Genomic DNA, 72089 nt, shown 5'->3' with positions numbered 1-72089 from the left:
CTTCACAAAATTTTCCACTTCCTGAAAGAGAAGGTCACAGAGACATGGATGCTGTGACCACCATTTGTGGGCCGGAGGGTCATATGCATTCAGAAGAGAAGCAGCTGTGCTCAGAGACTTGGGGTGGGGGAGGAGAGGGGAGAGGAGGGGGAGAGAGATTATGCAAGAGAGGTTGCCAAGAGCAGACAAGAACTAAGCAACTCAGAGGAGAAAGGGCAGAAAGGGCCTGACGACCTTCCAATATCCATGAAACACATGGGTCTTGCTTGTGCGCCATCCCTGTGATAGTCTTACATATCCTACAATAAACCTCTTTTACCTAAGCTAGTTTCACTGTGGTTGTTTCTTTCAACAAAATGAATCCTGACTAAATCAGCCATAGGGGCTACTATGTGACTATAGTAAGTATGGAGCAATTAAGGTCTCTGAAGCCATTGCTGACTCTCTTGATGAATCATTGGGACAAGCTTATAGTTAACCTAAGGTATGGGGGTATGCCGCTTGGAAACAGGAAGAGCATTCCTGAAGTCCAGATTTATGAATGGGTAAATAGTCTTGCAGGTGCCAGGAATACAACAGCAGAGGTCTTCATCATTAGGGACTAGCTGAGCATAGCGGCCACCTGGTCCTAATGATTATTAAACAATATCTATTAACTACAAAGCTTTTGATGATAGAGAAGTGATTTATCGCACAGAACAGTCCTGGGTAAAGTCAGCAAAAGGATGGAAGGAACTGTACAGGCCCTAGAGGGCATCAGTTATGCTAATAGCCATACATCATGTACTAGAAATAACCACATTACTTACAAGAAGTAATAAAATTGCAAAATTATGTACAGTTGGTAAATGGGAAGGTGATCCAATAGTAAAGACACTGATAAAAATAATTAGAATGATTAAAACCTCCCTTTCTCACCAAACCAAAGACATAAAAGAAAAATCTGACAACTCCAATTCTTAATAACATAAAAAAAAATCTGTGTGTCAAACATGTCCATGAGGAAAGTCAAAAAATAAATGGTAAACTGGGAAAAATGTTTGCCACTTATGTCACAGACACTGGCTACATCATTATTTATTTAACTGAAGAGTGTTACTGGTTTTCTCATCCTAGAGAAGAAATCACTGTTAACTTTTAAAATTAATTGCTACCATTCTGAGGTGTGATTTTAAATCTGAAAAGGAACTGCAAACCACTGGCAGAGGCCAGGTTGTAAAAGAGAGATTTTGTTGTCATTGGGAATAGATCATCACAAGAACTTCAGACTAAGATAATGGACTGAGCTGATGTGGGAAGCCCTCCCTCTTATCCTAACACCTCACACCAAAAACCCAGGAGCCAGAAAGGGGTTGTCCTTTCCGTGTATGAGTATAAGAAAAATGCTTCCTCGTTGGGCTGTAAAAGACTGCCTCCACAAAATAGGGGGCTTGCATGGGACTCCCATCAAGGTGAGCTCACGGGAAAAACTTATAAAGCAACAAGGAAACTCACCAGCAGTGATAATAAGCCATCTGAAAGGGACTTAAAAATGAATGTCAAAAATATACACATATTGAGAAAGGAAGAGAATCCACAAGACAAACGCAGGAATTTATTTTTAAAGGAACAGGCATTTTTTCAAAGTCAGAAAGATTAAAGAGGATTAAAGGCAGGTGCAATTTTTTTTTTACAATGCCTCCCTTTGAAATGCAGAGTCTGGGCGGGGCTCTCACCCTGTTTTGACAAATGGAATATGGCAATAATGATGCTACATAACTTATAAAGCTGGGCCTTAAAGGATCTGCAGCTGCTGTATTTGTCTCTTGGGACGCTCCATCTTCGAGCCCAGGTACCATGCTAGGAGAAGCCCAAGTGAGCCACGTGGAGAACAGAGGGATATCTGTAGGCACTCCCAGCTGAGCTCCTGGCTGACAGTTCCAACTACCAGCCATGTGAGGGAGGCCATTCGTTGGACCTTTCAGGCCCAATCAGGGTGATGCCACCAGGAGCAGCAGTAAGCCTCTTTTGCTGGGCCCAAGGCCAAACAGCAGAATTATAAGCAAGTAAATGATTGCTTCTCTAAGTTTTGGAGTGATTTGTTACCTGGCAATAGATAACTGAGAAAAACCACCATGGAGAAGTCGCAGTTTGGATGAAAAGATGGGACTTACCTCCATTGCCAAGTTTCTTTTGGGTCAGCTCTGAGGCAGATACCAGGCAGACCTTTGCTGGAAGAGAGTAAAAAGAATGTTACCCTGGAAGGGAGCCCTAGGTAGAACACAGAGCATGACATACGCAGTGTTGAGTAAGAAATGCCTGGCAGCAAGCAGCAGAGCTGAAAATGAGTTCTAAGTTATCCCATAAAGAAGAAGAGTTTCAACGACCACTGTCTCATTACAGAAAGGTTTATCATTTTATGTAATTAACTTGGATCTTGTGATTCATTATTGGAAACCTCACTTATATTACATGCTGTTTGTAGACAAAAAATAATCAATGATTAATATGCTACTAAGTTAAAAGAATTAATGTTTTTGCAGAGATTTCACCAATGAGTAAGTCATATATGCTACATATGCTTCTACTGGTTTCTCCTCCTTGAGACCCTAGCTCCTGGGCCACAAGCCTCAGGTCGTCTATTTTGAGTTTGGTACCAATTACCTGCTGCTAGCCACTGTCCCAGACTGCCCTGCACAACCTTGCTCAGTGCCTGGCATTCACTGGGCAGGCAACAAACACTTAGAAAATTGAACCAGATTGACTTCTTGAATGAAGGTGGGTTCCTAGGGCCCTAAGGGCTTTCAATAGGCCAAATTTTCCTTATGGACAAGCTAGGAATAAATTGGCCATTTCAAAAAGCTCTATGAACCCAGACCACTCGTGAGAAAGGCTTAACATCACATCCTGATGCGTCCACCTTCTGTCTTTAGAGAACTGAGAAACAATAAAGACAAATGATAGGGCTTCCCTGGTGGTTGAGAGTCCGCCTGCCGATGCAGGGGACACGGGTTCGTGACCCGGTCCGGGAAGATCCCACATGCCGCGGAGCGGCTGGGCCCGTGAGCCATGGCCACTGAGCCTGCGCGAAAAAAAACAAGACTAATGATACAGAATAGAATTAATGTTGGCAAATGCTCTTTTTTTTAACATCTTTATTGGAGTATAATTGCTTTACAGTGTTGTGTTAGTTTCTGCTGTATAACAAAGTGAATCAGCTATACATATACATATATCCCCATATCCCCTCCCTCTTGCGTCTCCCTCCCACTCTCCCTATCGCAACCCTCTAGGTGGTCACAAAGCACAGAGCTGATCTCCCTGTGCTATGCGGCTGCTTCTCACTAGCTATCTGTTTTACATTTGGTAGTGTATATATCTCAATGCCACTCTCTCACTTTGTCCCAGCTTACCCTTCCCCCTCCCCATGTCCTCAAGTCCATTTTCTACGTCTGCATCTTTATTCCTGTCCTGCCCCGAGGTTCTTCAGAACCATTTTTTTTTTTTTTAGATTCCATACATATGTGTTAGCATACGGTATTTTTTTTTCTTTCTGACTTACTTCACTCTGTATGACAGACTCTAGGTCCACCCACCTCACTACAAATAACTCAATTTCATTTCTTTTTATGGCTGAGTAATATTCCCCTGTATATATGTGCCACATCTTCTTTATCCATTCATCTGTCTATGGACACAGAGGTTGCTTCCATGTCCTGGCTATAGTAAACAGAGCTGCAATGAAAATTGTGGTACATGACTCTTTTTGAATTATGGTTTTCTCAGGGTATATACCCAGTAGTGGGATTGCTGGGTCGTATGGTAGTTCTATTTTTAGTTTTTAAAGGAACCTCCATACTGTTCTCCACAGTGGCTGTATCAATTTACATTCCCACCAGCAGTGTAAGAGGGTTCCCTTTTCTCCACACCCTCTCCAGCATTTACTGTTTGTAGATTTTCTGATGATGGCCATTCTTACCGGTGTGAGGTGATACCTCACTGTAGTTTTGATTTGCATTTGTCTAATGACTAGTGATGTTGAGCATCCTTTCACGTGTTTTTTGGCAATCTGTATATCTCCTTTGGAGAAATGTCTATTCAGGTCTTCTGCTCATTTCTGGATTGGGTTTTTTGTTTTGGATTAATCCTTTGTCAGTTGCTTTGTTTGCAAATATTTTCTCCCATTCTGACAGTTGTCTTTTGGTCTTGTTTACAGTTTCCTTTGCTGTGCAAAAGCTTTTACATTTCATTAGGTGCCATTTGTTTATTTGGGTTTTTATTTCCATTTCTCTAGGAGGTGGGTCAAAAAGGGTCTTGCTGTGATTTATGTCAGAGTGTTCTGCCTAGGTTTTCCTCTAAGAGTTTGATAGTGTCTGGGTTTACATTTAGGTCTTTAATCCAGGTTGAGTTTATTTTTGTGTACGGTGTTAGGGAGTGTTCTAATTTCATTCTTTTACATGTAGCTGTCCAGTTTTCCCAGCACCACTTATTGAAGAGGCTGTCTTTTCTCCACTGTATATTCTTGCCTCCTTTATCAAAGATAAGGTGACCATATGGGCTTATCTCTGGGCTTTCTATCCTGTTCCATTGATCTATATTTCTGTTTCTGTGCCAGTACCATAGTGTCTTGATTACTGTAGCTTTGTAGTATAGTCTGAAGTCAGGGAGCCTGATTCCTCCAGCTCTGTTTTTCTTTCTCAAGATTGCTTTGGCTATTCGGAGTCTTTTGTGTTTCCATACAAATTGTGAATTTTTTTGTTCTAGTTCTGTGAAAAATGCCATTGGTAGTTTGATAGGGATTACATTGAATCTGTAGATTGCTTTGGGTAGTATTGTCATTTTCACAATGTTGATTCTTCTAACCCAAGAACATGGTATCTCTCTCCATCTGTCTGTATTTTCTTTAATTTCCTTCATCAGTGTCTTATAGCTTTCTGCATACAGGTCTTCTGTCTACTTAGGTAGGTTTATTCCTAGGTATTTTATTCATTTTGTTGCAGTGGTAAATGGGAGTTTCCTTATTTTGTTTCAGAGTTTTCATCATTAGTGTATAGGAATGCAAGAGATTTCTGTGCATTAATTTTGTATCCTGCTACTTTACCAAATTCATTGATTATCTCTAGTAGTTTTCTGGTAGCATCTTTAGGATTCTCTACATATAGTATCATGCCACCTGAAAACAGTGACAGTTTTACTTCTTTTCTGATTTGTATTCCTTTTATTTCTTTTTCTTCTCTGATTGCTGTGGCTAGAACTTCCAAAACTATGTTGAATAATAGTGCTGAGTGTGGGAAACCTTGTCTTCTTCCTGATCTTAGTGGAAATGGTTTCAGTTGTTCACCATTGGCTGTGGGTTTGTCATACATGGCCTTTATTACATTAAGTTCCCTCTATGCCTACATTCTAGAGGGTTTTTATCATAAATGGGTGTTGAATTTTGTTGACAGCTTTTTCTGCATCTATTGAGCTTGTCATATGGTTTTTATCCTTCAGTTTGTTAATATAGTGTACCACATTGATTGATTTACGTCTATTAAAGAATCCTTGCATTCCTGGGATAAACCCCACTTGATCATGGTGTATGATCCTTTTAATGTGCTGCTGGCTTCTGTTTGCTAGTCTTTTGTTGAGGATTTTTGCATCTGTGTTCATCAGTGATATTGGCCTGTAGTTTTCTTTTTTTGTGACATCTTTGTCTGGTTTTGGTATCAGGGCGATGGTGGCCTCGTAGAATGAGTTTGGGAGTGTTCCTCCCTCTGCTATATTTTGGAACAGTTTGAGAAGGATAGGTGTTAGCTCTTCTCTAAATGTTTGATAGAATTCGCCTGTGAAGCCATCTGGTCCTGGGCTTTTGTTTGCTGGAAGATTTTTAATCATAGTCTCAATTTCAGTGCTTGTGATTCATTTGTTTATATTTTCTATTTCTTCCTGGTTCAGTCTTGGAAAGTTATACCTTTCTAAAAATTTGTCATTTCTTCCAGGTTGTCCATTTTATTGGCATAGAGTTGCTTGTAGTAGTCTCTTAGGATGCTTTGTATTTCTGCAGTGTCTGTTGTAACTTCTCCTTTTTCATTTCCAATTCTATTGATTTGAGTCCTCTCCCTTTTTTTCTTGATGAGTCTGGCTAATGGTTTATCAATTTTGTTTATCTTCTCAAAGAACCAGCTTTTAGTTTTATTGATCTTTGTTATTGTTTCCTTCATTTCTTTTTCATTTATTTCTCATCTGATTTTTATGATTTCTTTCATTCTGCTAACTTTGGATATTTTTGTTCTTCTTTCTCTAATTGCTTTGGGTGTAAGGTTAGGTTGTTTATTTGAGATGTTTCTTGTTTCTTGAGGTAGGATTGTACTGCTATAAACTTCCATCTTAGAACTGCTTTTGCTGCATCCCGCAGGTTTTGGGTCATTGTGCTTTCGTTGTCATTTGTTTCTAGGTATTTTTTGATTTCCTCTTTGATTTCTTCAATGATCTCTTGGTTATTTAGTAGTGTATTGTTTAGCCTCCATGTGTTTGTATTTTTTACAGTTTTTTTCGTGTAATTGATATCTAGTTTCATAGCATTGTGATTGGAAAAGATACTTCATATGATTTCAATTTTCTTAAATTTACCCAGGCTTGATTTGTGGCCCAAGATATGATCCATCCTGGGGAATGGCCCATGAGAACTTGAGAAGAAACTGTATTCTGTTGTTTTTGGATGGAATGTCCTATAAATATCAATTAAGTCCATCTTGTTTAATGTGTCATTTATAGCTTGTGTTTCCTTATTTATTTTCAGTTTGTATGATCTGTCCAGTGGTGAAAGTGGGGTGTTAAAATCCCCTACTATGACTGTGTTACTGTCAATTTCCCCTTTTATGGTTGTTAGCATTTGCCTTATGTATTGAGGTGCTCCTAAGTTGAGTGCATAGATATTTACAATTGTTAAATCTTCTTCTTGGATTGATCCCTTGATTATTATGTATTGCCCTTCTTTGTCTCTTGTAATAGTCTTTATTTTAAAGTCTATTTTGTCTGATATGAGAATTGCTACTCCAGCTTTCTTTTGATTTCCATTTGCATGGAATATCTTTTTCCATCCCCTCACTTTTAGTCTGTACGTGTCCCTAGGTCTGAAGTGGGTCTCGTGTAGATAGCCTATATATGGGTCTTATTCTTGTATCTATTCAGCCAGTCTATGTCTTTTGTTGGGAGCATTTAATCCATTTCCATTTAAGGTAATTATTGATATGTATGTTCCTATTACCATTTTGTTAATTGTTTTTGGTTTGTTATTGCAGGTTTTTTCCTTCTCTTGTGTTTCCTGCCTAGAGAAGTTCCTTTAGCATTTGTTGTAAAACTGCTTTGGTGGTGCTGAATTCTCTTAGCTTTTGCTTGTCTGTGAAGGCTTTAATTTCTCCATCAAATCTAAATGAGATCCTTGCTGGGTAGAGTAATCTTGCTTGTAGGTTTTCCCCTTTCATCACTTTAAATATGTCCTGCCACTCCCTTCTGGGTTGCAGACTTTCTGCTGAAAGATCAGCTGTTAACCTTATGGGGATTCCCTTGTATGTTATTTGCTGTTTTTCCCTTGCTGCTTTTAATATTTTTTACTTTGTATTTTATTTTTCACAGTTTAATATGTGTTTTGGCATGTTTCTCCTTGGATTTATCTTGTATGGGACTCTCTGTGCTTCCTGGACTTGATTTACTATTTCCTTTCCCATATTAGGGAAGTTTTCAACTATAATCTCCTCAAATATTTTCTCAGTCCCTTGCTTTTTCTCTTCTTCTTCTGGGACCCCTATAATTCGAATGTTGGTGTGTTTAATGTTGTCCCAGAGGTCTCTGAGACTGTCCTCAATTCTTTTCATTTTTTTTTTTTTATTCTGCTCTGTGATAGTTATTTCCACTATTTTATCTTCCAGGTCACTTATCCGTTCTTCTGCCTCAGTTATTCTGCTACTGATTCCTTCTAGAGAATTTTTTTTCTAGAGAATTTTTAATTGCATTTATTGTGTTGTTCATCATTGTTTGCTTGCTCTTTAGTTCTTCTAGGTCCTTGTTAAATATTTCTTGTATTTTCTCCATTCTATTTCCAAGATTTTGGATCATCTTATCATTACTCTCAATACTTTTTGAGGCAGACTGCCTATTTCCTCTTCATTTGTTTGTCTGGTGGGTTTTTACTTCGCTCCTTCATCTGCTGCGTATTTCTCTGTCTTCTCATTTTCCTTAACTTACTGTGTTTGGGGTCTCCTTTTCACAGGCTGCAGGTTCGTAGTTCCTGTTGTTTTTGGTGTCTGCCCCCAGTGGGTAAGGTAGGTACAGTGGGTTGTGTAGACTTCCCGGTGGAAGGGACTGGTGCTTGTGTTCTGGTGGGTGAGGCTGGATCTTGTCTTTCTGGTGGGCAGGACTATGTCCAGTGGTGTGTTTTGGTGTATCTGTGAACTTAGTATGATTTTAGGGAGCCTCTCTGCTAACGGGTGGGGTTGTGTTCCTGTCTTGCTAATTGTTTGGTATGGAGTGTCCAGCACTGGAGCTTGCTGGTCGTTGAGTGGAGCTGGGCCTTAACGTTTAGATGGAGATCTCTGGGAGAGCACTCGCCGATTGATATTACATGGGGCAAGGAGGTCTCTGGTGGTCCAGTGTCCTGAACTTGGCTCTCCCACCTCAGAGGCTCAGGCCTTACACCTGGCTGGAGCACCAAGACCTTGTCAGCCACACAGCTTACATGTAAATGGATTAAATTCTCCAATCCTAAGGCACAGGTTGGCTGGCCTTCTGCGCTCTGCTCGGTCCTTCCAGCCAGGCATTGTCCTCCGGGCCTGGTCGATATGGATAGCCTGTGTGGATCCAGGTTCAACTGGATTCCCTAGCAGCTAGAAGAAGCAGCCGACGCCCCCATCCTGCCCTATCCCCATGGCAACTCGTCAGTAGCTTTGGCTTTGCTCTTTTTTATAGGCTATCAAAGTCTCCTTCCATAATTTAGTGAAACATAATAAAACTAAGTGGTATTATTGGTGCAATATAGAAATACTAGCCAGTGTTTGCAAGACACTGTGACAGAAACTATGTGTTGAGGCGCAGGGAGACAGCATAGAGATTCTGATCAGCCATTTGAGTACGACAGACTTTAACACATAGCCCACCTCTTAATAAATCCTAAACTACCTGAAACATTCACGATAAAATAACTATTAACTACTACTTAAAAATTAATCCCATTTAAAGATTTCTGCTTTTATTGTTAATGTGGGGGGGAATACACTTTTCCACTGCTAATGGCAGAATAAATTGGTAAAATTAAGATGGAGGAGGTCTTTTTAACAATGTGTTTTGAAGACTTAAAATGCTATGTATTGTTCAGTCCAGAACTTCTGCATTTAGAATTTTATTTTAGAGAAATAATTATGAGAGTGTGCAAATATTTAGCTCTCACAGCACTATGATATTGAAAACCTAGAGATAATTTAAAAGTCCAAAAAGAGGACACTAGTTAAATACATTATGGCAATCCCACCCTTACAATGATGTCACTGAAGAAAATTCAATGACATGGAGAGGTGTTCATAATAGTAAGTGAAACAAGCAAGTTACAGAGCAGTATAATCCAATTTTTGTGCATATAAAAAAAAGACTGGAAGGATATACACTAATATCTTATTATTCTTGGATATCTCTGGGTGGTGAAATTATGGGAGAACATATTTCTTTTGAATTTTCTGATCTTTATTATCTAATGATCTGTATTATTCATGTGATTACCAAAGAAATAATAAAAGGTATATTTTTAAAAAAGCATTAACTCCACTTACAGCATTTTCTTATGATAAACATTGTCTGATTTCTTCTAGTCGACTTTCTTTGCCCTCTGGAGTTGGTGTAGCATCAAACCAAGGAAACCTCTTTGAATCCTAAGGTCTACTGTATAGTCTGTGAGGTGTCTCCCATGTTTGAATGTTTAATAACTACCGGGTGATGATATTAAGAAAAGCATTGTTTATATCTCCAGCTAGAAATATCATTCTGAGTTTGTAAAAAGATGCAGATACTCTAACTCAAAGTTTAATGCATGCATCAGGGTTAAATAGCAATGCTTCAAATTAGACACCACTGATGTCTCTTGTACAACTAACCGTCAATTAGCTATGCTAATGAGGAAAGCAGGAAATGACTGCAGGAGAAAATGAAATCAGCAGGGATTAAAAAAGAAAAACAACTCATTGAAGCCCTTAGTTTCAGCCATCAGTTGTTAAAATTTACCAGAGTGACATACAATGTAAATTCTAATCTTTTTTGAAAGAGTTGGGCTATTAATAAAAAATAATATTAATTCCTTAGAAGTCTTTTCCTTTTCCAGATTGTCCTTCAAAGCAGCCCTACCCAAAGAATAAAATGACCAAAATATAAGCAGCAGGAAACTTAGAGAAAAGAGACTACTTGGTAGTTCTGATATAATCTCTAGGGGAGCTTTTAAAAAGTATCAATGCAGAGTCCTCCTGCAGACCATTCAAATCAGAATCTCTGTGGAAGGGGCTAAATTAATCTATAAATTGCATAATTTATCTCAAGTTAATTCTAGCTTCTTTGTATTTGCTTTACTGAGTTCTCTGGTTGGACAGTCAGGGACTCAAGTAAATCACCTTCGGTTCTTTCACCCCTGCTCCCATCACTCCATTCCCAGGCAGGAAAACCTTTCAAGTGAGACAGTCTTAAAGATGACTCCTGCTGATCCAGTATCTTTAAATACCTTCCTAATGGCTCTCTTCTCTGTCAAGAGTTTGGATAATTTTCCCAGAAGGAGATCTCCGTATGAAAGAATGCAAAGTATCTGAACATTATCTACCTAGTGCCATGACAGATATTTGGATACAAAGAAAATGAAAGTAAGTCATTGTACAATTCCTGGAAACAAGATGGCGGAGTAGAAGGATGTGCTCTCACTCCCTCTTGTGAGAACATGAGAATCACAACTAACTGCTGAACAGTCATCGACAGGAAGACACTGGAACTCACCAAAAAAGATAACCCACATCCAAAGACAAAGGAGAAGCCACAATGAGATGGTAGGAGGGGTGTCCTCACAATAAAATCAAAGCCCATAACTGCTGGGTGGGTGACTCACAAACCGGAGAACACTTATACCACAGAAGTCTACCCACTGGAGTGAAGGTTCTGAGCCCCACATCAGCTTTCTGAACCTGGGGGTTGGGCAAGGGGAGAAGGAATTCCTAGAGAATCAGACTTTGAAGGCTAGTGGGATTTGATTGCAGGACTCTGACAGGACTGGGGGAAACAGAGACTCCACTCTTGGAGGGCACACACAAAGTAGTGTGCGCACTGGGACCCAGGGGAAGGAGCAGTGAACCCAGAGGAGACTGAACCAGACCTACCTGCTAGTGTTGGAGGGTCTCCTGCAGAGGCGGGGGGTTGCTGTGGCTCACCGTGGGGACAACGACACTGGCAGCAGAAGTTCTGGGAAGTACTCCTTGGTGCGAGCCCTCCCAGAGTCTGCCATTAGCACCACCAAAGAGCCCAGATAGGCTCCAGTGTTGGGTCGCCTCAGGCCAAACAACCAACAGGGAGGGAACCCAGCCTCACCCATCAACATTCAAGCGGATTAAAGTTTTACTGAGCTCTGCCCACCAGAGCAACAGCCAGTTCTACCCACCACCAGTCCCTCCCATCAGGAAACTTGCACAAGCCTCTTAGATAGCCTCATCCACCAGAGGGCACACAGCAGAAGCAAGAAGAACTACAATCCTGCAGCCTGTGGAACAAAAACCACATTCACAGAAAGACAGACAAGATGAAAAGGCAGAGAGCTATGTACCAGATGAAGGAACAAGATAAAACCCCAGAAAAACAACTAAATGAAGTGGAGATAGGCAACCTTCCAGAAAAATAATTCAGAATAATGAGAGGGAAGATGATCCAGGACCTCGGAAAACGAATGGAGGCAAAGATCAAGAAGATGCAAGAAATGTTTAACAAAGACCTAGAAGAATTAAAGAACAAACAAACAGAGATGAACAATACAATAACTGAAATGAAAACTACACTAGAAGGAATCAATAACAGAATAACTGAGGCAGAAGAACGGATAAGTGACCTGGAAGACAGAATGGTGGAATTCACTCCTGTGGAAGAGAATAAAGAAAAAGGAATAAAAAGAAATAAAGAAAGCCTAAGAGGGACAACATTAAATGCAACAACATTCGCATTATAGGGCTCCCAGAAGGAGAAAGAGAGAGAAAGGACCAGAGAAAATATTTGAAGAGATTATAGTCGAAAATGTCCCTAACATGGGAAAGGAAATAGCTACCCAAGTCCAGGAAGTGCAGAGAGTCCCATACAGGATAAACCCAAGGAGAAACACGCCGAGACACATAGTAATCAAACTGGCAAAAATTAAAGACAAAGAAAAATTATTGAAAGCAGCCAGGGAAAAATGTCAAGTAACATACAAGGGAACTCCCATAATGTTAACAGCTGACTTCTCAGCAGAAACTCTACAAGCCAGAAGGGAGTGGCATGATACACTTAAAGTGACGAAAGGGAAGAAACTACAACCAAGATTACTCTACCCAGCAAGGACCTCATTCAGATTTGATGGAGAAATCAAAAGCTTTACAGACAAGCAAAAACTAAGAGCATTCAGCACCACCAAACCAGCTTTACAACAAACGCTAAAGTAACTTCTCTAAGTGGGAAACACAAGAGAAGAAAAGGACCTACAAAAACAAACCCAAAACAATTAAGAAAATAGTAATAGGAACATAAATATTGATAATTACCTTAAACATGAATGGATTAAATGCTACAACCAAAAGACACAGGCTTGCTGAATGGATACAAAAACAAGACCCATATATATGCTGTCTACAAGAGACCCACTTAGGACCTAGGGACACATACAGACTGAAAGTGAAGGGATGGAAAAAGATATTCCATGCAAATGGAAATCAAAAGAAAGTTGGAGTAGCAATACTCATATCAGATAAAATAGACTTTAAAATAAAGAATGTTACAAGAGATGAGCAAGGACACTACATAGTGATCAAGGGATCAATCCAAGAAGAAGATATAACAATTATAAATATATATGCACCCAACATAGGAGGACCTCAATACATAAGGCAGATACTAACAACTATGAAGAGGAAATCAACAGTAACACAATAATAGTGGGGGACTTTAACACCTCACTTACACCAATGGACAGATCATCCAAACTGAAAATTAATAAGGAAACAGTAGGTTTAAATGACACAATAGACCAGATAGATTTAAGTGATATTTATAGGACATTCCATCCAAAAACAGCAGATTACACTTTCTTCTCAAGTGCACATGGAACATTCTCCAGGATAGATCACAACTTGGGTCACAAATCAAGCCTCAGTAAATTTAAGAAAATTGAAATCGTATCAAGCATCTTTTCTGACTACAATGCTATGGGATTAGAAATCAATTACAGGGAGAAAAACGTAAAAAACACAAACAGATGGAGGCTAAACAATACGTTATTAAATAATCAAAAAATCACTGAAGAGGTCAAAGAGGAAATCAAAACTTACCTAGAGACAAATGACAATGAAAACACGATGATCCAAAACTTATGGGATGCAAAAATGCAGTTCTAAGAGGGAAGTTTATAGCAGTACAATCCTACCTCAAGAAATAAGAAAAACCTCAAATAAACATTTGAATCTCACCTTACACCTAAAGGAACTAGAGTAGAAGAACAAACAAAACCCAAAGTTAGCAGAAGGAAAGAAATCATAAAGATCAGAGCAGAAATAAATGTAATAGAAACAAAGAAAACAATAGCAAAGATCAATAAAACTAAAAGGTGGTTCTTTGAGAAGATAAACAAAATTGATAAGCCATTAGCCAAACTTATCAAGGAAAAGAGGTAGAGGACTCAAATCAATAAAATTAGAAATGAAAAAGGAGAAGTTACAACAGACACTGCAGAAATACAAAGCATCCTAAGAGACTACTACAAGCAACTGTATGACAATAAAATGGACAACCTGGAAGAAATGCACAAATTCTTAGAAAGGTATAACCTTCTAAGACTGAACCAGGAAGAAATAGAACATATGAACAGATCAATCACAAATAATGAAATTGAAACTGTGATTAAAAATCTTCCAACAAACAAAAGTCCAGGGCCAGGTGGCTTCACAGGTGAATTCTATCAAACATTTAGAGAAGAGCTAGCACCCATCCTTCTCAAACTCTTCCAAAAAATTGTGGAAGAAGAAACACTCCCAAACTCATTCTATGAGGCCACCATCACGCTGATACCAAAACCAGACAAAGATACTACAAAAAAAGAAAATTACAGACCAATATCACTGATGAATATAGATGCAAAAATCCTCAACAAAATACTGGCAAACAGAATCCAACAACACATTAAAGGGATAATACACCTTTTAATTTATCCCAGGGATGCAAGGATTCTTTAATATATGCAAATCAATCAATGTGATACACCATATTAACAAATTGAAGAAGAAAAACCACATGATCATCTCAGTAGATGCAGAAAAAGTTTTTGACAAAATTCAACACCCATTTATGACAAAAACTCTCCAGAAAGTGGGCATACAGGGAACCTACCTCAACATAATAAAGGCCATGTATGACAAACCCACAGCAAACATCATTCTCAATGGTGAAAAACTGAAGACATTTCCTCTAAGATCAGGAACAAGAAAAGAATGTCCACTCTCACCACTATTACTCAACATAGTTTTGGAAGTCCTAGCCATGACAATTAGAGAAGAAAAAGAAATAAAAGGAATACAAATTGGAAAACAAGAAGTATAAGTGTCACTTTGCAGATGACGTGATACTAGACAGAGAGAATCCTAAAGAAGCCACCAGAAAACTGCTAAAGCAAATCAATGAATTTGGTAATGTCGCAGGATACAAACTTAATACACAGAAATCTCTTACATTTCTATATACTAATGATGAAAAATCTGAAGGAGAAATTAAGGAAACACTCCCATTTACCACTACAACAAAAAGAATAAAATACCTAGGAATAAACCTACCTAGGGAGACAAAAGGCCTGTATGCAGAAAACTATAAGACACTGATGAAACAAATTAAAGATGATACCAACAGATGGAGAGATATACCAAGTTCTTGGATTGGAAGAATCAGTACTGTGAAAATGACTATACTACCCAAAGCAAACTACAGGTTCAATGCAATCCCTATCAACTTACCAATGGCAGTTTTTACAGAACTAAAACAAAAGATCTTAAAATTTGTATGGAGACACAAAAGACCCCAAATAGCCAAGGCAATCTTGAGGGAAAAAGCGGAGCTGGAGGAATCAGGCTCCCTGACTTCAGACTATACTACAAAGCTACAGTAATCAAAACAATATGGTACTGGCACAAAAACAGAAACATAGATCAGTGGAACAAGATAGAAAGCCCAGAGATAAACCCACCCACCTATGGTCAAATAATCTATGACAAAGGAGGCAAGGATATACAGTGGAGAAAAGACAGTCTCTTCAGTAAGTGGTGCTGGGAAAACTGGACAGCTGCATGTAAAAGAATGAAATTAGAACACTCCCTAACACCATACACAAAAATAAACTCAAAATGGATTAAAGACCTAAATGTAAGACCAGACACTATAAAACTCTTAGAGGAAAACATAGGAAGAACACTCTTTGACATAAATCACAGCAAGATCTTTTTTGATCCACTTCCTAGAGTAATGGAAATAAAAACAAAAATAAACAAATGGATTGCTTCCATGTCCTGGCTATTCTAAACAGAGCTGCAATGAACATTTTGGTACATGACTCTATTTGAATTACCATTTTTTCAGGGTATATGCCCAGTAGTGGGATTGCTGCATCATATGTTAGTTCTATTTTTAGTTTTTTAAGGAACCTCCATACTGTTCTCCATAGTGGCTGTATCAATTTACATTCCCATCAATGGTGCAAGAGGGTTCCCTTTTCTCCACACCCTCTCCAGCATTTACTCTTTGTAGATTTTTTGATGATGGCCATTCTTACCGGTGTGAGATGATATCTCATTGTAGTTTTCATTTGCATTTCTCTAATGATTAACGATGTTGAGCATTCTTTCCTGTGTTTGTTGGCAATCTGTATATCTTCTTTGGAGAAATGTCTATTTAGGTCTTCTGCCCATTTTTGGATTGCGTTGTTTGTTTTTTTGATATTGAGCTGCCCGAGCTGCTTGTAAACTTTGGGGATTAATCCTTTGTCAGTTGCCTCATTTGCAAATATTTTCTCACATTCTGAGGGACATATGCATATGCATAACTGATTCACTTTGTTATAAAGCAGAAACTAACACACCATTGTAAAGCAATTATACTCCAATAAAGATGTTTAAAACAAACAAAACCCAAATGGGACCTAATGAAACTTCAAAGCTTTTGCACAGCAAAGGAAACCATAAACAAGATGAAAAGACAACCCTGAGAATGTGAGAAAATATTTGCAAACGAACAAACGGACAAAGGATTAAATTCCAAAATATACAAACAGCTCATGCAGCTCAATATCAAAAAAACAAACAACCTAATCCAAAAATGGGCAGAAGACCTAAATTGACATTTCTTCAAAGAAGGCACACAGATGGCCAAGAAGCACATGAAAAGCTGCTCAACATCACTAATTATTAGAGAAATGCAAATCAAAACTACAATGAGGTATCACCTCACACTAGTTAGAATGGGCATCATCAGAAAATCTATAAACAACAAATGCTGGAGAGGGTGTAGAGAAAAGGGAATCTTCTTGCACCGTTGGTGGGAATGTAAATTGATACAGCCACTATGGGAAACAGTATGGAGGCTCCTTAAAAAACTAAAAATAGAATTACCATATGACCCAGCAATTCCCCTACTGGGCATATACTGAGAGAAAACTGTAATTCAAAACGACACATGCACCCCAATGTTCATTGCAGCACTATTTACAATAGCCAGGTCATGGAAGCAACCTAAATGCCCATCAACAGACAAATGGATAAAGAAGATGTGGTACATATATACAATGGAATATTACTCAGCTATAAAAAGGAACGAAAGTGGGTCATTTGTTGAGATGTGGGTGGATCTAGAGACTGTCATACAGAGTGAAGTCATAAAGGGAAAAACAAATATCGTATATTAACGCATATATGTGGAACCTAGAAAAATGGTACAGATGAACCGGTTTGCAGGGCAGAAATTGAGACACAGATGTAGAGAACAAACGTATGGACACCAAGGGGGGAAAGTTCCGGTGGGGCGATGGTGGTAGGATGAACTGGGAGATTGGGATTGACATGTATACACTGATGTGTATAAAATGGATGACTAATAAGAAACTGCTATATAAAAGAATAAATAAAATTTAAAAAAAACAAAAGGAAGGGAGTCATTGAAGGGAAATTACAACTCCCCAGAGAGCTCCACATGCCAGGCTCCTGGAAATTGGTCCAAGTTCCATTTGCTCTGGGGTTCTGAGAAGAACAGCAGTCCTTGTAGCTGTACTGCTTTCCTTGTTCTTTAGATTTCACCTTTACAACTTTTAAAAACTATGTTTGCATTATATGCTTTTGTAGGAAGTTTTAAAATAGCAGATTTACAGATAACAAAATTAAGTCACCCATTATTCTCCCTCTTCCCCATTCCAGAGATAATCATTTACATTATTAGTGTATATTCTTCCATTGTTTTCCTATGTGTAGAAACATGTATTCTATTTTAAAGATTTGGGTCATGCAATACGTGCATTTTTGTAACTTGCTTTTTAATCTTAACCTTATGTTCTGAGCATTTTTTGTGTGTCCTCAGGCTTGAAAATCAAGATTCCTGTGTATGTAGCAAAGACTATCATAGTGACTTAACATCATTTAACCATCCACTACATTAGACGTTATTACTGCTGACGTTTGCCTTGTGTTTTCTTTTTTCCCACTGTTTATCAGAAAACAGTCACCAACCTTGTGAGTTCATATTTATCAGTCTTCCTGACTGATGTTTGACATTATATCCAATAGTTTCCCAGGACCACATGTGATATGTGGATATATGGATACTGAGTCCCTTATCTTCTCCTCCTACTTTGTTCTCCAATTTTTGTACCCAACATTTTCCCCAAGAGTGAAGATATTGTTTTTCTTCCTTCAACCTAAGCCACATTCCTCAAAAATCCTGAAGTCTATATCACCATCTTCCAAATGTGTATGCAGGGAAGAGTCATCATTTTAGTAGCTAACCTACACTGAATGTTTACTGTGTTTTATGTGCTTAGAGGTTTATAAGAATTTTTTTCATTTAAACTTTATGATAGTAATACAAGGCAAATACTACTATTATCTTCCTCTACAGGTAAAGAAAGTGAGGCTTCTTTTGAGTAACTTGACTAATGTCACAGCTAGTAAGAGGCAAAGCTGGCCCTAAGCCCAGACCTGTTTGCTTCTACATAATTTATTATTATTATTACCTAAAGTCCTTTTTTATTCAAATTTTCTTAGTTTTTGCCTAATGTCCTTTTTCTGCTCTAGGATACCACCAGGATACAATGTTTCAATGTTTCACTTAATCATGTCTTCTTGGACGTCTCTCGGCTGTGACAGTTTCTCAGACTTTGGTTTTTTTCTCTAAACTTTTTTTTTTTTATAATATAGTCACCTCTTATCCTCTACAAGACCACAACAATTACAATTTATTGTGCACTGTTGAGAGTGGCTTTGGTCCTCACAGCAACTCTCCAAAGCTATTATAATCCTCATTCTACAGTTGAGAAAACCGAGACTTAGAGATGAGAACTAATGATGGAGGTCACGAAGCTAGTAAGTGATGGAGCTAGGATCCTAACCTGGGACTGTCTGACCATTAGTGTCATGTTCTTTTAAATACTCTAATTTAGGTGGCTTATGTACATGTGCTTTTAAAAAATAATATTAAATGTTAATATCAGCATTAGAGTGCCATAAAGATCGATATTTGGTCCAACTCTCCTATTGCCCAAGCTCCTTCTATAGATTCCTCAACAAAAGGTTCTAAGCACATGGTCAGAAGCCATCAGTATCACTCAGCTTACTATTTCACAAAACATCCAGTCAAGTTATGAACAATTCTGATCACGAGAGCTCTGTGTTCTTCCAAATGGTTTTTCCTCTGGTCTTAGTGTGGTTCTCAGGAGCCAAACACAACCATCTAAACTTCTACTAAGAACTCTGCAGTCGGCTACCACGTCTCCCCCTAGACAATCCTTTCCTGGAAGAGCGTGGCACAGTATGAACTTCCTTCAGCATCTTAATAGCCTGATTTAGACCACAGAATCTGTGGTCTGCAGAATCTCTATTTAGATGCAAGTCCTTATAGTGCATTATAGCTCTGCAACGTGCATGCCCTCTACAATCAGAGCTCAGTAATCGCCCTGCTGACTCCTTGCTTACTGGTAACCTCTTTCTCACCCCAGCGCTATCACCCCTCTCCTCCTCACACCCACCCTCCCCACACACGACATTTCTAAATCATCAGGCCAAAGGATCCTAACACTGACACCCTTCCAACCCTCTAAATGGGGGAGCTGTCTCTAGAAAACCCCTTGAGACACGTTTGGAAGGTGAGTGAAACATAAGGGGGATACTTTCTCCGAGTCTGACAAACAGGTTAAAGGGCAAGAAGAGTGAACCATGACCGCCCGGAGACAGATCCTTTCTCCCCCACTTCCCCACGGCGCTGAGGCAGACAAGAGCTCCCCGCTGGATGTGCCCAGGACAGACAGCGCACGCGGGGCGGGTCAGGGACGACGCGCCTGAGCAGGGCGGATTCCCAGCAGCTGGTTTCCCCGAGAGTCCGCGGTGGGGCCCTGGGGACGGCACAGCGACGCTAAGGCGCCAGCAGCTGCCTCGCCAGCTGCCCCCGTGCCCGCCCCTCAGACTGGTGCTCAAAGGAAATCAGAGGGCGAAAGAAGCTGGCAAGAGTGTCCGAAGATACCGTAAAGGAGTCCTTATCAAAGTTCTCTAGGTGTTTCTTGCCGGCCGGTGCCTGCGCTTCGTTGTCAATACCATGGACAGCACCCGCGAACCGACTCAGGGGCGCTCGGACGCCGCTGGCTTCTGGCAGGTCTGGCAGAGCTTTGACTCGGAGGGTGAGTAAAACAAGCCACCTGTACAGCCTTGCTGAAAGGACCTAGAGCTTCCTCTTCCCCATACGTCTTTCCCTGCAGAAAGTTGTCTTCCAGCGCTGTTAATGCAATATACCTAACGCAGTGTACCTAACAGACGTTTGGTATACTGGAGCTGCACTTCTTGATACCTTGTGAACGTTCAGGGTGGGAGGAGGGACCTGAAATTACACCCCGGCCCCAACCCCCCAACGTGTGTGTGTGTGTGTGTGTGTGTGTGTGTGTGTGTGTGTGTGTAGTGATATACCGTATATATAATGACAAATATTTTATATATTAGAGGCTTGTGGGCTGACACTCGGGTATCTGAAGTCAGCCCTCTATGACATTTTTACTCAAATGCTCATTTTTACTCAATGACTTTGTTGTGTAACCCCCAGTCTCTCAAAGAGAGGGTGAATTTTATCAGCTTTCAAAAAGACACTACCCTCACTCCCCAAAAAACTACTTGAAAAGAACTACTTACATTTGCTTTGTCTTCATTAAAAAAAGAAACATAAAGGAAATATCTAAAGTGTGCACTTTAACCTTGCAAACTAAGATTCAATACTTACATCTCTTAAATTTTTCCAAGACTGCAAAATCCTTGGGTTAGAGTTTATTCTAAAACTCATGTTTATTTGTGGATTAAAATTCATGTATAAATAGCTTTCCTTTCCCCACTATTTGTACAAACCACAGCACAAAGCATTGACTCTCAAATGTGTATTTGCTATTCATATCCATGTCATCTAGAGGTAGATACTAGCACTTCTTTAGAGTTACGATAGTGTCCATGGGGATTTTGCAAATTTGAGATTAAAAACAAATTTAGATGTTAAGTGTTAAATACTAAATGTCACATGTTATTCTGTGTAAGTGACTATTATTTATGGATACCTTCTTGCATTTAGAAAAAGGTTACATAGAAGAGAAGGAGCTGGATGCTTTCTTTTACCACATGTTGCCGAAATTTTGTACTGATGTAAGTACTTGTGCCACTAAGCATTAATTTATGTTCTCTTAGTGAATTCTAAAAAGCATCCAAGTCTTATGTTGATTTGTACCTATTAATCGCATCTGACCTCTTTTCTTCCTTGCATGTAATTTTCCTCCCTCTCCTAGCAGCACAGAGGGATTTAGGTAGGTTTTATGAGGTTCAGCTGTAGCATTTGACATGCTGGTCACTGACTTTTAGTGTGACATTTGTCATCCACTCAGAGATTTTAACTGTAGATTCAAACAACCCTGTTTTGAACGTCTCCTTGGTTATGTCTCTGCTAATGGATTTAAACCTAGAGATAAGGTAGCTCACTTTGCTCAGAAAGGTGGAAAAGATGTTAAGAACTTTTGAGGCTCTGGGTGTTTAGTGCCTTTAATATTACTTGGATAGCAAACCACAAACAAACCATTCAAAAGCATTTTTCATTTTGTTAGAAAGGTTACAAATTACTTAGGAAATGGCAAACCAGAAAATAATAAACATTCCCAGAGCCCAAGTATAAATGTAAACCAATCCATCCAGTGTCCATATCCCTCCCTGATGGTAAATCTGGCCTTGAGAGATGCAGATTACCTTTTGATGAGCCCTGTACCAAAGCAGAGGAAAAATGCACACATAGACGCACAAGCCTGGGGCTGGGATAACCTGGTAAAGACTCCATCAGGGGATACATGGTAAGAGGAGTAGCTCTGGAGACAATAGTGTTTAAAACGAATTTCGCCACAGCTTATCCTCAGGCATAGTTGTTTACATGGAAGAATACTGGAGTGCATCACACTTTCACGTAGGAGCCCAGTGCGGAGAACAAGCAGCTTGGGGACGCTGTTTCTGGGGGAAGGGCAGTCAGCTCAGAATAAGAGAGGCTGCCATCTGCCTCCAACAGCCACACACAGAACTCGTAGTCACCCTCTCTCGCCTGCAGCCCGTCTGCCTCTCGTTTTCTATCTCTCTTCTGATCTCTTTCTCTTATGTTTCTGCCCATTTCTGTTTCTCATTCTGTTTCATGGCTCTCCTCTCCCATCATTTTTCTTCCCCATCATCCCTTGACTTTCTCTGTGACTTCTCTGTCTCTCTCTCTCTCAGCTGTTTCTCATGTCTCTCCATCTGTCTTTGTCCTTCTCCTGTCTCTGTTTCTCCTGCTTTCTATCTTCAGTCTGTTTCTCAAGCTCTCTCATTGTCACTCCTCTCTTTTCTTCTCTTTCCTATCTCTCTTTGCCCTTCATTTCTTTTATCAGTTTCTCTCCTCTCCTTTTCTCTTTCCTTCCCTTATCTCTCTGTCTCTCTGTTTCTCTGCTTTGCTGCCACTTACTACTGTAAATGCAAAGGCTTGTGTCATTCCAGAACCCATGGGTCTGACGCCATTTTGTCAAACATGACAGGAGTATTTGAGGAAAACAAAAAGACGGAGGCAAAACCATTCAAAGTCTTGCAATAAACTGGATGGTCAGAAACTAAACCCCAGAGACTTGGAACTTCACGCCTTTTCAGAAAGCTCCTTGCTTTAGTGATTTAAAGGAGAAGAAAAGTTGCTGTCACCATTGAAACTGAAAGTGTCTAATTTTCAGTCATGGAATGAGGGGTAGGGCTACTCAAACTCTGGGGTCTGCTCTAGACTGAGGACACTGAGAGCTGCCTTCTTCTGGGGCTTGGGCTGACTTCAAAGGCATCGTTCCCATTAGTGAGGGAGAAGGTGGATGCCATCTCCCGTAGCTTGCCTGATCTTGTCATCACCCCTCCCTCAGATCTGGCCCATGGCCTCACCTTCTCACACATGGACAGGCATGGTCCTTGGAGGAAAGGAAACAACAAATGACTCACCAGTCTGCTGTGCAACTGTGTTCAGTGCAGGCATTCCTGAGTCCAGAGGCGAAGGGGTTGGAAAGCTGCAGAGTCCTTAGGCCAGTGAAAATAAAATTTTGGTGTGCCTAAGAATTAACTGTGTTAAAATGCAAAGCCCCAGGTCCCACCTCTTGGGTATTTCAGTACATTTGGGGGTCTGTCTGGGGTCTTGCATTTTAAAAGCACCCTGAGTCGCACTGCATCTTCTTTCACTCTGTTCCCTCCAGGAACAGTGATTACCTATCAGACAGGGGACTGTAATATAATTAGGCCAGTCCTGCTGAGTTGTGGCTGTAGCCCCAGGTACCTCTCCTCAGCACTTGGCAAAGGAGAGAGGTTTTGGAGCCAGGGGATAAGCTGTTTAAACTGTTAATCAGAAATGCTGTCACCTGCCATTGTTTCCTTTCAAAATGCTGAGGCATTACCCCAGGGAACATAGTTACAGACTCCTTCACTGGGCGTTCCGTGATACCGGGACAAGTATGATTAAGGAAACTGTTCCTAATTCTGGACTTTTTTTCCTGCTGAGAAATGAATAGGCCTTATGTATGTCCTTAACAAGAGGACACGTCCCTCTCAGCGGAGGGATAATCACCACTTGTGACACCTACTTTTAATCAGTGACGCCCCACTGAGTACAGAAGCAGCAGCAGAGGGGCCTCCGTGACCAGGCTGCCCCTCACTCTGGTGTTTAAGTGTGACAAGCAGTTCATCAGAGGCCTGAATAGCTCTACTTTCCTCCCCTGATTAGCGAGTCACAGAGACCTTGGGGGAAGGAATTTGAAGATTTCTAACAGCAAGCTGCCTGCTAGTCAACCTTGGAGAGCAGCCGGCCTGCTTGTAATTACCTGGTCCTCACAGCCTCTGAGGGGATTGACCTAATGGAACCATCGGCTGCCCTTGCTGCTTCTGTTACTCACCCCGCTCTTATCTCCGCCTTTCGTCTTTTCAAATACGCAGAACTGGCCTCTGAACCAGGTCCAGATCTAGCCAGTCTCTTGCATAGCATTGCTTTCTGGGGCTGTGTATGCATTCTTCACGTACAGATTGTAGCACATCCTGGGCCTGTTTCAATGCTTCAGAGATGATAAATACCCTGCTGGGGCCTAGAGTCTCAGACAAGGCGAGCAGGGTTGGTGCTGATGGGAAATTACAACAGAGGGAGCCCTAGACTCTTTTGCTTTAGGTCCAAGGGATAATCATGGACTTTGGAGTTAGAGGTCTGAGAGGACGGAAGTCAAGTTTCTGTGCCTTCAAACTAAAGGTCGAAGGCCGAGCTGAAATTCAAAGTGAAGACCCACTTTCTTGCGTGATTTCCATTGTGATTTTCCTGTATGATACACGTACACACTCATACAGGACACACAATCTATGGCGCCAAGACTAAAGAGGCTGATTTCTCGATACTTAGTGGAGTGTCAAATGAGGAAACCTGGTTGGCAGGGATAGTGTAGTAGTATTAGGGAGAATAAATTTAGTATAACTGATCTAGTCTGAAGTCTAGGAATACGGCACTGTTTGAGAGTATCTGTGCCTCTCGGCCCCTACATCAAAATTCATTCTCCATTGTTGATTATACCTGTCACCTTTCTTTGTAATAACCCTGCCGTCCACGGGTGAAGAACAATTTAATGGAAAAGGCTGTACAAGGAAGAGATATGTGACGTCTTCAGTAGTTCAATGACTATTTCTTTGGTTTCCTCTTTAATTATTTTCCCCTAATTATTCTTTTCCTTGGTGAGACCAAGATTAAAAGAATAAACTCTAGCAAACTGGGGACCCAGAAGAGCTAGACTTTTCAATCAGAAAAGAATAAAAAAAACCCTCTGAGTTCTTGGGAAGAAAGTTTATATGTTCATTATAAGACAATCTTTTGTCACAACCAAATATAGAATGATGTTCAAATGCATTCTATCAATAGTCTAGTCTCTAAGCTTCTCTTCATTCATACTTCAGGAGCTCACTAGCTACAAGTCTTACCTAGTTAGGATTCTGATTAGTGGTTATTTGTTTAAGAAATCTCCATCTCTCTCTCTCTCTCTCTCTCTGGTGTGCAACTTGGTGGGATCACTTTCAGTGGCTAAGTAACTTACTTTCCAGGTTAGACTAACGTAATTATCAGGCTATGTGCTCTGAATATTTGATATCCTAACTACACTTTTGGAATCTCAGTGGCTTTAATGTGGTTCTGTCTGGCCCACTGCAGGATGCAGTCATGGAAGAAAATGTGCAGAAGATGAAAGAACAATTTACGGCTGCCCACAATGTCTCTAAAGACGGTCGCATACAGATGAAAGAGGTACCTTTTATGACTGTAACTTTCTTGACTGTACCTCCTTGGGCTATAATTTTCTCTGAAGGATAATGAAAGTTTTACGTTTGATTGGAAAATTAGAACCCTCTGCAAGGCAGCTGGGTTACATAACATTTCTGAAGTACTCACTTTTCCTTTTTCATCAGCTTAATAACAAAGAGTATATGATGCTTCCATCATTTTATTTAGGTCAATCAATATTTATACTTATTTTATAATTGGGGAATTGATATGCTGGAGGCTTTTCAGTTACTTGATCTAATATTTGTCTCCTTCCACAGTGTCCTGTTCACATTCAACCTTGACATAAGAGAAAACGTACTGACAATAAATGAGTTTAAAGTTCAGTATCAGTTCCCAATGGAGATTGGAAAGATCAGTCCGTGAACATCATTAAAAACAAAACAGAAAGCAGCCGCCTCTACTTCAACTCAAGCCACACTTATCAAGTACCTACTGAAGCAAGGAACTGTGTTAGACATGCAGTGCCAGGCACAGTCTATCTTTAACCTGATAATTTTTCCTTCCAGTTACAAAAAGGCTTCCAGTTTAGAAAGGATTTCCACACATATTATGTCACTTTATCCCCACAGTAGCTATAGAAGATGGACATGGAACATTAGCTCTATTTTACTGATGAGGAAACTAAGTTACTTTCCTAGCACCGTATGGCCAGTAAGTGGCACTGGATTAAGTTGTAACCCACTTATAGGTATGAATCTATACAGGTTTATTCTATAGAGTTATAAGTCCATACATAAAAATGAGCTGCTATGAAAGTAAGATATTTATTTCATAGACAAAACTGCCTGCTAGACATATGACCTGAAACCTGAAGAGCTAGTCTCTTAATGATGTCATATTTAGTCAATATTGTTGGTGAAAATAGTAATTTCTCTTCAAAAAGTTATGATAACAAGGCAAGATTATGTCTTCTTATAAAAAAATAGACGTGTTCACACCAGGAGGCTGCCTTTTCAGAAAACTACTAAGCTAAACTCCAGATTTATGAGTGTAGCTGTTTCCAAAATTTTCACTAAAAGGCAAAAATTATTTATATAACCAATAATTGCACTATAATTGATGTAAATGTATCAGTGTATTGATTAATGGAAAAGTAATTGTAAGCATCAAGGTAGAAATACCAAATTATTCATAATTACATGTTCACAGTTACATTCTCTAGCCCATAGAACGGAACATAGCGTATAGTGGCGCTCAATAAATATTTGTTAACTTAATAATAAATGAATGAAACATGGTAAATAATGAAAAACTATGCCATTATCTTACCAATTACTGGTAGACCTTCCTGAAGCAATTGGGAACTTCGCAAAAACTTTGGCATCCGTGCCAACCATTCTGTCATGGAGTCCTGCCAATGAGCATAACTGAGGTTGTCTGTAGAGAAGCTGATGGTATAGGACTGCTTTGGTCCCCTTAAAACCTCATGAGTCTGTGAGTGTAAAAGAGTAGCGAGGTCTCTCCTACTGTCTCCTGCTATACCACCGGCCATTTCTCTTACTCCAATTACAGGTACTTGTGACATAAAATCAGCTCACCTGCACACATTTGAGCTATTTTGGCACAAAACACAATGGGAAAGGAGTCGCATCTAAGAGCCAAAGTGAAGCTTGGGGATGATCTGTGCACTTGATTTGTCCAGGGCTCCTCTGTGCCACTCTGGTCAAACTGAAGACGGAGTGCGTTCTAGAGACTTAGGGCTGGTGAATTACATTTTAATTTGGTTTCTCAGCCTGTGCCACCCCATGCGAAAACACACTTAGTCCTGAAGAGCAGCTCGCAGCTCACCTTGTGTGGTGGGTAGGAAAAACACAAAGTCGACAGGTGAAATATGAAACCTTGGCCAAGTGATTTCATGTCTCTGAGCCTCAAGTTCATCATCTTCATCCACAGAGCAGTTACCACGGACTAAATTTTTAATGGGTACCAGGGACTTTGCTAAACAGTTTATAAATAGTGCCTCACCTGACTTTTAGTCTTCACATAAGCACCAGGATATAAATATTATTATCTCCATTTTACAAACGAGGAAATTGAGGCACAGAGGTATGAATTACATTTCCAAGATCAAATAATAGGTGAATACGGAGAAGGAAGGATCCACACTAAAGCCAACCACATACTGCTTTGTGCTGCCTCCCATTCGTATTAAAATGCCAATACTTATATTTACCTGAAGGATTGGTGTGAGAATTTAATGAGATGATAGATGAAAAGTACATTGCCAGTGCCTGCCACGTAGTAGGTATTCAACATATGGCAGCTGTTATTAACGCGATGTGCCCTTGAGCTGACCTACATCCAACTAGAGAATATGAACGGGAGTGTGGGCTAATCATTCCTACAACCTAGCAGAAGCCTTTGCTCTGGACTACCTCTGTAGCACTGAACAAGATGCTGGGAGAACTATGGTTATAGAAGAAATGGCCATTGTTTATGGGGGACAATTCAGAGAGGAGACAGTATACACTGAAATACCATAGGTTTGGCAAAGAACGCAGCCAAACGTGCCTATGAGCTGAGACAAGTATTACCATCACATAGGGGAAGACATGTTACCTTTGTTCATGGGAGCAAGGGAAGTCAGTCAGTAGAACTGGTGCTCATATAGATGGCTGGATGGTTAAATTTACCACAAGTGAACCAACTTTGAAAGTATCATACAGGTGCTAATAATATAAAAGAATATATACCATAGCCAACTCAAGAATCAAGCCGGACAGCAATCATTCCTGATTTTGTGTATGGCACCGAAGTGATCTGTACAGACAGCATCTCACCAGCACAGCACAGGGGTTAAAAGTGTGGGCTTAGTTGAGGTCCTGACTCCACCACTTACTAACTACATAATGATGGCAAGCTCCTTATCTCTGTGAAGCCCAGTTTCCTTAACGAATAAATAATAATAATGATGTGTTATGCACCCTATAGGTTGTTAGGATTAAATGAGTTAGCATATATAAATATCTAGAACAATTCATGGCACATATAAAAATTACTGGGTATTTTTATTTTCTACTATAATTATAGAGTTGTTAATATAAAATTGGAGCCTCTCAGAATAAGGTCTGGAACATTTTAAGCACTAACACATTTATTATTAAATAATAATAAAGATGATTATTATTATTTTGGATTGTAAGCTCATGGAAGACAGATACTCATAGTGTTTCATACCTAGAAGGGTGCAGTACTTCTTGAAAGAATCAATGAATCCAAAATGACAATCAAGGGCGCGGAACTACGTGTTGGGCTCTCCATCCTGAGAGATCCAAGCCCTTCTGCCCTCTAATATGTTCCTTGATGCCTTTTACCCACGGAGCAACGGCCAGTGTCACCAGCTGCTATTTCCCCCTTTTCCTTTAGCTTGCCTGCATGTTCCTGCCCGAGGATGAAAACTTTCTTCTGCTCTTTCGCCGGGAAACCCCCTTGGACAGCAGTGTGGAGTTTATGCAGGTAAGCATTTGGTTGTGTCTCTATGGAGGATGAGGCCAGGATTCCAGCCACCTGCTGTGGCTGCCACCACTCCTGCCCAGTCCCCAAGGGAGAGCTGTCCACAGAAGACAAGACCATGCAAAGCCCTTGTGTCGAGCCTGGACTTTGGCCCCAAGCCCCAATGTGCTCTCTCAGTGTGCTGACCCGGGCTGCCCCTGAGCTGACAAACTCCTTAGCCTGGGCTAGAGGAAGGCTTAGACGAGGGGCCCGGCAGGTACCTGAGGCATGTAATGGGAGGGTAGGGAGGGGGCTGTGGAGCCTGGAGAGCACATGCCCATCAAGAGCCTAGAGTCCTGTGAGCTCCAGCCACCTGCTGCCTTCTGAGAATGCAGCCTAGGCATCTAGACTCTATGGGAAACTACTTTTTTTTTTGCGGTACGCAGGCCTGTCACTGTTGTGGCCTCTCCCGTTGAGGAGCACAGGCTCCAGACGCACAGGCTCAGCGGCCACGGCTCACGGGCCCAGTCGCTCCGCGGCATGTGGGATCTTCCCGGACCGGGGCACGAACCCGTGTCCCCTGCATCGGCAGGCGGACTCTCAACCACTGCGCCACCAGGGAAGCCCGAAACTACTTATTTTTTTTTTTTTTTTTTTTTTTAAACATCTTTATTGGGGTATAATTGCTTTACAATGGTGTGTTAGTTTCTGCTTTACAACAAAGTGAATCAGCTATACATATACATATGTTCCCATATGTCTTCCCTCTTGCGTCTCCCTCCCTCCCACTCTCCCCATCCCACCCTTCCAGGCTGTCACAAAGCACCGAGCTAATATCCCTGTGCCTTGCGGCTGCTTCCCCCCAGCTATCTACCTTACTACGTTTGTTAGTGTGTATATGTCCATGACTCTCTCTCGCCCTGTCAAAACTCACCCTTCCCCCTCCCCATATCCTTAAGTCCGTTCTCCAGTAGGTCTGCGTCTTTATTCCTATCTTACCCCTAGGTTCTTCATGACATTTTTTTCCCTTAAATTCCATATATATGTGTTAGCATACGGTATTTGTCTTTTTCTTTCTGACTTACTTCACTCTGTATGACAGATTCTAGGTCTATCCATCTCATTACAAATAGCTCAATTTCATTTCTTTTTAAGGCTGAGTAATATTCCATTGTGTATATGTGCCACATCTTCTTTATCCATTCATCCGATGATGGGCGCTTAGGTTCCGAAACTACTTATTTTTAAATGTTGGCGACTAATTCTAGTTTTGAATAGAGGGCTGATCCAGCCAGCAGGCATCTCTTCGCAATCTGTGCCAGAATAAAACCAAAAGGCAGAATCAATGGCTCCTCTTATCTCCTCCTTCAGCCTCTAGGTGTTACTGTCTGTGGGTGAAAAAAGACCAGGGAAGGCAGAGCAGGGTGTCTTCAAGGCCAGAGCGGCAGATTCAAGACAGCTCCTGCACCCAGGGCCCCATTCCTGAAAGACTTACCAGGTCTCCACTTAGGAGATAATAACTTAGCACCCTTGTGCACTAATTTATTTATCTTCTGGCCAAGTGGAAGTTATGAGAAATGGAGCAAGCACTTGCGTAGACAATTCACAGAAGAAATATGAATAGAAAATTGATATATAACAGTAACCAAAGAAATGCAAATTAGAAACAACTAACTTTTCCAAAGTGGCAAGGATTTTAAGAGGATCAACAAAAAGATACAGCACTGGCAAGCAAGCGCTGAGACTGTTGCTCATGCTATCCTGACAGGCACGCGCACTGGGATAATTCTACGGAAAGCGATTTCTTTAAAATTTCATAATCCAGAGTTAATTTAAAAAAATCTTTACCCCTTGACTCAATAATTCTACTTCTCCAAGCATCTATGTTAAGGATATAATCAGAGATGCAGACAAGTTTTCTACGCAATGATGTACATTAAATATTTCTGTTACTTAGTATAGTTAAAGCTGAAAATAACATAAATGCTTAACAATGAAAGAAAAATTAGGTAAATTATGATACATTCATACAATTCATTCATTCCACACATACTTATGTGCCCCTGCAGTATGCCAGAAACTGTTCTAGGCCCTGGAGATTCATGAGAGAAAAACCCCATTGGGGAACTTTATGCATCACTGAAAATCAAGTTTTCAAAGACTATCTAATGACAAGAAGGAAGTGCATTATGGTGTTAGGAAACAAAATTGTATATGCGTTATGATCTTAACTCTGCTTAAAAAATTATTTACCCTAACACCCTTGTAAATAAGACAACGGGTAAATACACACTAGATAAATATTGGGGTTTTTTAGGGGTAAGATTCTGGATAATCTTTATGCTCTCTGTACTTCTGTATTTTCCAATTGTGTCGAATCATTATTCCATTATTTACAGATTATTTTAAATGACATTTTCAAAATAACTTTAGTTGTGTTTAAGAATGCTCACAGAAAATTTTAAATGAAAATAATAGACTACCCAAGTGTGTAGGTCATATGACTTCCCCTTCATTTTGTCACATATATAATAGAAACACCCCCTTTCTTGGGGCAGGAATTTCAGAAGATTGTAGTGTTTTATATTTCAGTAATTTCGTACAATAAATGTGACTTGCTTTTATAATCAGCAGAAAGTATTAAAATGTTCTGCCTGTGTAGGCTTGAATAATCTTGAGAAATGGGAAAAAGAAAGGTTCCATAATGCCATTTCCAACTTTAAAAAAAATTAAAAACTTTCTCCATTTTTCCTCCCTCCCTTCTAGTTTGTCAATTTCTTCTGTAAAGAAGTGCTTTCTCTTTCTCTACCCAATTAAAAAAATATTTTGGATTCTTGAATTCTTTTTTTAAAATTAAATTTGTTATAACCTATGTACTCTCCTACATTTTTTAAGAAATCCTACCTTAATGTCTTTATATTCCCCCTGAACTACAGGACCTTAAGACACTTTAGCTATCAGCTCACTTGCCATCATTGTCCAGAATATTAGTTCTATCTTGTTTTCTTTAATCCCACAAATTTTATGCTAACAAGATGTTTCCATTTGCCCACGTTTCCCATTGTGTTTGTACATCATTCCTTCTTCATCTTAGATTTTCCTCCTTTGTATTCTTCCTTCCTGGAGTATATCCTTTACCAAGAGTCTGTTGGTAATAAACTCTGTTTTTGTTTGCCTGGAAACCTTTTTGCTTTCATTCTTTAAAGACAGGCATATATAGTAGTCACATAAAGATCTTTGGCCCACCAATAGCTCAGTTGCAGTAAAACTGTAAGATAATTTAGATGGAAAATGTTTGGAGAACAGCATAAAAAAGCAGGTTAAAATGTTTTTGTTATTTGAAATTCTCATTCTTAGCTCTGGTATAGTCACACCATTAAAGTTAGGATATAAATCACATTTAACCAGTTGATTTTCTAAGCCTGGTTAGATTCAGGCAGAAACGTTGGTGACAGGGACTGAAAGGGGCAATGTTTCTGAACACTTCTCACTAAGTATCAGCATCTCCTACTATCCCTGCAGGATATTCAGGCAGGACCCTAGTTGTGATCTAGAATTAAGGTCCCTGCAGTTGATGACTCAGGAAACCCATTCTATAACAATGAAACATCTGTCAATTAAAAAAAAATACTTAATGCTACTTTTTCCTTCTGTATAGGAGTTAGGAAACTTGTTAACTTGTGAGGCTTGGATATGGAAAAATCAGAGGTGGTCAAAATCACACCATTTACTAAAGAAAGCAGTTCAATGTTTCGTTAAAAATATTCAGCTGTTCTGTCTTCCAGTTTTAGTAACTGTGTCTTCAGCTGGATGAATGCTGGTTTTTGGCCACACTGCACAGCACGTGGGACCTTAGTTCCCCGAGCAGATATCGAACCCGAGCCACCTGCATTGGAAGCGCAGAGTCTTAACCACTGGACTGCCAGGGAAATCCCATGAATGCTGTTCTTAAACCAATGAAAGGGTTGGCTTGCTACTGGGAATTATCAGAGATGTTTTATTCCCTTTACCTGGAGCCAAGACCACAAAGGCAAGATTCCTTAGGGGCCCTTTCTGCCATGCAATTTATTTTGGGGAAGTTCACCTTTGCATTAAGGTTATTGCTGTTCTGGGTTTTAGTCTTACGTAGGTGCCTCAGTTTGACTTCCCACCTTGGGTGGCCCCACGATTTGTCTCCTGTCTACCTTGTGTGCAGTTTCCTGATAAAGCTACAGGCTAAGTTATCAGAGATCAGTAGGTGTACCTAGGATAGACTCTGGTTTCTGTTTTGTGTTTTCCTATCATGTTGGACCTCTTAGAAGTCCCCTCGCTTTCTTGCCAGCTGAGCTATGTATGTAAAGAGTTGTTATTTAGAGTACTCTGCGTTTTAGGAATTTAGTACAAAGAAGATTTCTTGGTTTGCCATATTGCCTCCCACTGAAGGCCATCCCTTGATATCTTTCCATTTTGAACTTTCCATAGCTCCCTTTCAGTGAGTGCACTGTGGTCCTCCTAAGTGGCTCCAAGTGAATGCAGTGAGTCATTTCTAGTGAGTTCTGCCCAAACAATAGCTGTCACCAAAGGAAGCCTAAAATTCTCCATGCAAAGTCTTAGTTGCACCCAGGTAAGTACTATTATCAGATGCTGAACCATAGTAGACAGCAGCGTAAGTTGACCCCAAATTATTTGAGGGTAAATGGATGAATGGCTTTTGTGTATTTCAGATTTGGCGCAAATATGATGCTGACAGCAGTGGCTTTATATCAGCTGCTGAGCTCTGTGTAAGTGTTGCCAGGAGCTGTGTCTGGGTGAAGGGCGGGTTTGCTCATCGCTGGGAATTTGATATATGTGTATCATGAGATTGATTTCTGTGTTTCCAAGAAACATGGATATGAATTTGTTGCTTAAAAAAACTGATTCATGTTTAGAAGGTTTAGAAACTGTATGTTGGATTTATTGCTTGCTAAATGCATTTCAGTTCCTTCCTAAAACAAACGGATCACAATTCTTAAAGTACAGCCTCTTGAGATTTTTAGATTTATTTGCTCACTAGATAAAATGCAGCTCTTTTCTTGATGTCACAGAACTTCCTCAGAGACCTCTTCCGCCACCACAAAAAGGCCATTTCTGAGGCCAAGCTGGAAGAATATACTGGCACCATGGTGAGTAACTGAGCAATGCGATCTCCGTGAGGACAGCTTCTCCGCTGCCTCCTCAGGGCCCAGAAACATTGTCTGGTACAGTGGATGATTCTACTCATTTGGCAAGTTGATTTAAAGCAATTGGGAATCAGATAGACGGGAGGTGTGTGTCCCACCTCTGCCATCTTTAGCCATGGCCTTGAGAAACAGTCCAGGCTCTCAACCTTATTTACTTCATCTGAAAAATGGAGATTAATAGTATCTAGTTACTGCGAGGGCAAGTGAGTGGATGCATATGAAGCACTTTGCAGAGCATCAGGGGGATAATAAATGTTCAGTACATGTTAGCTCTTCCTGTAGTGGTTGTTGTGGCCCTTGTTGTCATTATTTCACTCGCCCCTCATGCCATCATATGACCCCAGGACTATATCAGCGTCAAAGCTCCCTGGAAAATGGTGAAGTAGGAGAAGCTGCCTTTGGTGAACTCATCCTCATATTGTTTCAGTTCTTAACTTGATGCTTTTCTCCCAGTGCTAATCAACACTGGGTATTGAACTGGATCTGGCTTCTCTACCATTTATCTCCCCCCTCCCCCGCCAGCCCCTTCCCATCCCCAGATGTGTGCTTCATTCCAATCAAACTCAGTAGGTTTCTTAATTAACAAGCAAGGAAATTGCTCGTAAAGGTCAATTTACTTTTTTTTTTTTTTTTTTTACAAATTACTTGTAAAAGTAATTTACAATTACTTGTGCAATTGCTACACTTATTATAGAAAGAGTTCTTGAGTAGACGCATCTTACTGAAGCTTCTGGTGAACAGCCACGGAAGCGTATCACTGAGAAGAGTTTTATGGATCCCTGTTAAAATGTGTACCACTAGGTTCATCTATTTAGGCCTTTAATTGATGTTTCCGAATACTGTATTAATTCTAACAACTCCTTTATAGCACTGGCATTGTTCCTGCTACTTTGTATATCTGATGATTGAGGCTTGGAAAGGGTAAGTGACTAAGTCACCACCAAGTTGAATCCCTAGACCCGTTTTATAAAAATCAGATTAACTGGGAAAGGTTAAGTTGCCTAGCCTAAGGCGCCAGTTACACTGGAAGTTGCACTCTCCTGGCTTTCAAGCCTGCATCTTCCTGGCTCTCACTCTGTACTCTGACTACTCCAAATGCTGCTTCCAGCCAAGGGCATCAGCCCCGGAAAGGAAGAATGTGCTCTTGACCATGACACCTTGTAAATGGCCTGGACAGGAGCAAAGCTGATGCCAAGGACAGAGTCACACCCCAGGCCAGGGTCTCAATCAAGGAAATTATCTGGCTTTCTACTATGTTGACTTGTTGTAATAGCATGCAAAACGCTGTTTGAAATCCTGAGTAAATAGGTACTTAGCACTAAAGAGTGAAAGTTCCAGTGAAACCCTCTAATAGAATGAATAATCTGAAAAAGGAAATTAGACTGAAAACTGCCTGGGGGAGTGAATAACAAGGAGATTATTCTTCCAGTTGGGCATTTGTTTCAACATTGATTTAACAATGTTAGCACTGGCTGTTGTTATCTTGATTTTATTATTGTATAAGACAGGCCCTACACAATGAAATGCTTGCATTTAGAATCTCCAGCATGTTTCCAGTATTTCTTTGAATACCTTTGACTCTGAGGGGCTTCCCTCCACCTCCAACTAGAATACTAAGCCACTGCTTTCTGACTTTTTAACACAGCTTGGCTATTTTTTCCTTACTTTTCTCCACCTGGGTCTTGCTCATCCTTCAAGATTTAGGTAGACGTCATCTTGCCCTAGAAGATCTTCCATAACCTTCTATAGTGGATCCAAGTGCCTCTCCTCTGTGCCCCTATAGTATCTTGTGTATTTCACTGTCTTCACATCACAGTCATCCATTTAACTCATTCCACAAATATTCCTTAAATATCTGCTATGCCTCAGGCACTATTCTAGTCATCAAGGATTCAGCAGTGAGTGAAATAGACAAAGGAGAGACTGACACTAACAATAAACACAATAAATAATAAATTACATTTCATGATAGAGGGTAATAGTGTGATGGAAAAAACTGAAAAGTAGACCAGGCAGTGCCAGCAGGGCAGCTAGGATGGGAGCTTGGGGAGGTGTAATTTTCAATAGGGTGGTCAGGGGAGGCCCTTCAAGAAGATGCAACATGAGAAAGGGCCAAAGGTGCAGCCAGCAGAGTCCCTGGGTCAGGGGTGTGCCGGGGATTTCCAGGAACAGGAAGAGACCAGTGTGGCTGGATCAGAGTAAGCAAGGATGAGATGTAGGCCAGACCAGGTTGGGCTTTTGGGGCCATTGTGAGGACTTGGGGTTTTAGTTGGAGGGAGATGGAGAGCCACTGGAGGATTTGAAGCAGAGGACGCCATGACCTGGCTGCTGTGTTGAGAAGAGCCCAAAATGGGCAAGGAGGGAATCAGGAAGACCTGTTAAGAGGCCATGGCTCCATCCAGGTGAGAGAGGATGGCAGCTTGGACCAGGGTCGTGTAGCAGAGGAGGTGAGAACTAGATCTGTCTGAAGACGGAATCAGTAGGGTTTCCTGATGGAGCAGCTGGGGGTCAAGGATGGCACTGCCACTGTCTATGGATCTTGTATTCCAGTAGGCTGTGATTCCTCAAGGGCAAGGTGGCATCTTATCTTTGTGTTCTCAGCCCTCCCACGGAGCCTGGCACACAGTGGGCTACTTAATGCGAATTGTCTGAACTGAATTTTCAGTTATTACCTCATAAACAGCTATGAATAAACCTTAACAATATGACTAAAATTTGCTCTTGGGACCCTCCTGCCTCCCTTGTCTGTGTTCCTTGGGACCCTCCAGCTCCAACACGACTCTTGATCCCTCTTGAGGTGCCTCGCATACTGCATATTGCACGTCGCAGCTTTCCTCAAGCAGTGCTTCACGTTCCGAAATTCTCCTTTTTCTCTTTCCTTGTTTAAAACCAGACCCTCCAGGGCAGAACCAGAAAGGGAGCCTGGAAGTGCTGAGCTCCCTCCTTATGTCTCTCACTGGGGTCCTTCATCACAAAGAGTCACCCAGAAGGATCCCAACCAGGCAGTGGGTAGGAGCCGTGCTGAGCCCAGGGGACAGAGACAGACAGGGAGATGGGAGCCCCGAGCTGATGACGGGAGGTAGGAGGGACAGGAGTGAGGGCTAGAGCTGGAGGCATGGAGACAGAGCAGAGCAAATCGAGAAGGGACAGTCAGAGCAGGGCGAGCCTAGTATATGCCCCTGTGGATCTGCAAGTCACGTTACTCTGCTCCTTTTCTTAAGCTGGGTCTGAGATGGTTTTTCTGGGCTGAGAGGTAGGGTCTCAAAGTGACCGAGAATATCCCCTCCCTCACCAAAACCCCACTCTCTTAATGCTGCTCTGTCAGGTTAGAATGTGCTCTGGTAAGCTAGTTCATACAAAGATATGAGTTCATTCCTTCAACAAATATTTAGGGAGAACCTACCAAGGGAGATACGGTCTCTGACCTTATGGAGTCTTCCAACTGGGAGGAAATTTGGTAAGAACGGGAAAGGGAGCAAACATCCCCTCTGGTCCCTCCCTTTCATCCCCACTGTGTGCATCACTGCCCTACAGTATCGACCCATAAGTAGGAATTGAGTTCAATTTTCCTTTCAGCCCTTAAATACAGCAATTTCACCTTGAGATCGAATTAAAAGATTCTTGAAAAGTTTTCTGGATTTAAAAAAAAATAAGATGGACTGCAATGAAGCAGCAATTGTAGAGCTTCAGCAAAGGCAGGACAAGAAAAGGTAGGTGGACAAAGGGGAAAGGCCAGGAGAGGGATAAATTAGGAATTTTGGATTAACAGATACACACTACTATATAGATATATAGATATAATAGATAAACAACGAGGACCTACTGTATAGCACAGGGAACTATATTTAATATCTTATAATAACCTATAGTGGGAAAGACTCTGAAAAATATATATACACACACACACATATGTATAACTGAATCACTTTGTTGTATACCTGAAACATTGTAAATCAACTATACTTCAATTAAAAAAAAGAGGTAGGTGAAAAGAATTAAACTTAAATTTTTTTAAAGATGTCTTCTTAAAAGAGTACACACAGTACTTTATTTTCATTGAAACGTAGCCAGTGTTTGCTCTAGTATTAAATATTTTAATCCTAATAATTGAGAGTTCCTTCTGTGCTGGGCCCTGTGTGAAGCACTTTTCAAACATCTTATGATTCTCACATGAACCTTATGAAATAAGTATTTTTAAACCCCTATTTTGTAAATGAAAAAACTGAGGATTACAGGTCAGAGATGATAAGGACGGAGTGGAAATTCAGACCCAAATCCATCTTCAAACTGTATTCAAACCATAACATTCACATCTGAAAGTCTAAATGTCAAATTATTAAAATGAAAACTTTCAAAAGAGGGAGGGCTGAGCTCTGTGAGATCAAGAAGAGACACAAATCCCTATGAATAAAGTGAAGAGCAAGGTGAGGACAAAGCCATGTTAGGAGATTAGGATTCTCTTAGTATTTTTTTTTTTTTTGCGGTACGCGGGCCTCTCACTGTTGTGGCCTCTCCCGTGGCGGAGCACAGGCTCCGGACGCGCAGGCTCAGCAGCCATGGCTCACGGGCCCAGCCGCTCTGCGGCATGTGGGATCTTCCCAGACCAGGGCACCAACCCGCGTCCCCTGCATCGGCAGGCAGACTCTCAACCACTGCGCCACCAGGGAAGCCCCTCTCTTAGTATTTTTAAAGAAAAGATAATACAGGAGCTCTGACAGCCACAACAGAATTTATTACCCAGAAAAATGGATTTTTCTCCTCATGAAGTCCCTAAATACTCCTAAGAACTGACAACTTCTTAAACACCAAAATGGAAACAAATTAATGAAAGAAACAAGAAAGGGTTCCACAAAATTGTTCTGGAGAAAAGAGGAACGCTGATTAAACTGGGGAAGAGAGAAAGAGAAGAAGAGTGAATTGTGGCTGCATAAAGCCCCAGGGGTCACATCAGTCAAACATCCCATTATAAGGGGCAGGAGAAGGCAGGGAGAAGTGTATGTAGACTGCTTAGAAAGTCAGTACTGGGCTGAAAAGAAATTCTGCCATCATGCATCAGCCCCGCAGCCCTAGTTGCCCAGAGCGCTTCTCTTCACAGCTCTACGGTTTACATTTAAGAAACCTCAGGCTGGCAGCTCTTACAATGGAATGCCCTGAGCTGAAGAAAACCTATGAAATGAAAAAAGAAATGGCAATGTACACCTTTGATGGCTTTGAGCTTGCATCCAGAAGCTTAGAGTCCTGTGAAGTAGCTGAGGGGAATCCCAGTGGTCTTAGCCAACTTTTGAGTATCTAGAGGTTGAGAAATGACAGTCGACCAAGACTGTCCTGTTTCTCCTGTCATACGTGTCTGTTTCATTGCTAAAACCCTGGGGGTCTGCTGCTCACGTGTGGTGCAGTTAAGTATTCATTTTTGCTCTAAATGGTCCCACGAAGGCCCATGATCAATTAAACTCCAGGTAGCCCCTCACTGGTTCTTTATGTACTGGGGTGATAGGTAAGTGTTGAGGAATCTAGTGAAAGAGTTTCCACCCAAGGATCTGAGTTTGCCCTCAAGACTAGATGAGTTTACTGAGATTTTGGCCCACCTATTTCATTTTTCTTTCTTAAATTGTAAAGGCGACTTATACTTTTCCAATGAACAGATATGGGAACTGGACTACAGTTTGTTTGTTTTTTTAAAGACTCTTTACATTTTCTTAGAGACTTCTGGGTATACTGACTTTTAGAAACTCAACATTCTGAGAAAAACCTAGGATCCGAGCTCTAAGTGATACACCAAGTGTGAAATCACTTTACGGCTGCTTTAATGGCTTTTTAACGAGCAATGGACACAGTCACAGCAGCACTGCATTAAAGATTTGGTTCTGAGGTTTAGCATCAAATGCTTCACTTAAGAGATGTAACCTACTAATGAATTCAAATTGACCCAAATAAGGATTGGCACACTTGAAAGCAGTCTGAAACGTAACAATCAACGAGTCAAGGCAGAACATCCAATCAGAAGAGAAAAGTTGAGGTCTGCAGACCTTGTCTCATGTAAACTCGAAATTAATGTTCTGTACAAGGAAGGAAACTATTAACAAAATCCAATTATGACATCTAATTAAGAGATGCTGCCAACACCTGGCAGGGGGAAAGACTGGCTGTCTGAATAGAATATTATTTGGTAATACTGAGCTTTGTAAAATGTAAGCTGATACATGTGGGAGATATTAAGTGCATGTCCCTAATTAGAGCATGGAACTTGAACTACTGTAAAACAATAACATAAAATCTGAGAATGTGGCAGGCAAAGAGAATACCCCCAGCCTCTACCCTGGTCCCAGCTCTCACCCTTCATGCCTGGATTAAAGCACCTGACTTCCTAGCTGCTTCCTTCCCCCTAGGTCTCTGATCCAGGCCAACCCGAGACATGTCTGTGCTTTTTTTCTTTTTTAATTTAATTTTTATTGGAGTCTAGTTGATTTACAATGCTGTGTTAGTTTCAGGTGTACAGCAAAGTGAATCAGTTGTACATATACATATATCCACTCTTTTTTTAGATTCTTTTCCCACATAGGCCATTATAGAGTATTGAGTAGAGTTCCCTGTGCTATATAGTAGGTTCTTATTAGTTATCTATTTTTTATATAGTAGTGTGTATATGTCAGTCCCAGTCTCCCAATTTATCCCCCCCTCCACCACCAGGCTGTCTTGAAATCTCTTCTATTCCACGTCCACCCTCACTCTACCGTTGATCTCAACCAGTCTGATGGTTTTAAATACTAACTAAAGGTGACTGCCTCCAATTTATATCTCTGACTCAGAGCACTTCTCTGAGCTGCCTGCATATACTTGGATGTGTGTCTCCACTTGGATGCCCAATAAGCCTCTCAAACTTAGCATGTCCAAAACTGACATTCTGACCTTCCCCCACAGTCCTGTTGCATTGGTGATCTTCCTCACCCCAGTAGATGTGAACTGTACCTTTCAAGTTGCCCCTCCTTCAAGATTTATCTGAAGTCCCATCTCCTCTCTCAGTGTTTGTCAATATTCTAACACATTGTTCTGTTTCTTTGACTCAGTGGTCATGGAGATAACGTTGAAACTTACTTCAGATGTTCATTTATGCCTCTCCAATTACACTGTAAGCTCCTAAAAGCCTGTACCACCTTAATGATTTCTGAGAATCTCTCACAGTGCCTCACGTGTTGTCAGACACATGGTACTTATTCAACATACAATTGTTGATTCAGTAATATGGGGGGGCCCTCTAAATCCTTTTTGAGATTGTGTATGGCAACAATTTCCAGACTTTTTAAGAATGAGGAACTCTTTTTAAGTAAAAAAAAAAAAGATAACTGATAAGGAGTGATTTCTAAGAATACTGCTTAAAGAAAAAAGTTGGAAAATAATACATAGAATGGGGTCCTATTTGTCCAAAAAAATAAAGATGGACATATTAAAATGTTTAAAAAGTTTCTGGAAGGATACACAGTCCTGTGAACGGTACTTACCTTTACAACAGGGACAGGAAGGACTTATACTTTGTACTCTTCACTCTGAACTATCTGCATAATTTTGACCTTGCACCGCATCTCAAATGATCAATTAGCAATTGTTTAAAAAATTCACGGGCTGCCTCTCCCACCACATGACAACAGTCATACTTTGGATCTACTGTTTCTGGTAAGAAGTTACTATTTGGGTTGGCCACAAAGTTCGTTCAGGTTTTTCTGTAAGATGTCGTGGAAAAACCTGAATGAACTTTTTGGCCAACCTGATATTAACCCAGTAATGGTTTTAAATGAATTTGCATTTCACAGTCACCATGGCATCTTTAAGTAATCGAAAAATTAAGGTAAACCTATTATTCAATCTAAGGAGAATGCTGGGTAGATCTACAGTCTCTGAGGGGTCTCTTGAGGGGAACCATAGGTCTACAGAATTTTAAGGAGTTTGTCAGTAAGTCATTGTGTTCCATTTCCGGGAGACTTTATAGAACCTTTCATGTACTTAGTACTCAAAAATGTGTGGATGTTCAATCTTGGAAAAGGCAGTGGCAGAAGTGAGAACAGTGATTAAGGGCCCTTCACAACTTTTCAACAATCAGCCCTTCAGAATGGAATCTTGTCCCCACCGCCAGCACCGTGAGTCACCACAGCCCTCCAGGAGGGACCTGTGCCACGAGCACGTGACCACTAAGGTCAGAGGGAAACTCACATAAATAGAATCTTTTTTTGCTTTCCCCGGGAAAGAAGGGCAATTAGAAAAGGTAAACACCACATCTCTGGCATAATCTATAGCACCAGATGTTTTATTTCATAACCAGCCATGAAGCAAACTACATTAACCATAAGCTACCCAGACTCTATAAAGCTAAGAGCCTGGTTTATGGGAAGAGCTCTAGAGCTCTGGTGACAGATATGCTTGGATTCAAAGCTTGCTACTTTCTTAGACAAATCAATCTTTCTACATTCCAGTTTCTTGCATGTGTGGCATGCAGCTATTTCTTACCCTCTGAGAATGTGGTGATGATTAAATGAAATAACATACAAAGTTTTGGCTGCTCTACAAATGGTCACTATTAGAGTTTAAAAAATTAAGAAGCCATTATGCCCACCCCACCCCCACCCCAAATTGCCAAACATTCAAAATTCATCAAAGGTCGTTAGTAACTTCCGTGAGTTAGTACGGACCTGTTTACAAACAACTTTCTCAGTTACTGAGATCATGAACTATTAGGAGCCTACTCTTCCCTCCCTCTTAGAAACCGGTCGTTTTCTGAGGCTTTTTCTGTTTCATAATCAAGTTTTGGGAGGAAGAAAATCCTGGTAAATTCATGTACCTGGATTAGCAACCAGTAACTACTCTACTGATGGCTTCTTGTGGAAGATACCCTCGTGGCGGTTGCAGTGAACTTGCGTATGAAACAGTGCTGTGGTGCGTGTAATTTGGGTGTTCTGAACACCACCGTTCAGTAGTCAAACAGCATCCTTTGAGGAGATGCTGACCGTCAATTACTCAGGGGTGAAGTGCAAGGACAGGTGCCACTGAGGTCTCTGGATACCTAAGAACCCAGCCTTCCCGAGAATTCAGTCCTCCCATTAGCCACACTGGAACCTGCTCTGAAGGACTCTGCTGACTTTACCAGGGAAAGTGCTCAGTATCAATCTTACTCCCCTTCAAGTGCTTTGACAAAGTCATGAAATCATTAATTTTCAGAGCTGGATGCTCTCTGGGCCCTAATTCGGTCAATGGTTATTGGACTGTTGGATTCTAAGAAACCCTTGGGTTCAGAGGCAACACTTCAGGATTGAGAGGGAACCGAGAGGACAAAGCTCCAGCCCGCTTCCACCCACTACTTGTACAGCTCCATTTCTTTGCTTTATACATTCAAGCACCATGCAGAATTTTATTTGAAAATAGGGTTCTTCTGATAAGGAGAGTTAAAATCATGGGCACAGCTATAGCTGAATAAGCTGCACCCAAAGAGATCATATGACTTTACTAATGCGACAAGAGGTCTGATTTCTGGTCTGGTGCAATAGGCATGTCTCAAGCTTCCCTTGTTATGCGTATTTCTTGTAGTCAAAGATGTCCCAGTCAACTAGAAGAGTAGACACAGGGGAATATGTGTATTAATCACCCCCATGCGTACACACACAGGGGTAGTAAAATTAAGCAAGTGATTTTTTTTTTTTTCTGATTCTGATTCTTACGTGAACCACATAACCAATTTTCTGATGGGCGGAAGCATAATTTACACATTAGTGTTCAGTTCTTCCTTGAGCCAATTTTGAGCAAAGGGCTTTTCCCCCTTACACGTGCTGTGTAAGTTTGCACAGCAATAAAGATGGGCCCATGTCTTTCAAGCTGAGCTACTATTTGCTTAAAACTCAAGATAATCTAGCTTTCTAAGAACGAACCTCTTATATCTTGTTTAAAACTTTGTCTGATCTACGCAAGAGGGAGGAGATATGGGGATATATGTATATGTATAGCTGATTTACTTTGTTATAAAGCAGAAACTAACACACCACTGTAAAGCAATTATACTCCAATAAAGATGTAAAAAAAAAACAAATTTAGCCTGATCTAATAAATTCAAACAGCCTCTTTGAATAAGGCTAAGTCTCTGCCAAAGGAAAAGCTCAGTCTCTTAGATTTCTCAGTCCTCTGGATCCAACCCAGACCCTTCTCTAAAAATGTCATCAAGCTGGGTAAGGAGAGAAAAAGCAGCTTATAGGACCTCATGGTGAAGGGGAGGAGTCGAGGTCCCAAGGCACAATGCTCTGGTTTCCATGGTGATGCCTGTTGAACACGCAGTTGCTGCTACTTGGCTGACATTCATGGTTGAAGCCATCCTCTAACTCTTGCCGGATGCGGACCACTAATTCTCTGCCATATCCTCCTTCCAGCTTGCTGATTCAGTGATCCACCCCCATCCTCTGTTCCAGCATCACCTCATACTCAGCTGGCCCCATAGAAGGTCCACTGGTCCTTGACTCAGCCTCCAAACCCTTGGGTGCTCAGAGGGTCCCAGGAAAGCTAAGCCCCAGCAACTCTGTCCGCTCAAAGTTGTCCTTCCTTAGCTAGTTCTCCTCTCCCTCCAGATCCCCTTCCAGCAGAGCTAGGTCACACATCTACTTTACTCTTCCATCTCTGCTTCTCTCTCTCTTTTCCTTCCTACAATCCTCTGAGGCCTACACAAGGCAGCCTTTCTCCTACATCATATCCTCCTCAGCTACTTTTGCCTTCATGGAAAACTATTTCTTCTATAGAGAGTACTCTATGATATGAGTCAACCTCAGCCAATTTAGACAAATATATAACCAGAAGAGCAAAACAGAAAAGCACTTTAATGACTTTCAAAATAAATTCCCATTGCAAGTATTTCTTACACTCCTTTCCCCTTCTGCATTCCAGATGAAGATCTTTGACAAAAATAATGATGGCCGGTTGGATCTTAATGACTTGGCAAGGTGAGTAGTGTGAAAATGGTGTCATAGATTCAGAAACATGTTCCTAGGGGAACAAGTTTGCTGACACCATACACTTCTTTTTGAAAGGCAGAGATCAAGTCTCACCTGAAGTCTTAAAGAATAGGTGAATCTTTAGGGGTAACATATCTTTGTGAAGATCATAAAAGCACTTCTCCCCAGAAAAGCACAATGCACATTTTCAAAATATTTTATAAATGGGCCAGCCCTGCCCTCAAAGGCCAGACATTCATGGTCCTACATAAGTGTCCCACAACAAAAAAATGTCCTGAATCCCATTCACTGATTCTGAGAATACTGAATCGTTAGTTCAGGACAGATAACAACAGAATCAGACTCACAGCTGCACCCTGTGGTCTCTGAGTGTTGGTGTATCCTCCGTGGGGCGCCAAGTGTCTGCAGGTTAGAAGTGGAAGAGGGGAGGATGACAGCAGAAGTGGTCCAGTATCTGCAAAAGTGCTGTCTGTGAGGTTGGTATTGTGACACATGATGACGTCAGCATGTTTCTGTCAAGTCTAGGTGACCTCAAAACAACCTCTGATTGTCCACAAAAAGGTAAAAAGAGATTCTGAGCAGATAGAGAGTTGAAATCATTGGATCAAGAATACATGGAGGGCTTCCCTAGTGGCGCAGTGGTTGAGAGTCTGCCTGCCGATGCAGGGGACATGGGTTCGTGCCCCGGTCCGGGAGGATCCCACATGCCGCGGAGTGGCTGCGCCCGTGAGCCATGGCCGCTGAGCCTGCGCGTCCGGAGCCTGTGCTCCGCAGCGGGAGAGGCCGCAGCAGTGAGAGGCCCGCGTACCGAAAAAAAAAAAAAAAAAAAAAGAATACATGGAAAAGGGAGGAACACACCCAAACTCATTCTATGAGGCCACCATCACCCTGATACCAAAACCAGACAAAGATGTCACAAAGAAAGAAAACTACAGGCCAATATCACTGATGAGCATAGATGCAAAAATCCTCAACAAAATACTAGCAAACAGAATCCAACAGCACATGAAAAGGATCATACACCATGATCAAGCGGGGTTTATTCCAGGAATGCAAGGATTCTTCAATATATGCAGATCAATGTGATACACCATATTAACAAATTGAAGGAGAAAAACCATATGATCATCTCAATAGATGCAGAGAAAGCTTTCAACAAAATTCAACACCCATTTATGATAAAAACCCTCCAGAGAGTAGGCATAGAGGGAACTTTCCTCAACATAAATAAAGGCCATATATGACAAACCCACAGCCAACATCGTCCTCAATGGTGAAAAACTGAAACCATTTCCACTAAGATCAGGAACAAGGCAAGGTTGCCCACTCTCACCACTGTTATTCAACATAGTTTTGGAAGTTTTAGCCACAGCAATCAGAGAAGAAAAAGAAACAAAAGGAATCCAAATTGGAAAATAAGAAGTAAAGCTGTCACTGTTTGCAGATGACAGGATACTATACATAGAGAATCCTAAAGATGCCACCAGAAAACTACTAGACCTAATCAATGAATTTGGTAAAGTTGCAGGATACAAAATTAATGCGCAGAAATCTCTTGCACTCCTATATACTAACGATGAAAAATCTGAAAGAGAAATTAAGGAAACACTCCCATTTACCACTGCAACAAAAAGAGTAAAATACCTAGGAATAAACCTACCTAGGGAGACAACAGACCTGTATGCAGAAAACTATAAGACACTGATGAAACAAATTAAAGATGATACAAACAGATGGAGAAATATACCATGTTCTTGGATTGGAAGAATCAATATTGTGAAAATGACTATATTACTCAAAGCAATCTACAGATTCAGTGCAATCCCTATCAAATTACCAATGGCATTTTTTACAGAATAAAACAAAAAATCTTAAAATTTGTATGGAGACACAAAAGACCCTGAATAGCCAAAGTGGTCTTGAGGGAAAAAAACAGAGCTGGAGGAATCAGACTCCCTGACTTCAGACTATACTACAAAGCTACAGTAATCAAGGCAATATGGTACTGGCACAAAAACAGAAATATAGATCAATGGATCAGGATAGAAAGCCCAGAGATAAACTCACGCACCTACGGTCAACTAATCTATGACAAAGGAGGCAAGGATACAATGGAGAAAAGACAGTCTCTTCAATAAGTGGTGCTGGGAAAACTGGACAGCTACATATAAAAGAATGAAATTAGAACACTCCCTAACACCATACACAAAAATAAACTCAAAATGGATTAAAGACCTAAATGTAAGGCCAGACACCATCAAATTCTTAGAGGAAAACACAGGCAGAACACTCTACAACACAAATCACAGCAAGATCCTTTTTGACCCACCTCCTAGAGAAATGGGAATAAAAACAAAAATAAACAAATGGGACCTAATGAAACTTAAAAGCTTTTGCACAGCAAAGGAAACCATAAACAAGATGAAAAGACAACCCTCAGAATGGGAGAAATATTTGCAAATGAAGCAACTGACAAAGGATTAATCTCCACATTTTACAAGCAGCTCAATATCAAAAAAACAAACAACCCAACCCAAAAATGGGCAGAAGACCTGAATAGACATTTATCCAAAGAAGATATACAGATTGCCAGCAAACACATGAAAGAATGCTCAACATCATTAATCATTAGAGAAATGCAAATCAAAACTACAATGAGATATCATCTCACACTGGTCAGAATGGCCACCATCAAAACATCTACAAACAATAAATGCTGGAGAGGGTGTGGAGAGAAGGGAACCCTCTTGCACTGTTGGTGGGAATGTAAATTGATACAGCCACTATGGAGAACAGTATGGAGGTTCCCTAAAAAACTAAAAATAGAACTACCACATGACCCAGCAATCCCACTACAGGGCATACCCTGAGAAAACCATAATTCAAAAAGAGTCATGTACCAAACTGTTCACTGCAGCTCTATTTACAATAGCCAGGGCATGGAAGCAACCTATGTGTCCATCGACAGATGAATGGATAAAGAAGATGTGGCACATATATACAATGGAATATTACTCAGCCATAAAATGGAATGAAACTGAGTTATTTGTAGTGAGATGGATGGACCTAGAGACTGTCATACAGAGTGAAGTAAGTCAGAAAGAGAAAAGTAAATACCATATGCTAACACATATATATGGAATCTAAAAAAAAAAAAAGGTTCTGAAGAACCTAGGGGCAGGACAGGAATAAAGATGCAGATGTAGAGAATGGATTTGAGGACATGGGAAGGGGGAAGGGTAAGCTGGGACGAAGTGAGAGAGTGGCATGGACTTATATATACTACCAAATGTGTGGGAAGCAGCCACATAGCACAGGGAGATCAGCTTGGTGCTTTGTGACCACCTAGAGGGGTGTGATAGGGAGGGTGGGAAGGAGGGAGATGCAAGAGAGAAGAGATATGGGGACATATGTATATGTATAACTGATTCACTTTGTTATAAAGCAGAAACTGACACACCATTGTAAAGCAATTATACTCTAATAAAGATGTTAAAAAAAAAAGAATACATGGATAGAACCCTTAGAGGGAGTAACTATAATACCAGGTTCCTCAGGGTCAGGCTGGATGGCAATTGTACACTGGACAGTGAAGCAGAGCACTAGTCATGGCCATTCTATCCCTGTGATAAACGAAAAGCCCCCCTGCAGATAAACATGGAAGGAGGAGGCAGAAGATCAGAATCACAGAGAAAGTTGAAGGTGTTATATTGCTGGCTTTGAAGCAGAGGAAGGGGCCATAAGCCAAAGAATGCAGGCAGCTTCTAGAAGCTGAAAAGGGCAGGAAAACAGATTTCCCCCTAGAGTCTCCATAAGGAATACAGCCCTGTCAACACCTTGAAACACCAGTGAAATCCATTTCAGACTTCTGAGTTCCAGTACTATAAGATATTAATTTGTGTTGTTTTAAGCCACTAAGTTTGTGGTAGTTTGTTATAGCAGCAATAAGAAACTAATTCAATGAAAAAAAGGTCTTAAAACATTTACACATGGGAATCTTCCTTCTCTACCCCCAGTTGTGAAATGTAGCCCGATTACTCCTAGACAATCACCTCTAGAGTATATGTCCTCTGACTGGCAACATACTTTAGACGGCTTGGTGCCAGCAAAGAGATGAGGACAGTATTCCTTGCAGGGTCTCAGGGTATTCTACCCTCTATTTGGCTCAACTTAATTCTCTCTACCCTGGGCATCCAAAGGAGTAAAACTTTCCAAATTGTTGTATGATATTTTTTTCTGCCTTTCTCTCTATATACCCATGATTATAAATTCGACACAAATCCAATGCTTTAGCCTTTTGAAACTGATTCTATTCCACTGAAGTATAATTGTAGTTATGCAGGAAAGAGAAATACATAATTTTTTATTGAGTATAATTTATATACTATGTAATTTACCCTTTTAAAAAGTGTCGTTATGGCTATTCTGAATCCCTTGCATTTCCACATTAATTGCAGATCATCAATTATCAGATTACCAATTTCTGCAAAAAAAGGCAACTGGGATTTTTATAGGAATTGTGTTGGATCTGTAGATAAATTTGAGGAGCATTGCCATCTTAAAAATATTAAGTCTTCTAACTCATGATCACAGGATGTCCTTAATACTATTATTTAATTCTTCTTTGCTTTTCTTCAACATCGTTTTATAGTTTTCAGTCTATAAGTCTTAGGTCTCTTTTGCCATATTTATTCCTAAGTATTTTATTCTTTTTGATACTGTTGTAAATGGAATGGTATTTTTTTTTTTTTGCGGTACGCGGGCCTTTCACTGTTGTGGCCTCTCCCGTTGCAGAGCACAGGCTCTGGACGTGCAGGCTCAGCGGCCATGGCTCACGGGCCCAGCCGCTCCGCGGCATGTGGGATCTTCCCAGACCGGGGCACGAACCCGCGTCCCCTGAATCGGCAGGCGGACTCTCAACCACTGCGCCACCAGGGAAGCCCTGGAATGGTTTTCCTAATTCCTTTTTCGGATTGGCCATTACTAGTATATCGAAATGCAACTGAATTTTGCATATTGATCGTGTACCTGCAACCTTGCTGGAATTTTTAGATGTCTCTCTATGGTGACTACTAATCCTTGTGAAAGTCCTTCCCGTCTTTATTTGTTTTTATATTGTACAAATTCCTATTTTTTAAGCACCTACCCTATTCTGCAGAATAACCTGGAAATTGCCTGCCCTTTTCCTCACACCAGAGTTTTAAATCTACTTGTAATTGAGAGGTTATAGATCATCGTGTGGATAATGTTTTTTGATTTTTTCCCCCCCATTTAGGATTCTGGCTCTTCAGGAAAACTTCCTTCTCCAATTTAAAATGGATGTAAGTGGTGGCATTTCTCTAGGTGGATTTGTATCATTCATGTTGCTCTATAGATTTGAGAGGGAGGGAAGAAAGGTATCTAATTGTGTTGCCTTTAATTTATCTAGAGACTGATAAGGCTCAGTGTCAGAATTAAGGGATGAGGAACTGTTGACTCAAAGTTTATAAAAGTTGTCTAAGACCGTGGAAGAATTGTACAAGTTTCACACTGCTGACTGACATAATGCTTTCTCCATATACAGGCTTGTTCCACTGAAGAAAGAAAGAGGGACTTTGAGAAAATCTTTGCTCACTATGATGTCGTAAGTGTGCCTTTTCAATATATTGTGCTGGCCATCTTTAGGTAGGAAGCTTTTTTAGCCCTTATGTGGGGTCATCCTACTTACAGACCCTAAACTTATATAACGAACAGCAATCGCACATGTGTGTTGCTATGTCAAGGTACCCTCAGCTTCTCTATGAAACTTCTGAGAACTAAGTAAAAATAGACATAGGAGTAGTACTTATGGTGGAGAAGAGAATAAAATCACATTATTATTTTTATTTTTTTGCGGTACGCAGGCCCCTCACTGTTGTGGCCTCTCCCGTTGCGGAGCACAGGCTCCGGACGCGCAGGCTCAGCGGCCATGGCTCACGGGCCCAGCCGCTCCGCGGCATGTGGGATCTTCCCGGACCGGGGTACGAACCCGTGTCTCCTGCATCGGCAGGCGGACTCTCAACCACTGCGCCACCAGGGAAACCCATTATTATTTCTTTGCTCCTTGTAACCAAGCTAAAAGAAAGTTTCTCCTTCTTGGTCTCTATCTATCATAGTATGCTCAAACACAAAAGCAGTCAAATAAAAAAAACAAAACCACCCTAAAGAAACAGGGGGAAAGTCAGACATATTTGGCACAAAATCTATTTCTCTTATAAGACTATTATTTGGTCCTTCTTTAGAGGGGAGAAAATAATAATTCTAAAGAACAAAGTATGGCAAATTGGTTGAATTTCTTGAGGACAAGGTGGGATAATGCACGGAGCAAGGAAAACAAAAAGAAAGTTGAGAAAGGTCATAAGAGATCCTGAAACTAATCAGACTGGATATCTGTGTGTCATATTCTGAGCAGAAAAGAAAATCACCCGGAAGAGGCAGTCTAGCAAACTGTTTAAGTATATAGGACTCTGTGACCAATTACCTGGGTTTGAATCACGGCTCATGAGCTGTGTGACCTTGGGCAAATTTCTTAACCTCCCTGTGCCTCATTTTCCTTATCTATAAAATTAGGGTGATGGGGAAAATGATAATACCTACCTCATGGGCTTGTTATATGAGAATTAAATGAATTCATGTTCGTAAGCTTTTCGAGGAGTTCCTGGCATATGGCAAGTACTGTATTAGTGTCTGGTAAATACACTAAGGGAATGAGTTTTTATAATATGTTCAAGGTTCAGGATTAGAAAAACTTGAGGAGAATGGATGACTTATCATTAACTGGAACTTTAGAGAAGAAACTGAAATATGTTAATATGTATTGTATTTTATAGGCATTCTTATAAAATGGGTAGAAAAAATAAAAGACTTTATGCATGAACCATATAGTAATTCTAATATGCTCACTCAATCTAGTCTCTCTTGAATTTAAAATGTGTTTTGATACTCATTAAATCATTGCTAAATCATAAAGCAAAATTTAAAAATGTCAATCTAGCCTTCAAAGGATCAGTGGATGTTCAATTAGCACTAGTCTGAACTGAGTCCTAGTATCTGGGAAGCAAATAGAGTCAGTACATGTCATATTAATGCTATTTGTAAGAGCCAAGGAACTCAAAACTACTGCTTCCCATTTGCTTAAATGGAGGGAATTATTTACAGTGCGTGCTTCCGATTTATGTGGAGCGTTCACATCCTGCACAGAGACGATAAGTTGGAACGTGCCACTTCCAAACTTGTTTGCAGTCACAAAAGATTTGGTCTATTTGTATAATTTATTCTTTAAGCTTTCTGACTTAAGAAAATGATATTTGGTTGATTGGATCTTTTATTTTTCAGAGTAAAACTGGAGCCCTAGAAGGCCCAGAAGTGGATGGGTTTGTCAAAGACATGATGGAGCTCGTCCAGGTAACTTCACGAGGCTGTGTAGATCATCCCCATCATGGACTGGGGTTGTCGTTTTGACTCCACTGTTTATTTTGGGGAATCAGTAGGGCCAAAGATTAATGCTGGAGAAAATCTAGGGATGTAGTCTGTTTAACAAACTTTGAGCTTTCAAACTTTGAAGCCCAAAAAATCTCTCTTCTCTCTTAAGATCATTTGTAATTTCAATTAAATGAAGCCCCCATAGAAGCTTCTTGTTACCATCATTTGAATGTCATCTATTTTACCAAAGGAGCACAGTGTCACTATATATCTTACTGCTTTATTTTTTGATTACAGAAAGTCCTTCTCCTGTGGACTTGGTTATTAGAATAACTAAAACTTTAAATTTCATGTAATAAATCCCATACTTGGGATTCTCTCTCTCTCTCTTTTTTTTTTTTAAACACCAAGGGGCTGCTCTAACACCTAGCCTAAGATGGCTGTTTTGCCTAGCAAGGCAGTGATTGGGACTGATGATATTTAGATCATATCTACATCACAGAGCTGTTTCACGTAGGGTAAACAATGTTTAAAAAAGCAATCTCCTTTGAGATCTTGATGAATTGTACTGACTGGCTGCACGATCCAGTTAAACAGATACTTTCCAACTCCTGTGTGGGTGTTTTTCTATGAGACTGTACAGACACTGAATTTCATAGTCTCATATCCTTAGGGATTTCTTTTGAGGTTTGTATAGGACATAATCGTCATTTCCTGATTGGCCCAGATGGCAATAAATTTGAGTAGCAACAATTATTAACGGTTTTTGGAGTCTCAGACCTTTTTGAAAAATCTGATTAAAACTATGGCGTTTTGCCATGGAAAAATGCCCAGATACCGATTTTTGCGTAAATCTTCAGGAAGTTTACATACTGCAGTTAAGCAGGCGTGGATGAGATTTCTCTTATCAGGATGCCTCCTAACTCTCATTAGTCCCATCCCAACTGGCCCCTTGCCACTTCTCCGTCCCTTTCACGTGGTGCTCCTGTTGGAGATTTCACCAACATTTGCACAGCCAGAATAGTTGCTGGGTGTTGCTGTGATATTGCCTTTCACACTGCTTGCTAAATTAAAATCCCATTTCACTCATCACCTATTTAATGCCAGAATGACTTCTATAATAGAAAGTGAGCAATTATCTATGGGACATTAAAGGTGCACAGCAGAAGGCCTTGCCTAACTGGAGTTTTAATTTGCTTTTGATAGAATAAATGGGATGGGGAACCTGTTTTCCAGAGCTGTGTGGCCTCCTCTTTGCTGTGGAGCCAGGGCCCCTGATTGCCTGAGTGTAGAGCCCAGAGGCTTCAGATCCTTTCAATTATCTTTCAACCGTCTCTGGGTTTGGCAATGGCTTCCAAAGGTTAATGGGAGATGATGGAAGTAAAACCTAAACCAGCAAGGGAGCAGAGAAGACATTTTTCTAGAGAAAATTCAAGGGAAAAATTCATGACCATCTAAAAACCTGAGCTGGAGGCAGAAATCCGCCTCACTCTTTGATGGGCTTATATCACCTCTATGGGAAATCAGAGGATCCCCACCACTTTTGTCCTTGCCCCTCTATTTCTGTGGGGCTACTGGGGCAACAAAAAAGCACTTCTCCATGTCAGTACCAGACAATTTGAGACAGCTGATTTCTAAGGACTGGGTCAGACTGTGGTCAGGAATACAAAAGCAGTTTATAGGAGGCTGATCTGTTGAGCTAAAAAGTATGTACACAGTAATTAGTTACTAATGTTCTCCCCTGAAGCCAGATGATTGAGGGTGCCTATCTTTATTGGATCTTTCTAGTCTTCCAGGTTGCTTAAATATATATTCACGTACAATTTGAAAGATGTAGTGAAGTATGACCACTGGGTCATTGAGACCCTGACATTGAGACCACTGAGGATCTGACATTTCTCAGCTTCATAAAGTAGAGCCATCTCCTGTGACTTATTTCTTTATTTTCATCTTATAAGAAAGGGCCACAGGACAATTAAACTAGTACCTGGGATTTATTTTAAAAGCAACTATCAGAGCATGCCATGGGGTCAGCAGGGAGCTGGTTCAGTTTCTAAACATACAGTCCTGGTCAGGATCCCCAATGTTTGCAATAATAACCCTGAAGTAAGCTTATTTTATAGCCTTTTAATTCTTGTACAGTCATATATGATGCATATGTTGAATTTGTGTTAACAAAATTATTTGGTTACCAGAACACCCACCCTTTTCTTTAACCTCTGGAAAATGCTACCCAAGGTTGTCCTCCAACGGTGTGATTAGATAGCAAGTCCCTAAGGGAGCAGACACCATAATTTCTACACAAGACTTTTTGAAATCCTGTAGCTCACTTAGCACAGCAAGGAAATCAACACAAGAATCTACAAGAAAATCAACACAAGAATCTACAACCTAAACTAGAAAGTGGGAAGGCAAGACATTCAAGATTCCAAGCACCCACCAAGGAGAAGTAGCAATGTGAACAAAGAATGTTGGAAGCCAAATAAAAGGGATGCCAGAGATGACCAGGGTGTCTGCCTGGAGATGATGAGAGGTCCTGCCCCCAGGCCTCCAAAAGTTTATTCTTTTCCCTGCTAGGTACACCATCTGATTTTCTCTGTTGTTGACAAGAAGATGGTTGGCAAGAGGGGACTCATAGAGGCCTTAGATCAGGAACCTGCATACATTTATATTGGCAACTTGTTATTAAAATGGAAGCCCTCAGTGGTTTCAAATGATTTGTCTTCTGTGATCCAAGCATTTTTTTAGCAGTGGCATTCAGTCCTCCTGACTCCTGGTGATTTGTCAAGCATTAAAAACATAACTCAAGGGCTTCCCTGGTGCTGCAGTGGTTGGGAATTAGCCTGCCAATGCAGGGGTCACGGGTTCGAGTCCTGGTCCGGAAAGATCCCACATGCTGCGGAGCAACTAAGCCCACGCACCACAAATACTGAGCCTGCGCCCTAGAGCCTGCGAGCCACAGCTACTGAGCCCTCGTGCCACAACTACTGAAGCCCACCTGCCTAGAGCCCGTGCTCCACAACAAGAGAAGCCACCACAATGAGAAGCACACCCACCGCAACGAGGAGTAGCCCCCGCTCGCCACAACCAGAGAAAAGCCTGCGTGCAGCAAAAAAGACCCAACGCAGCCAAAAATAAATAAATAAAATTTAAAAAACCCCCACAAAACCCAAAACCCACAACTCAAAAGCTCCAAAGAAACTTCCTTTATACACACACCCACATTCATACCCACAACTGCCTCCCCAACACATGCCTGCACACAACCTAAGATATTTCTACTCACTTAAATGAAACAAATTAGAAAAAATAAAAAAAGAGCTTAGAATAGTTTGGTATTGCATAAACGCCTTGGCAAATTAATATATGCTAATATGTACATGACTACCACCCAAGTCTTTTCTAAGTGTGGGAATTTACTAAAAGGATCCTGGGGCAGGGTGTCACTTGCTGCAGAAAGGATTTAGCAGAAGTGGTTTGAGGATACTGAAAACCAAATATCCCCACTTGTAACCATACAACAAATGAGCCTGTAATACAGAGCCACAGAGTGTAGCTTGCTGTGTTCAGGACCTCTAGGCCCCTTTTCCTCAGGCCACATCTATACCTGCCTGGCACTGACACCCAGGGAGCTATCCTCTAGAGCCCCGACAAGAGAACCTATTGACAATGTGTTACGTGTTAGCCTCTTAGTTCAATCAGTCAGGGATTCTCGGCAGAGGAGTGAAGTTCGCCAAGTTTAGCTTCTGGCCCCAGGCTCTTTCACCTCCTGATATCTCCCAGAATCCGCTTTGGCGTTTTTTCTTCTTGCTCTGCCGTATGGCTCCCCGTTCCTGCTGTTCTCTCCCCTCCTTCGCTCTGTTAAAACCTGCTATCAGGGGTAGATTTCGTGTCAGTCATTTACCCTGTGGGACATTGCAAATTAGCTTGTCTTAATATGGCTGTCTAGTTGCAGAATGAAAGGTTTTGTTTCCTACTGCAGGTTTTCTAGAGCTTTCTTCGGAAGTGAGGAAACCTTGGGGTGGGGTTGGGTGATAAGGGCTGCTTCCAAGGGTTCCTGAAATCAAATCCTGCAGAGTGAGCCTCTGCTACTCACTCATAACTAGTCCACAATCAAGGGGTTTGGAAATATGATTTTCTCCTTTCTCTCCAGACACTGACTTTTAAATTTAGATTCATCACCATTCATACAGCTGCATTAGGCCAGCGATTTCGCCATGAGAGCAGAGAGAACTGGTGAAATGAGCACTTAATTGGAGACAAAAGACTTGGGATCAAAAATGCTGTTGCCACTTTCTAGCTTCGCAAGATGTCTCAGCTCTTTCTGAGCCTCCGTGTCCTAATCTGTAAACGAGGCATAATCATTCACTTTGCAAAGTTACCGCGAGGATTAAATACAATAACCGAGGGAGAATCACTTAGCTCCGGCATTGCTCACTTTTGCAGGCCTTTGAGTTTAGAATATTTTCCTAGCTTACCTGATTCACAATCCCTTCTTAGCCCCTGAAACAGTCCCTTGGAATAAATGTGATGGGGCCTATCCAGCTCCACAACATAATTCTTTAGTTAGATTTTCATGCATTGTAACCCTTTTAAAAACTAGAGGCACAGAAGCCTCCCACGGGGAGATAATAAATGTGCCTTCTCTCAGCAGCGTAGCGAGACAGAATCTTGGTGACGATCCTCTGCTCTAAGGCAAAATATCTTTATTATGGTTGAGAAAAAGGCCGGCTTTCTGTTAGAACTGCAGAGAAGTGATGTGGGAATAGACATTCTTTTGCCTGAAAGGACATGCTGAGAAATGAACTTGTTGGCAGAAGACTCATCCTTGGCAACATTTGGTGGGATGAGGAGACAGAATCACCCCCTCGTGGCCTGTCTCCAGGGAGGGGCTCTCAGAAGGCAGGGTGTCACCCAAGCTTAGCAAACACGGAGGGGAGGCAGGGTGGCATGAAAGGGTGGGACTGCCATTGGCTTGCCTACTGACATGTTATTTTTATTGTCCTCAGCCCAGCATCAGCGGGGTGGACCTTGATAAGTTCCGGGAGATTCTTTTGCGTCACTGCGATGTGAATAAGGATGGAAAAATTCAGAAGTCTGAGCTGGCTTTGTGTCTTGGGCTGAAAATCAACCCCTAATCCCCAGACCGCTTTGCCTTTGGCTCTTAGCGTGTTTCTGAGCTCCTGCTGGTAAAACTGTATCTGTGCTTTGCTACTGGGGACACAGTAGGCAAACTTTCTAACAAATGGTGTGGTGTTCTTGGGCAAGGGGAGGGACCTGAGGGCCTTCTTCTTAATGTCCTGGTGTTTTCCTGCCTTTACTGCAAGCCCCCCACGCAGGGTCTGTGTTATTTTCCCCTTGACCCTGGGCTTTCCTGTTCCGCTAAAGACTCAGCTGACCTCCAGGATCTGCTTGGCTTGTCCTCCCCCAGTCACTGGGGAGGTGGCGCAGCTGAGTCCATCTACCTGTGCTCTTCTTTTCGGCTTTCTGCTGAATGGTATGTGGCATTCGTGGCAGTCCCGTGACTTTTACAAATAGATTTTGAAGTGGAAATAAAGCTGCAGCTGGAAACAAAGATGCACTGCGAACTGCTTTTGTGTTGTGACCTTTGGAGGGTTCTACCTGATGGTTGGATGGATGAACTACTTCTCTAACTGGGGTGGGGGAAAGAGAAGAAGGAGAGAGAAGGGCAAGATCCTGGATGGAGTCCACATCACCAACCCTGTAGTTCTCAGGTGCCCGGATGAGTTGGAGTCAAAGTAGGAGTTGCCAATAGTCATTTTCATCTCACTGCGTGGAGAAGACCAGAACATTCATCCTGGGCTGGGTTTTGCTCTTAGGTGCTTTGTGAACTTACATGGCCAAGCAGGCAGGAATACAGAAGAAATATGGAGAAAATCTTTCCCAGGTAACCCAAGCATCCATCACCCCCTCCAACCATTCCCCTTCCAACAGTTTCCTCTGGCAAATCTGGGACCCCTGAGGCCTCTTCCTATGCTTGTGACTATTGTGGGCCCCTCTGCAGGCTGCTGGCTCCCCCATGGACCAGACCCCCTCCCTTCACTCCTGGAACTCTGACTCAGTCCCCCTGGGGCAGGGGCAGACAGATTGATTCCTCTGCTGTCCTGACACTTTATTTTCCAGAACACCCCTACCTTATACCAGACGGTGCAGGAATTTCAGGTTTAACGAAGTGCTGTAGGTAATTCAGAAAAATTACAGTGTAACATAGTTCACTTAGAGCTGACCATAACCCAAGAAACTCTACCACTCACAGAGATCTCCCTCACTGGCACACACAGGTCCTAACCTGGTTCCCTTCCTCTTAGGTGCCCCTTACTTCCAACATAGAGATAATTAGTATCCATAATTACTATTTGATCAAGTGCTTTCTATGTGCCATGTACTTCTAGATGCTTTCCATACCTTAACTAATTTAGTCCTCACCAAACCCTATGAGGTAGGTACTCTCACGACACCCACCTTAGAGATGAAGAAACTGAGGCAAATAGAAGCTAAGCAGCATGTCTGTGCTCATACATATCAGAGGTTGGGAGTCAGGGAGTCAACAATGGCCGATTTTCAAATGATGCAACAGACAAGGGCTTAATCTCCAAAATATACGAACAGTTCATACAACTCAACAACGAAAAAGCAAACAACCCAATTGAAAAATGGGTAGAAGACCTTGATAAACATTTCTCCAAAGAAGACATACAGATGGCCAGTAGGCACTAAAAAGATGCTCAACATCACGAATTTAATATCAGAGAGATGCAAATCGAAACTACAATGAGTCACCACTTCACACCTGTCAGAATGGCCATCATTAAAACGTCTACAAATGACAAATGCTGGAGGGGGTGTGGAGTAAAGGGAACCCTCCTACACTGTTGGTGGGAATGCAAGTTGGTGCAGCCACTATGGAGAACAGTACGGCGGTTCCTCAGAAAACTGAAAATAGAATTACGCTATGATCCAGCAATCCCACTCCTGGGAATATACCCAGAAAAAACTATAATTCAAAAAGATACATGCATCCCTATGCTCATAGCAGCACTATTCACAATAGCCAAAACATGGAAACAACCTAAATGTCCATCGACAGATGAATGGATAAAGAAGATGTGGGACATATATACAAATAATGGTCATCTTTCAGGAAACCTTGGCCCTTCCCCACAGGTTTGGTCTCACTGTGGGGTCCACAGCAGCCTCCAGTAGAATATTTATCTAAGTCTGGGTCATTCAGTGTGGATTAATGCTTCATGGGAGCTTGAAGAGAGCCCAGGAAGGAGTACAGGGCAAGCCAAGAAGGCAGACTTCTCATTGTCCAAATGTTGAGCTAACTGTGTACCCACACACCCTTCAAAGAGCAAACATTTGTTTCCAGGGTTGAGACAACCTAAGCTCACAAGAAGGAAAAAATAAAAACTGGACCCAAAGCTGACATATATTAATTCATGACTCTCCCTTTAGCTATATGAGGAGAACTTTTTTTTTTTTGCGGTACGCGGGCCTCTCACTGTTGTGGCCTCTCCCGCTGCGGAGCACAGGCTCCGGGCGCGCAGGCTCAGCGGCCATGGCTCACGGGCCCAGCCGCTCCGCGGCACGTGGGATCTTCCAGGACCGGGGCACGAAGCCGTGTCCCCTGCATCGGCAGGCGGACTCTCAACCACCACGCCACCAGGGAAGCCCGAGGATAACTTTTGAGGTTACTGCTCCAGCCATGACTGTATAAATTCTTAGCCAAAGAGTCCTCAGTGTCTTTCTGGAGATAACGGAGGTGGAAGTGAGTGGGGAAGGGAAGCTTTAGTCTTTTAAGGGTAATTTGTTAAGATTCATTGAGGGCAGCTACTTGCCTTGAGCACCAGCAAGCTTTCGGTCATGGCATATGGCTGAGATTCTATCAGAAGCTCTCAGGTTTCTTTCCCAGTCATAACCTTAGGCTGGCAAAGACCTTTCCCAGCATCCAAAGAAAGGGCTGGTGGAGATCTTTAAGTGGAAGGAAGGTGGGTTTGTTCCACTTAAGGAGTGAGTTCACTCAAAAACATTCTCAAGAAGTTTGAGCCTCATGTCCTATAATATAGGTGCTGGTATGTTCCTTAATGGATAGTTATCTCAGTCCATTCTGGCTACTGTAACAAAAATACTATTGACTGGGTGGCTTAAACAACGAACATTTATTTTTCACAGTTCTAGAGGCTGGTAAGTCCAAGTTCAAGGTCCTGGTAGATTCAGTGTCAGGTGAGAACCTGCTTCTTGGTTCACAGACAGATGCCTATTCCTGTGTCCTCCAGTGGTAGAAGGAGCAAAGAAGCTCTCTGTAGTCTCTTTTATAAGGGCAGTAATCTCATTTATGAGGAGGAGTCTGCCCTGTGACCTAATCACCTCCCAAAGGCCAAATCTCCAAATGTCAACGTGTTGGGGATTAAGCTTTACCATATAAATTTTGGAGGGACACAAACATTCAGTCTATAGCAATGGCCAAGGAAAATAACTGGTCTTAGCCCTCTGCTGGAGCACCAAAGGGGAACAGAGTGCTGAATAAGGGACTGACAGAAGGCAGAAGTCTCTTATCAAAGCCCATGCTGTAAATATTTGATGGGCTGGGGAAAGGTGTGATGGCACCCCAGAGAGCCGTGCTCCTTGCTGAAGACGTTTGCTCATTCATTCCAAATCAGAAAGGAAGAAGTAAAATTGTCTCTATTTGCTGATGATGTGATCTTATATAGAGAAAATCCTAAAGACGCCACCAAAAACCTGTTAGAACTAATAAATGAATTCAGTAAAGTTGCAGTATACAAAATCAACATGCAAAATGCTGAGTATGTAGCATTTTTATATTCTAACAACAAAATACATGAAAAAGAAAACAATCCCATTTACAATAGCATCAAACATAATAAAATACTTAGGAATAAATTTAACCAAGGAAGTGAAAGATATGTACACTGAAAACTGTAAGACTTTGATGAAAGAAATTGAAGAAGGCGCAAATAAATGGAAAGATATCCTGTGTTTATCATTTGGAAGAATTAATATTGTTAAAATGTCAATACTACCCAGAGCCATCTAATATTCAAAGCAATCCATATCAAAATTCCAATAGCATTTTTCATATAGGTATAAAAAACAATCTTAAAATTTGTATGGAACCACAAAAGACCTCAAATAACCAAAGCAAGCCTAAGAAAGAAGACCAAAGCTGGAGACATCACACTTCCTGATTTCAAACTATATTACAAAGCTACAGTAATCAGAATGGTATGGTATGGCATAAAAAACAGACACATAGACCAATGGAACAGAATTGAGAGGCCAGAAATAAACCCTCGCATATATGGTCAACTAATATTTGACAGAGGAGCCAGGAATGCTCAAGAGAAAGAATAGTGTCTTCAATAAATGGTGTTGGGGAAACTGGATAGCCACACGCACAAGAATGAAATTGGATCCTCATCTTATACCACTCAACAAAAATTAACGTGAAATGGATTAAAGATTTAAATGTAACACCTGAAACAATAAAACTCCTAGACAAAAACACAGAAAGAGCTCCTTGACATTGGTCTTGGCAATGATTTTTTTTGATATGACACCAAAAGCACAAGCAACAGGAGCAAAAGTCAGTAAGTGGAACTACATCAAATGAAAAATCTTCTGCACAGCAGAAAAAACAGTTAGAATGAAGAGGCAACCTACAGAATGGGAGAAAATATTTGCAAGCCATCTGTCTAATAAGGGGTTAATATCCAAAATATACAAGAAACTCTTACAACTCAGTAGCAAAAAAACAAACAATCTGGTTAAAAAATGGGAAGAGGATCTGAATAGACATTTTGCCAAAGAAGACATACAAATGAACAACAGGTATGTCAAAAGGTGCTCAACATGACTAATCATCAGAGAAATACAAGTCAAAACCACAATGAGATATTACCTCACACCTATTAGAATGGCCATTATCAAAAAGACAAGAGATAAGCGTTTGCAAGGATGTGGAGAAAAGGGAACGCTTGTACACTCTTGGTGGGAATGTAAATTGGTTCAGCTACTGTGGAAAACACTATGGAGGTTCCTCAAAACACTAAAAACAGAACTACCATAGGATCCAGCAGTTCTACTTCTGGGTATACAGCCAAAGGAAATAAAATCAGGATCTTGAAGAGGTACCTTCACTTTCACGTTTCTTTGCAGCATCATTCACAATAGCCAAGATGCAAAGACCATCTAAGTGCCCATCAATGGATAATAAATAAAAAAGATTATATACATATAATCTCCTTCTACATGTACATATATATATTATTCTATTTTGCTTTAATATATGTCTACATGATATTAAAGCAAAAAAGAATGTGATTATATTTGCTGCATAATGTAGCCTAAAATAAAAGGTTGAGTGATAGAATCCAATCATTCATTTCTGTAAAATTTCAGTAAAACTGGTGTGGGTACCAGCTTTACTTTATCTTCACACCGCAGTATCTGATCAGTTCAGCCAAAAATCCTATAAAATCCAGCAGTTTGAATGAATTTAATAGTTGCACAAATAACAGACTTTCTGACTGAACTCAGACAAGACTTGGCATTAAAACAAAACAAAAAACAAACAAACCAAAAGAACAGCTTCAGAGGCCCTACTACCAGACCCATAAGCTTTAATTCTGCTTCTTGACTGCTTATGAATTTGTAAGTTCTGAAAGTCTGTAAGTTTTAGAAATAGCGATAGTGGGCATATTTCTGCTTTATTCTGGTAAAGATACTTAGAGTCTATGAGACTTCTAGAACAATATAAGTTTCTAACTATGAAAACAAACAATAAACCTGGCAGATAAAAATGTGTTTCTATTCCCTAATGGAGCCTCTCTCTTCTTTCCCTCCAGGGTTAGAGGAACTAATTATCGTGTCTACTAACCTTCCCTCTTCACTGGTTCTCTGCATCTCCACATCCCTAGGACATCTCAGTGCCTCCCAGGCGGGCTCCTTTCCCTGAGGGTCGGCTCTGCTCTCCTCAGCTGCCCCCTCCCGCCTCTCACTGCGGTGCTTACAGCTGCCCATTCCCTCTTCTTTACCTCTGTCTGGTCTCTAGTCCCTTCTCACCTCCCACCTCATTCCTCTTCCCCTTGACCATTTAAAATCTACCTTTTCTTCAAAGGTCTGCTCAAGCGTCAACTTTCCCACAGAGCCTGCTCCAATACTCTCCACCGATGTCCTTTTACCCCCCAATTTCTGTCATTGTGCAACCAATACTCCATAATTTGATTCTAATCCTTCTGTAATTGTCTTATACGACTGGTTTTGTCATTTCCAATGAAGTGATAAGCTTCTTTTAAGATCAGAAAACCTTGTTTTAGATTTCTTCCAGAAGCTGGCCCTACTTGACCACTACACACACACATACATCTCTTAGCACAGTGCCCAGTGATGAAATAGAAATTCACAGTTTAAGGCATGCCAAGCAGAATTCAAACAAAAATTTTCTCTGCCCATTTGGGCCTCCTCCTTCCCCTCTAGTGTGCATCATGCATCTATCTGCATTCTGCATTAACCAGATTCCCCAGTGGCAGAAATACCTGCTCAACCATCAAGATCAATTTTTCTCCTTCTGATGCCAGTTGTGTAACTCCTTAGAATATAATATTTGTTTCTCTAACTTATAAGGGGTCATGATGACTCACCACTCACCTTTTAGGTGCAGACCACCTACAGGTGCAGCCAATATATCATTTCCCTTAAAGACAGTGATTGGGGCAGAACAGACTGGTCAGATAACCTGGTGAGATACTGGGCCATACTGAATGTAAGTCCTTAGCTTAAATATTTAGTTATGACCTTATTAATGTTACTAGCTATATTACTTGTATTCTGCTCATCTTACAAGATTGTTTCTTGCATTACTAAATGTATGACTGAGCCTCAGATAAAATTAATAATTAGGTGACTTGAAACAGTTGATCAAATATTCAGCTCTATAAGATCAATGATTGTAATATTATAACTCTAGATATGGGAAGACGCAACAAAAGGGAAACATTTCCTGGACCATAACAGACTAGTAAGACAGGTGGTCCAGAGGCTTCTGGGTACTTTAACAGGGCCTAGGTCCAGTAAGAGCACACCGACTAGCCTATCAAGGAAGTCCTCACCTGAGCAATCTTAGCGCCATGGGACGAAGTGGTCACAAAATGCCTCCCAAACCTTGGTTGAAATTAAGACCAAAAGAGAAGAGACTGTAAAATATAGAACGTTGCCCACCATCCAGTTCTATGAGAATCAAGTCATCAGCCACTGCAGTCACTGACCTGTAATACACCTTGAAAGGAATTCAGGGCGAAGATCAGGATGAGGTACTTTGTGTTCTGGGAGAACTGACAGAACTGGCTCTGAGATATTTTCAGGAGAAGACTGTGTGATCCCAGCTTCTTGAATCGTCTCATACTTAGAAAAGCACTGACCCATTAACTAAGATATGTGTTCCTCACAAATAGCAAAATCTTCTACCAAGATGAGTGCCTGACTGCACGTACCCATTTGCCAAAATGACATATGTACTGGCCTCTCCCTTCACCTCTTTGGAACTGTTCTCAGAGCTCTCTGAGAGACTGTCTCCCGGGTTATACTCCTCAGTTTGGCTTGAATAAAATTTTCCATTTCTTTCTTAGATTGACTACTGATTTATTTTTTGTCAACACCAGCACCAGTTAGAAAATTAAAATATTACCGTGTAATGGAAGAGTCTCAATTATAAGACTACACAGTAGTCTGCCATTTAGTTCTAATTCTGTCTGTTCCTAGGGAAAGATCACCTAATCTCTCTACACATCAATTTCCTCATCTGTAAAATAACCGTGTTGACTTCCAGTGAAAATTATGCTGTATGTTCAGGCTTTGAGCACATCTCTCCCCAGGCCACCACTCCAAATGCATAGCAGTGTCCCAGCAAGCAATAAAAAAGACTTCTAGGGCTTCCCTGGTGGCGCAGTGGTTGAGAGTCCGACTGCCGATGCAGGGGACACGGGTTCGTGCCCCGTTCCGGGAGGATCCCACGTGCCGCGGAGCGGCTGGGCCCGTGAGCCATGGCCTCTGAGCCTGCGCGTCCGGAGCCTGTGCTCCACGGCGGGAGAGGCCACAGCAGTGAGAGGCCCGCGTACCGCAAAAAAAAAAAAAAAAAAAGACTTCTAAAAATGTTGCTCACAAACGAAATATCTTCCTGTAAGATAACACAGGGCCAGAGGTCTTGCTGGGCTCCCAATTCTGAGTCAAGAGGGTTAGCATCAGGCATTAAAAGGGATTGGAAGGCAGGAGTTGGTTTCACTGCTTGACACCAGGGGCTGGCATCAAATATACAATACAGTATTATTAACTATAGCCACCCTGCTGCATTACATCTCCAGGACTTACTTATTATATAACTGGAAGTTTGCACCTTTTGATCACCTTTGCCCAAAGTATAATCACTGAGACAATATCAATGCAAGAAATAACTTTTGACTGGTCACAGTTGGAAGTAATTAGTGAAAAGAAATAGAGCAGATAATTCACACAGAAAGCCACAAAGAGATGTAGTGAGATAATAAATATGAAAAAGAAAGATGGTAGCTATATTAAGAGTCCACAGTGTGTATCTACAGCAATTCCAAACAAAAAGAACAGAAGGAATGATGGATAAATAAAACTTGAAGAGATAATGGTTGAGAGTTTCCAGAAATGAAGAAAGACATGAGTCCTCAGAATAGGAATACAGCTTGAATATTAAATCTAGTAAATAAAAATAAACTCACATCAGACACTTTCTAGCAAAACTGTCGAAAATAAATGTTAAAATGTAAAACCTCAAAAGCTATCCGAGAAAAATATTTAGTAAATGATAATTATCATATGCAGATTTTTATCAGCAAAGCTAGATGCCAAAGACAAAGGAACATTTCCAAGTAAGCTTATTACATAATCATCTCAGAAAATGCCTTTGTGGTAAAAAGTTTTTTCATTCTTTATGCTTTATATTTTCCTGACAGTAGAGAATGAAGATAATTACTTTTTTCTCCAATTAGTATTATACAACTTTAAAAACTGTGCAAAGACATTTTCAGATCATTGAGAGTACAAACAGGAAATGACTAAAGGCAGACTGGAATGAATTAGGAAATATATCCAAAGCAGAGACTGAATGATTCAACCTTTTAGAAGGAGCATTTCAGTCATTTAGAGATATTCTTTAGACAAAAGAGATGGATCTGTCATGACTCTATTCCATTATGTCACATTACTAGGAAGTGCTCCCAACTCTGTGGAGATTGACAATGGCGATGTGAGAAAGTTGGGGGCAGCATGTCTTGGGGAAGTTGATCTTTAAGAACACTGAAGCATTTCATGGCATTTCTTCAGATGTGATTTTCCCCCACCCTCCACTTTGTCTTGTCATAAAACTATTCATTATCTTCCTCTTAAAATAGAATTAGTGCTTGCCTAATTAACTCTCCTGGAATCTAATTATTTTTAAACATTTTCTCAACTTTCTTTCTTTATGTGAAAATGATGATATTGCAACAGAGCTGAGGTAATCATTTTCATAGGGAAATCATTTCCAGACAATTAGAGCTTGTACCTCACATTCTTCCTTTAATAACTTTGATCATTAGAGCATGAAATGATAAATTCTGTTTTTTGCCCCCCAGATTACAGTAGAGGGAACATCTTTTTCTTTTCATACACACCATAAAAGGAGGGGCAACAACCAGTGGCTTGTCTGCCATCCTGTGCTCACCTATTACCAGGAAGACCGCATGGTGGTGAAAATATGATCCTTCGCTCCTAACGTGACTTCATTACTTGGAATCAACAGGATTAATGTCTTTGGCACAATGTACTTTGCTAGATTATAAGATCCTCTCCTTGACACCGGCCACTTTGCTGCAATGGTGTCCACGTGACTGACAATACAACTTGATAGCCTTTGTTCTTCTGTACCTCCTGGAGGTTTCATTGCATGTGTGACCTTTATTTAGCAAATATTTATGCATTTAATTAATACAACATACCATAACTCTTCTGGGCGATCAGTATATAGCAGGGTCACAGACACAAAGTCCTGCTCCCTGGTCTTATATCCTGGTGTGTGTATAGCTTCTCTCTCACTCCCATCCACTGAGGAGAATTTTATCTTGCCCACTAGATTCCCAAGACCCTGTTACACAAAATAAGGGTATTAGGTAGAGACAGAATCGCAGAAGTCAAGAATTCCAACTGGTTTTCGTTGGAAAGGGCTGGAGTCGTTGGGAGAGGATCAGATCCAAAAGAGAAGGGAGGGAAGAAATGAAGCAGCTGTGTGGGCTGGAATTGGGGCACAGTTTGGGAGAGTTTGAAAAGAGGGAGGAGAGAATGCGGGCAGCTATGTGTGAGGGGTATAAAGGGAGGAAGACAGTTCACTGGATTTTATTAATGGAATCCCCCTTTGATGTTTATTGAAATAGTTCAATAATGATTTAAGTTTCTTTTTAAGTTTTTTTTGGTTATCGGATTGGTGTTTCCTTGAATAAACCACAGGCCACAAGGCTGCTTAATTTTAATTTGGTAACACTTGGTAGTACCCAGAGAGGCCGTCTGATACGTATGGGTTCTTCTCCTCTGAGGGGCTGGGAGTTGCTGCCCGAAACGCAGCAGCATGGTGGGAGAGGCATCAGACCTGGGGTCTGAAATCCTGAATGTGAGTTTCAACTTAGGTTATTTTATTTTGAACAAAGTCACCTAACTTTCCTAGGATTATGCTTCTTTTACATAAAATCAAAGATGAGACTGATAGATTTCTAAGGTTCCTTCTATTATAACCACATACTTGACGACAACCGCGTGGCTGAATTGATAACTTAATGAATTGCCTTTTGGTGAGCATACTAGCACTGCAATCATTCTGTTATTGTTTTTTGAGAACAATGCTTTCTCTCAAAAGAGTGGATAGGCTTTCTGAAACACAGGCCACTGGAAAAGATTCTGGGGAACACGGATACATCTTGGAGTTCCTAACAACAAACATGAATGACTGCCTTTCTGGGGAACACCGATACATCTTGGAGTTCCTAAAAACAAGCAACATGAATGATTGCCTCTCTAGTTTCCTGTATGTGTTTCTTTGTTTCAGCTCTTTAGAAAAGTCTTAGGAATGAAAAGGGAACATGAAAGAAAGAACATTTCTCAGTCCCCAGATGGAAGGAGAAATTGAAAATAACAAATGTGGTCAAAGCTCAACTGGTCACATGGGAAGAAGTCCCATTGAAAACCATCCTGGCTCAACTGTAAGTCACTGGCTGACTTTCCCCTACTACTAATCGGTATTCTGGATAAGCTCCAAGTTAGTTTTCCCTATCACCAGGGCCACTAGGTTTGGGTCCAGGTAGAAAACTTGGGGGGTGGAGGCTGTATCATTTAGCATTTCCCTTGAAACAAACAACCACATAATCTAAGTAACATAACTTTAAGTGTTTACTGCTCTCTAGTCTAAGATCAGCTAATCACTTTGCTGATCTTGGCTAGGCTGGCTCAGATATCTGGGGATCAGCTGGCCACTGGCTGATAGAGGCTGGGCAACTGGGATAACTCAGCTCAGCTCTGTGTGTCTCATTCTCTAGGAGGCTAGTCTGCCCATGTTATCCTCATGGCAAATGCAGAAATATGAGTGGGCAGGTACTGCTCAAGCCTCTTCTTGAGCAGTATTTGCTAATGTCCCATCGACCAAAGCTAAGCAGCATCAAAGAGTAGGACCAAGAGGAGGAGGGCACTGCAAAATTACATGGCAAGGGCGTGGATTTAAGGAGAGAAGAATTGGAGCCATTTTTGTGACCTACCTATCATAACCCCTGAGTCAGGAGGATCTGGCTCAAACTCTTTACCAGGGATTTGCCCCAGGGGTCCCCTTTCACATCACCAGGCCCCATTCATTTATACTGTGTTCCTGTCACTCTCCTCTTTAGCCTGGCCCACTGCCAGCCACAGTAGATTTGAAGGGTTCTGATGAATTTTTACCATAGCTTGTGTTAAAGAGAACTAGAGAATTTAGTCTGCTATTTTGAAAAGTAAAAAAAAAAAAACCGAGTACATTGAAAAATCTAATAGAATTAACACCATCGATTCCCCTATTTGTCTTTAGTAAGAAGACATATTAAGCTTCCCCACTGAATGAAAAGCAGGGATTGGTTTCTTATTTTACTCCCCAATATCCTTGTGAATATGTAAGTTAAATTATTTTACACAACTATTCATATTTATATTAACACAGTTCTTAAGTCTAGAGAGACCATGTCTTGGCCAGGAGCTCAGAGTAAGTTATTGGTTGGGAAGGAGGCTGGTAGGCATGTGATTCTAGACCAGACCCCAGACTCCTACTCTCTCCTCCTTCCCTAGTTCCCTCTGGTCTAGTTTCTGTGTCACTGTTTTGCATGGCCTGATGCATTTCACATTAGGGTAAGAAAATATATGAGTTGAACTATTATTCAAAATTAATCAGATGGGTACATTCTTAAGGGAGACAATTTCATGACATGTTTCTAATGCTGCAATATTCTAAAGGAAAAGAGATAAATATTCTCATTTAATCTAACAGTCCTAAAAAACATGAATAAGTTAGGGCATGTCTGGAGAAATCCTTACCAGTTTTGACTCCTGCTAAGACAGAAATAGAAAACAATTTTCTAGTTCCCTCACTTGCCAAAAAAATTTTAAGGGAAAAAAAGTACTTAACAATATAAAAACCAACAGGTTGTTTTGATGTCTCTCTCTTTCTCTCCCTTCCTTGCTTACGGTTATTTGTAGAATGATAAAATACCATTATTAATGGAAACAATAGCTTGCAAGTTATCAGAGCAGCAAACGTCATGGAAACATCTGCTATGATGGAAGTGTAAGCAAATGTTTTCATTCTGTATTTTAATTACAGATACTATTGTTCAAAATTACTTGCTAACAACTGCTGTCCCAAAGATGATTCAAAGCTGAAAGTTGCTTTTATGAACTAAATGGCTTCAGGGAGCCTGTCTGTACGTTATATACAAGAGAGAGAAAGCGCAGGACATTTGGACCAAACAAATGTCTCCAATGTACAGAAAATGCTAGGATACTCCAGGTCAGAAAGGACATGTAAAACAAAACAAAACAAAACAAAAAACCTATACAAATGAGAAGAAAAGTAACTGAACTTGGCATCAGGAAACCTGGTTAAATTCTCACAAGCTATGTGCTATATGTACTCATGCATATCTATGGATACTCATGTCCCACCTGCTTGAACCTCAGCTTCCTCATCTGTTAAATGGAAATAATAACAGTAATAAAAATACCTCACATGATTGGTGAAAAGACCATGTGATTGAATGAACTAATGTACATGAAAACATTTTATAAACTGTGATGCTTTGCACAAACATTAGGTAGGTGAGACAATAACAGTGGGGAGGAAAGGGGGAGGTTTGTTTCATCACCATCTTAAGTAATAAAGCTTAAAACCGTCTTTCATGCACTATTTACAAGAGCCAAACATGGAAGCTACCCAGGTGTCCATCAACAGACAGTTGGCTTAAGATGTGGTAGATTTTCAACATACAGAAAATGGTTGCATTTCTTTACACTAACAATGAAATATCAGAAAGGGAATGTAAACAAACAATCCCTTTTAAAATCGCACCAAAAAAAAAAAAATACTTAGGAACAAACCTCACCAAGGAGATAAAGATTATATGCTGAGAGCTATAAAACATTAATGAAGTAAATTAAAGATGGTTCAAAGAAATGGAAAGATATCCTGTGCTCTTCGATTAGAAGAATTAATACTGTTAAAATGGCCATACTACCCAGAGCAATCTACAGATTTAATGTGATCCCTATTAAATTACCCATGACATTTTTCACAGAAATAACAAGTAATACTAACATTTATATGGAAACATAAAAGACCCAGAATTGCCAAAGCAATCCTGAGGAAAAGGAACAAACCAGGAGGCATAACCCTCCCAAACTTCAGACAATATTGCAAGGCTACAGTAATCAAAACAGCATGGTACTGGCACAAAAACAGACATATGGATCAAATGGAACAGAATAGAGAGCCCAGAAATAAACTCACACAACTAGGGACAATTAATCTTCAACCAAGGGGGCAAGAATATACAATGGGGAAAAGACAGTCTCTTCAGCAAGTGGTGTTGGGAAAGTTGGACAGCCACATGTAAATCAATGAAGTTAGAACACACCCTAACACCATATACAAAAATAAACTCAAAATGGCTTAAAGAGCTAAATATAAGACAAGATGCCATAAAACTCCTAGAAGAGAACATAGGCAAAACATTCTCTGACACAAATCGTACCAATGTTTTCTTAGGTCAGTCTCCTAAGGCAATAGAAATAAAAGCACGAATAAACAAAAGTTTGACTTAAACTTACAAGCTCTTGCACAGAAAAGGAAACCATAAATGTAACGAAAAGGCAACCCACAGAATGGGAGAAAATATTTGCAAATGGGAGAAAATATTTGCAAATGATGCGACCGACCAGGGGTTAACCTCCAAAATTTACAAAGAGCTCATGTGTCTCAATATCAAAAACCAAAGAACTCAGTCAAAAAAGGGGCAGAAGACCTTGATAGACATGTCTCCAAAGAAGACATACAGATGGCCAGTAGGCACATGAAAAAATGCTCAGTATCACTAATTATTAGAGAAATGCAAAT

At 40.8% G+C, this 72089-nt stretch overlaps 1 protein-coding gene across 1 annotated transcript; it reads left to right on the top strand.

Annotated features, from left to right (window-relative positions):
- Nucleotides 1-19943: 19943 nt before the first annotated feature.
- SCGN (secretagogin, EF-hand calcium binding protein) lies at nucleotides 19944-57944 on the top strand. The gene is made up of 11 exons (XM_032649621.1): nucleotides 19944-20128; nucleotides 21058-21128; nucleotides 25192-25284; nucleotides 28690-28779; nucleotides 33459-33515; nucleotides 33819-33896; nucleotides 44862-44917; nucleotides 50205-50250; nucleotides 50493-50552; nucleotides 52283-52351; nucleotides 57379-57944. The coding sequence occupies exons 1-11, from the start codon at nucleotides 20047-20049 to the stop codon at nucleotides 57505-57507; spliced, it is 831 nt and encodes a 276-aa protein (XP_032505512.1). The 5' UTR covers nucleotides 19944-20046; the 3' UTR covers nucleotides 57508-57944.
- Nucleotides 57945-72089: the final 14145 nt, after the last annotated feature.

This window comes from Phocoena sinus, chromosome 11 (assembly GCF_008692025.1).
Source record: "Phocoena sinus isolate mPhoSin1 chromosome 11, mPhoSin1.pri, whole genome shotgun sequence".
Classification (NCBI taxonomy): Eukaryota; Metazoa; Chordata; class Mammalia; order Artiodactyla; family Phocoenidae; genus Phocoena; species Phocoena sinus.
Note: the sequence above shows the minus strand (reverse complement) of the source record. Positions and strands in the feature narration are given on the sequence as shown.

Coding starts and splice junctions, on each gene's coding strand:
- SCGN (XM_032649621.1), top strand. CDS start 20,047: ATGGACAGCACCCGCGAACCGACTCAGGGGCGCTCGGACGCCGCTGGC. Junction 50,553..52,282: donor TCTTTGCTCACTATGATGTC/GTAAGTGTGCCT, acceptor TTTATTTTTCAG/AGTAAAACTGGAGCCCTAGA. Junction 52,352..57,378: donor ACATGATGGAGCTCGTCCAG/GTAACTTCACGA, acceptor TATTGTCCTCAG/CCCAGCATCAGCGGGGTGGA.